The sequence below is a fragment of the Cajanus cajan genome, chromosome 9 (assembly GCF_000230855.2).
Source record: "Cajanus cajan strain Asha chromosome 9, NIPB_CcT2T_4, whole genome shotgun sequence".
NCBI lineage: Eukaryota > Viridiplantae > Streptophyta > Magnoliopsida > Fabales > Fabaceae > Cajanus > Cajanus cajan.
Genome location: NC_138525.1, coordinates 11751825 through 11823913, shown reverse-complemented (window position 1 = coordinate 11823913; position 72089 = coordinate 11751825). Strand labels below are relative to the sequence as shown.

Below are 72089 nucleotides of genomic sequence, written 5' to 3'. Positions count from 1 at the left end.
GAGAGTACATTTCTTGGGCACCTGAATTTGCAATTGTAAAATCTTTAGATTCTATTACATCAACATCAAAAGGAAAATTTTAATCAAGGTAAAATGTGTTTTAAGTTGCTCTATTTTTGATTAAATTTGGTCTTGGTCCATATTTCTTTAAAGTATATAAACCAATTTTGATCAAGGTAAAATGTGTTTTAAGTTGCTCTATTCTTTAGATTCTATTGCTTTTAAAGTATAGAAACCAATTAAGATCAAGTTTAGTCAAATTCTCAAGGCTTAAAAACAAATTATACCTTAGGTTAATTAATAGTATTATTACCTTTGAGATAAGAAATTGTTGCTGTTGGATTCCTATGACAAAATTCAGGACCGGTAACTAGAGCTGGACAAATGGTAGTGAGCTTCAAACCCCTTTCATTAGCTATTCTCCAAGAAGCTTTCTCTGCCCTCATCTTTCCCAATGCATACCAAAGCTGCCATATATTCAAAAGAAACGTCAGGGTCATATGATATATCTCCTACATAAACATGTTATCCAATATATTGTTTTCAAATTTTGCATTATTGCATATTATGACCAACGCTCTATATTTAAAGTTTGAAATAATTTGTATTATTTGTCCAGAATTACCCTCTAAATTATTGGGATCCCCTATCTTTGTGAGAGTCCAAGAAATTAATTTACTGCAATTATTATTCATAGACTAGAAAAAATAGATGAGTAATTAAGAACATTTTCTGTTAAATTTTTTTTAATGCAGTAAATAATTTAGAAGGGGTCCTATGAAAAGGACCAAAGCAAATGTCAAAAATAGTTCTTACAAATTCACCCAAAAAAAAGGTTCTTATAAAAAATAAACAATATTTTCCATTTTTTAATCCTTAACAAGTGTTCACTAGTTAACATTTGCCTATATATTGTTAAAAACACAGATAAGTGAATACTAGCAACTGTACCAGGGACAAAAACAAATGAAACATCTAAACTGAATTAAAAGTTCAAGGGAGTAAAGACAAACCCCAAGATCTTGCAAAGTTTGCTCCACCCGTTTGATAGTCCTAAGTCCAGCGGAAGCATTCGCAGCTTGCACCATTTGCTCAAGTGCATATGTTCAAAAAAATAGTTCAAAATTTTGATATGACATCAACGTAACAATGATTTGAATTCTGACCCTACTCATTTTGACATTACCCAATTCAAAAGCTTTAAAATAAATATCGAATGTTTTACCATGATCATTCTACAAAAACCACTATCTCCATCACAAACAGCATTACTTATCCATCTGGGAGGGAATAATTTTTTCTAAACCTCCTACATTAATGCATACATAAGCTCAAGCAAGACCAGGCTCCAAATAAATGTTGTCACAGCAAACCAAAAGGTATCCTCACAAAAGACACCCCTCAGCAAAAGTAAATGATAAATTAGGCCAACACTCAATTGCCAAAATCAAATAAAGTTGCGATTATTATGATTCTGATAATGTATCTCTTATCAAGTTTATAGAATCTCGCTGTTGGCATCAATCCATACCAAAATAAATGTACTCCACACTAAACTTGGGGTTCAAGGATTTAAAATGGAAACCTAGGAACAGAGATATGTAAAACAGAGATAATTGCATTATTTGATAGAGAGAACAAAGATAACTATAACCTCCCTAAACAGAGCAACTGTGCCATAGAGAAAATAATTCCAGCAACTTATTATTGTTAATCTCATTAGGGGTATTACTGGAATTTGGTTCGCCTAAGCTCCAGCCACTCAAGTTTTGCCATTTATGATTAATAGAATTAACATAAGATGAGTTCATATCACCAGGAGAAAGTATATAATTAGGTATATGATTTTCTGCAGGATTCACATTATTCCAGCAAATCTGCTGATCCATGGTAGAACTACTTGATGCAGATCCACAATCAAATTCTAAAGTTTCAGGCATTGAACCAATTGTACCTCTCTGCCCTTGCATTGAAGGAATCTACTGTTTTCCTAACTCAATATAATAAAATACATGAAATGAATTCCTCAGTACAGTAGTAAGTCAGGCACTAAAATTTCCAGCGCTGTTCAACAAAACAAGAAAATGTTCAGAAGGCAAACATAACAATTCTGCAAAAACATGTTCACGTAAGATGTAACCCATATATGCTTCAATGAAACCTCGTATATCAACAAAAGCATCATAGCATAAGGCAACAAAATTACAAATAAACATACCTTAACACAGGAAGCTGATCACTGTTAACAAAGCTAATGTGTAACTAAAGATCAAGGTTAAGTGTGCTTCTTAATCTTGTGCCCTAACCTTGGGAATTAGCATATAAGATAAAGAATCTCGCGGAACCAATCCCACTAATGCAGCATTGCCAATTGATTGAGTCCCGGTAATTCGCGCACCCCCTGCGTAAATAGATGAAACCTCAATAACAAAGTCAACACGTTTTCAAAAGTGTGAGTGATTTTCAATCTAGAATGGCTAAGGCCCAGGCCCACCTCTGGGCCCAAGAGTGAGGCCAACAGCATCGACGAGCTTGTCAATGCCAGCCTGCATTGCGGCCCAGGAATTCGTAGCGACAACGGTAGGTGTTGGGTTAGGGTTGGAGCGGAGGTGGACGGGGGTGGTGTCGATGGCGCCGCACATGTTGGGGAGGGAGGTGAGTTCCTCGAAGGCCTGGGTGGTTTCCAGGAGGCGGCGCCGTCCCACCGGGATCTTAATGAACTCCAGGTAGAACTTGGTGGCGAGGAGGCGCGTGACCATGTTGGTGATTTTGGAGACGAGGTAGGGTTTGAGGGAATAGCGGGAGGCTAGGGTTTTGGCAGAGAGGCCGTGGGCGAGGCGCGAGACGACCATGGCGACGGCGTAGTCGGAGGGGAGGGAGAGGTTGGAGAGGGCGATGTGGGGCTTGAGCTTGTCGGCGTCGCCCAGGGGTGCCTCTAGTGACCATATGTGTTATGTCCAGAGCCCGCGAGAGTGCCCACCAGAGTGTTGTGTCGAGAGGGTGATGATGTAAAATAATAATTTTGTAAAATATAATGATGTAAAATAATAATTTTGTAGTAGTGGAGGCAACGGAAGAGGGCGAGGGAGGGGGTGGAGAGGGCGATGATGAAGAGAGAAAGGGTGTGGGGTTGGGAGATGAGGAAGGGTATGTGAAGAGGTGGGGAAGGGGGTGTGAAGGTATTTTTCTTAGTAGTGCAAGAATAGTTTTATTAATATCGAAAAGAGAATAGTGCACGCTTTGATGAATTGTTGCCTATATATGCTTTTGGGAACGGTTTTATGATTGTTGTCAAATAAAATGCCAACAGTTTACAAATTTGTTGCCTATATGTGCTTTTGGGAACGATTTTATGATTATTGTCAAACAAAATGCCAACAGTTTACAAAATTGTTGCTTATTCTATATTTCGAGAACATTTTTTTAGGCGTTGCCTAAAAACTCGTTGCCTAATATAAAAATGTTGTAGTGAAAGTGATAACTTAAGTTACTAATATTTTGTTAAGTCATTTCAAGAAGCATGTGTCCAAGATGTAGAAGGAATAAAGATCTAAAAATATTTTATTAATTAACATCTTTTACAAATGTGTAAAATCGAGACAACTACAACACTTAGAAGTTAAGATAGTTAACACCTATGTCCACTATCTAACGCGTTGTGACAAGTGTCTGTGTCTTGTAGTTGTTTACAAGTACAATGCTTGTTTGAACATTTTGTGCCTCTTAAAATCATATTCAAACATTCAAAAAGTATACCTTATAAGTGCTTTGATAATCTATGCATGTTATAAATGTTATTATGCTTTATTTCCATTTTGTGATTGTGCGTAGAATGGTACAATATGTCTGAACCAAGTGCAACATCTAAAAAAGAAAAGTCAACCATAAAATGAATTATTAGTACATGAAATAGTGCGTTTAGAAGTTTTTACTCTCTGTTTCATTTCCTCATTATGCCAAAGCATTTATGAAGTCATAAAGCATCTAAACGCATGTTGAAGAGAGACCATATTATAAAGACCAAAGATCCCTTTTCAAACAACCACGTATAGGTTTTTCACCAATAAATACATCTCTAAAGCCTATAAATAGAAAAAGAGTTGAAGAAAGGAAATAGACTACTAGAAAATTGCAAAATAGCGACCGAAATTAGCGACCGAAATTTATCAGTCGCTATTTAGCGACTGATTTAGCGACCGATTATGAAAAATCAAAATAGCGACCGATTTAGCGACCAAAATAAGTCGTCGCTAGAAAATCGGTCGTTATTTCGGTCGCTAAATAAATTTTTTTGATTTTTTAGCGACGGAATTAAATTCGGTCACTATTTCGGTCGCTAAATTATAAATTGATTTTTTTTAGCGACGAAATTAAATTCGGTCTCTATTTCAGTCGCTAAATTATAAATTTTGATTCTTTTTAGCGACGGAATTTAATTCATTCGCTAAATAATAGTTAAAATTAGCGACCGAATTGAATTCGGTCGCTAAGTATGTTAAAATTAGCGACCAAATTGAATTCGGTCGCTATTTCGGTCGCTAAATTAGAAATTTTGATTTTTTAGCGACGGAATTGAATTCGGTCGCTAAATTAGAAATTTTGATTTTTTAGCGATGGAATTTAATTCGGTCACTAAATCAGAAATTTTGATTTTTAGCGACAGAATTAAATTTGGTCGCTAAATATTAGTTAAAATTAGTGGCGAAATTGAATTCGGTCTCTAAAGAAGAAATTTTGATTTTTTTAGCGACATAATTAAATTCAATCGCTAAATATTAGTTACAATTAGCGATGTAATTCTATTCGGTTGCTAAATATTAGTTAAAATTAGCTACGGAATTCTATTCGGTAGCTAAATATTAGTTAAAGTTAGCGACGAAATTCTATTCGGTCACTAAGTAAAACTTAAAAAAATTTATAAATTGCTTAAAAGTGATGATAATATTTTTGTTGAGTATCAATCCCATTTTCTTTTTTTTGTAAGAGCAAGACATTAATTTATATTAAAAAAAATATTTATATGCACTCCTACATAATTAATACCAATAGTTATTTATGTGAAAAAATATTTAGAGGTTTTTTTTATAATTGGATTTTTAGGCAGTTTTTTAATTAGAGTATATGAATTTTAAAATTTCTTATTTATTTTGATCCATATTTATAATATATATTTCTAACTTATGATAACTATTTTTAAATGAATTTTTATATTTAAATTTTAAATTAGTATTTTATTAATGGTTGATAATTAGAAAATAAAACAAGGATAACTTTATATTAAATGTGAATTTTATAAATTCAACCGTTAGATTGAAAGTTTTTTACTCTTAGATCATATATATAAATCTTATATGAATTCAAGATGATTTGATACTTCATTCTTGTAAAACAAAATTGACGTAATATATTCATTTCAAATAAAATATGAGCACTTTGATTACTTTTAAGTTATTGTTTAATTTTAACAAAAATTGATATAAACATATAAAGTGATATGAACTTTCAATCTATCGGTTGGATTACAAAATTCACATTTAATATAAATTTATTGAGCAGTGTAATACTTAGTATAAAAGTTATACTAGTGTTATTATAACCCTTCTCATTTTAAAATATATAAATTATTACTTAAACTTTTAATTTTATAATAAATAATTTAAATTGTATCATAAAATTAATTTTAAATAGAAATAAGTAGATTGTTAATTATAAAAGTAAGTATATATATAAATAAATATTATTTAAATATAATATAATTATTATTAGTAGTAATATAATTATTATATATTTATAACGGTCCGGATATACCAAAATGATAAGGATCCAAAAATAATATAAGTATGAGATTGAATAGTTGAGGTTGACTTAAATGAATTAATTTGTACTACCTATACTAACAACATGCATTTGCTTTTCGGTAGCTTATCTCATAAGAACTTCACAGTTAAGCGTGCTTGACTTGGAGTAATGTAGGTATGGGTGACCTTCTGGAAAGTTTTCAAAAATTGTGTAATTAAGGACAAAATATGCTAAAAACTTAAGTATTGTGAAATAAAATCCTTAAGAAGCCAAATATGAGTGGTTCATAGTGACCAAATTTGCGATGTCTATAAAATTTAATAAAATAAAAAATAAATATTTAGCGACCGATTTAATCGGTCACTAATTTGGTCGCTAAGTTCGGTCGCTAATTCGGTCGCTAAGGTAAATAGCGACTGATTTTTGCAATTTAGCGACCGATTTTGGTGGTCGCTAAATTGCATATTTTTTGTAGTGAGAAAAACTTTTTTTGAATATTGTAAAAATGCTTACACATTATGTGAAAACTTTGTAAAAACCTCTCTAAATCTATATGTGATTTAAGTCATCGTCTAGTGGATGATCAGAGGCAAGTTTTAGCTATCCTTGCCTAGAAAGTTTAATCTCCCTTTACTGTACCTAATGCTTTATTCTCTCTATGAGAGTTAGTTTTGAAGAACACTTCAGACCTTTGTTGTCGAAGCCTAAAAAGGTTAGTTAAAGAATACTTCAATGTGTTGTTACGAGTTGGTCAAAAATGGCATTGAGAATACTTGTTGTAGCTAGAAGTGGCAGTGAAAAATACTTATTGTAAAATGTTTCCAAGTTAATGGAACCCTTTGAGTTTGAAGGTGACTAGAAGTAGCTCAATTATGTGAACAAGTATAAAAACGTTAAGTGTTTTATTTTATCCCTTTTCCCTCACGCTTTTTCAATGAACCTTGTTAACAAACTTATATCTCTTCATATGCAAAAAAAAGAAAAAAAAAAGCAAAGACTTATAAAATACACTCTCACACATTCAACCTCCCTTATGTGTGTTCCTTTTAACATTCATCTCGTAGTCTAAATATTAATACTAATCTATTATGTTTGCTTCTTTAACTTGATCTTCTTAACTCGATGTTTATCTCTTTATGTGATTCATTTTACAATTTTTATTTTATTTTATTCCTTGGAAGTCTTCATTCTAAATCTTGGAGATAATGTATTTTGTCTGCAAGTTATCTAATCAATCAAACTCCCTCCACGATGTTAAATGGAAAAATTCCTCATGAGATATTGCACGAACAGAAACCCATGAATGAACATTTGAGGTTTTTTGGATGATTATGTTATGCTCATCATCAAGGAAGGAAAGGAGATAAATTTGCAAGTCAAAGTAGAGCATGTGTCTTTATTCAGTATCCATATGGTAAAAAGGGGTGGAAGTTGTTTCATTTGGAGACATGAGAGATCTTTTCCTCTTAAGATGCTAAACTTGTTGAGCCAATGAACCTTGTTGCTAGTGACAATACATCGAGAGAGCAAGGTGATCAAAATGTTGGAAATTTTGATGAATTTATAAAAGAGATGCCTTGTGAGGAGCCTCAATAAGATTTTGTAGAAAGTGTAATCGTAGTGGATATATGATAAAAGAAGTGAGCTAAATGAGGAACTTGTTGAACAAATGGCTTCTAATTTAATAGATGCATCCCTCAACACATTGGTGCTACTAGAGGAAACTCTTTTGGGTAAAAGACACAAAGTGAAACAAACATTTTTTCTAATACGAGAATTTATTATTGACATTACTAAAAGAAGGAGCATATTCAACCATTCATCCTCATCAACAATATTATGCTTTAGTGATCCTTATCCCATATTAGATTACGTGAATTATAAGAACTTTCTTTACCATATTGGGGAAAGTCATGGTCGATGAGATATGAGCTCTTGAAATAGTAGAACTTAGGCATCGATACACTTACCCTATGGAAAAAAAGTGCTTTCCCCAAAAATGGGTCTATAAAATTAAGCATAAATATGATAGAAGCATAAAAATTTTAAAGCATGCTTAGTTATTCTTGACAATAATTCGGTGGAAAGGTTTGATATCGAGACATTTGCTCTAGTTTTAAAAATGGTGACAATGTGTACAATGTTGGCAGTAGCAACTAAAAATGGGATTTAGAATTGCATCAGATGGATGTTCACAATCCATTCTTGCATGGGAAACTTAAAGAGGTGGTGTATATGAAGCCATTATCTGACTTGGCTGTTTGTAGGGATGAGAATAGGACAAGTCAGACTTTGAATATATAAATTCAACATGTATTGTAAAATTAAAAGGTCTGGCGTATTATTTATCATATACTTTTATAGGCTTGGCCTGACCTTTTAAAAGCTTATCTGACCTATTAATTTATTTAAAAGTCTATTTAAATTAATAATGTTAATTAAGCCAATAAACTTAATTTTTTTAAAAATCAACAAATTTATTTTTAAAATATAGTCTACTTAATATTACTAAAATTTAAATTTTAAAAGAAATATAGGAGAAAAATTAAATCATTTTCTGTTGAAAGGAAAATTCATACATAATCATGCATATTGATATATACTCATGCATAGGTCGTATGCTTATAAGTCTATAATGGAAAAAAATTGTATAAAAATATTTTAAATATTGATAATTTATTTTTGTTTTTTAAATTTATTTGTTTATGTTTATTTTTAATAATATATGTATATTAATTTTTAATTATATATATTATATAAATAAATAGGCTGACCTATCAGATCTAATAAACCTTTCTATAAGTTTAAGTCTAGCCTTTTTATATAAATAGGTTTTTTTAAAAGTCTAAACTTGCTCTTTTTATTAAACAAATCAGGTCAGACTAGACTTTAAAGAGGTCAAGTCATAGACTCTTATTTAAGGTCTGATTTATTCCCATCCCTAACTGTTCGTGACCTTGAGATGTTGTGTCCATTCAAGAGGTGATCTTTATGGGCTTAAGCAGGATCCTAGGGGTTGATTTGCAAAGTTGTATACTTCACTGAAGGAACATTGTTTCAAAGAATCACTTTTCAATTACTCTTTTTTCTTTTCTTTTTAGAAATAAGAGATGTTACTTGTAGTTTTGGTTTATTTAGACCACCTTAACATTTTTGAAAATGATCAGACAACTATTGACCTTTTCAAGGATTGTTTGCATACTTGCTTCCATATGAAAGGCCTAAAAAAACTTAAATATTTCTTAGGTGTTGAAGTGACTCACTCTTTTGGTGGAATTGTTTTTCTATCAACAAAAGTATACTCTAATACCATAAAGAGCTTTGTCGAGAAAAGAAAGATGCTAGAAGGAGGTTGAATAATGTCTATAAAAAACTTTACAACTTTTTTGAAATAGTGGAGTAGTCATATATGAACAAATAAGTGTAGACAAAGTAAAAACAAAGGTATTTTTATATCAGTTTGTCTTAACCACCATGATTACATTCAGTTCTTGATCAGTTTGACCAACTTTCACTATCTTTCAAAAATATATAAATATTCTTTCACAAGTTATTTTTGTCTCAACCTAAATATTCATTGATTTGCTTATTCAAGAAAATTACCCAAATATTCTTTAAACAACAAAACCTCTTCAAGTTTCAACACCATATATTCTTTAAATAATAAAGCTTCTTCAGACTTCAAGCTAAAATGCTAGTTTAAGTTGGGTAAAATAACAAATTATGAAATGTGTTTTACAAAAGGTCACTTCTTATTTGATCAAAGGAGTCACTTATCACCTTTATGGTTAAAAAAGAAGGAACTGTTGCGTGTGTCAATTAAGAATGACTTTTAGCTAACATATTTCGAGATAAATGTTCATCCTTTTTTATGAAAAATAAATTATCTTTCTTTTATACGTTGCAAGTACCAAAAAAACCTATATTTCTTTGATATGTTAAGGAATAATATGAAAACAGGTGAAAAAAATATTAAACATATTAAATGTGATATTTAAAACATTTTTCTTAGATAGACAAAGTGTTCAGTCTAAAGGATTATTATGCATTTTTAACTTTCAATATTGCCTTTCCATACAGTTACAATATCGTTTTTGAAATTAACCTTTTACATTTGTTAACATTAAATAAGTTTTGAGAAGTCTTAGTCTTAGATCATCCTTTAATCTAACAAACTCTAATGTCGGGAAAGAACAATCTTGTTTTGTCAATAACCTCTTCAAAAATACATGAATATATACAAGAGTGATATCTCTAAGAATCTGGTCTCTAGAAATTTGTCCTAAAAGGTTGCCTAATATATTAATTTGTTATGTACAAATATATTAAATATCTAACATAATTAAAGATAGACAAATAATAAGAGATATATGACAGATAATCTCTTTAAAATTATCAATTTTATTATTTTTGTGATGTTCAACTACATGAAACTGTTAATTATATGGTTATGAGAAAAAAAAAGTGACAGGAAAAACTAGAATACGAAGATTAGAAAAATAACTTTTTCATCTAACTTTTTTATTTACAGTTGATAATTGTTGTATAATTTGAGCGAATATTTCAAAATGATTAATATATCTATTAAATTAAAATTGTTTTTATTAAATAAATATTTTAATTAATTTAGTTTTATTGACTTGATATTTTAAATGGAGTCTCATCTTATCTTATTTTTTGACTTGATCCTATAAAAGTAGTTTTTATTTTATCCTCTTTCTTTATTATAAATATGATATTTCCAAAGGTTTTATTGTGTACTCTTCTACGTATCCTTTATCTCTTTATCTCTTTTTCTCTTATGATTTATTGGGTTGTTCTCAGTTAGTTCTATTACCTAAATTATTATTAAGAAAAACTTGTTATGTTTTAGAAAATTTATTGGACATTACACAATAATTCCTTAAATATAGTGTTATCTGATGTCTCAGATTATTTATTCTTGTAATTATATAAGTTTTAATTTAGAAGATAAATCTTAATTTGTGATTAATCATGGAGACGGAACAATAATTACTTGTAGATGTAGAAGGAGATTTAACAAATCAAGGATTAAGGGTATTTATTCACCGGAGTAATTTAAGATAAATGAAAGGACCCTTCTTGGGAAACTTTGAACAAGAATATGCAATTCTTCGTGTGTTGTACTAGTACTTCTTTCAATCAGGGCTTGTTTTGAGGCTAGTGATGATGCTCGTCATGATGTTGAGGTGCAGGAGGAGTAGTTGCGACCTCAACAATGCTGCTAGAAGTACCTTGATCTGCTTCAGGTGAAGATGATTTTGCATGCAAACCGTGACCAACTTTCTCATTCTTCTTGATTTCTTCATCGATATGCACATCATCTTCAACTGTTACCACTACTGTATTGCGTCCAAAAGGACCAGGCACGATGGTTTCATTTATCTTTTTGTGCTCATCAAAGTGAATGACCTCGGTTTCTTGCGTGTTCTTCTTCTTCCTCCTTTGAAAGCAGCAGAATAGGGCAAAAGCAAGCATTGAGAGCAACACGAGGCCACCAAGTGAGACAACCACGACTATTATGATTGTGGGGTTGTTCGGAGAGGGTGAAGGTGGAACTGGGGCAGGAGGAAGGGGTGGAGGACGAATAGGGCGTGGTGGCGGCAGTGGAGGACGAATCGGACGGCGTGGCGGCGGTGGTGGCCGCACCTTAGGGGGTGGAGGAGAAAAAGGAGGACTAGGTGACGGCGGCGGAGGCGGTGGTGATCGGAATGGTGGAGGAGGAGGAGGAGAAGAAAATGAATGAGGTGGCGGTGGTGGAGGGTTGAAAAAATGTGAAGGTGGTGGTGGAGGATTGAAAGGGTGGGAAGGTGATGGAGGAGGGAAATTTGGAAAGTAGTTGTTGGGTTGACTTGATACCATTTTGGCTTTTTTTTTTCTTTGTGTTCTGTCAATCAATTGATGTTTCGAGAGTTGTTTTCTGAGTTGGGGGTGCTGTGGCTTGAGTGTTATTTTGCTGTGGATTTATAGGAAAAATATTGAGTGTTAGTAACTTGACTCTCATGCTAAGTTTTCTCACGGGTTGTTTGCACTTTGCAGTGGAAAACACTTCTCAATGGACTTCCTTAGCTTGTTTTACTTGCATTGCTTGCTCTTCTTTCTATTTTGTTTTGTTTGAAAAGATGGTAATACCTGTGCTGAGCGTAAAGATTGGAAAAGATCAGCATCCTGGGCAATGTACGACCAGTTTTCGATGGATTCATTGAGCTTTACATTTTGTTTTCCCGTAAATGAGACATTATAATATGTTTTGTTAAACTTAAGTTTAGCAATTAAAGATTCTAATAATAAATCAAACATGTCAAGCATAAGGGTATGAATCACCGATACATGATTATTTAAACCTAACATGTAATTTTGAGTTCCAGCATATATGCTCACTTTTTCTTGAATTTGTTAGTGGTTTGTTATAACTCATAACTCATAAGTTCTCTTGTGCAACTTTTTTTTTTAGCATCTCTTATATTTAACTTTGAATATATTCTCTTTGAATTAAAAAAAAATAAAGAATAATTTTAATATTCCCGGTGATCATCCTTGGTTAGAGTTTCGACATTTATGATTTTCTATATATGTACACGAAAATGCTTACAAATATGATTATTGGTCAATTATACCACACTATCTCGTAAATTATAATTCTATACGTTAATCAATGTAAAATTCCTATATGCTAAATCTTTGTTTTATCAAAGCCTTTATTTAAGGATATAACGCAACTTTGAATGGAACCTTAAATTTAGGTGGGTATAGTAGAAGAAAATTAAAAACAAAATTATCATTGGAATCTTTTTGATGATCATAATTATCATTATAATCTAATTGCAAACATATTTATTTTGATTTACGTGTTCAAAATTCAAAAAAGCTTATGTTGGAAGCTGACCGTAACTAATTGGATCGTTTCACCGAGAATTTACTACATTTAATTTCTTCAATAACATATTTATCTAATTAATTTTATTAAAATGTCAATATAAATTAAGTTATTATATTATTACAATATTTTTTTAAAAAAATATTACTAATAAATAAATTAATAGTTTTTATCTTAATATTGTTCTTTTTAATTGTTTTTCAAAATTACAGCCTAATATAAGATATAAAAAATGCAAAGAGTATATTTTTTCAATTTTAATTTTTTTGGAATTAATATTTCAATCGAATAAAAGAATATGGTGGGATATTTTTCCCTTTTATCCAATTGATGACACCATAGTGCAAGGGCTTTAGGCATAAAATATTTTTACCTTTGCTAACTTTAGGCATGTAAAGCTTGTGTTCGAGAAGACTTTCACAAAATGGCAATTACTATGTATCTCTCAAACATGTACCTATCCCAAAACTATTGTTTTCGCCTTTTCGAATGTAGCATCAATGTCACATTTGGAGTAACCTTCAACAAGAGGGGTAGCCGATTGGTGTCTATGGTGTGGAGTGTGGGCAATAGTCTTGGGCGAGTTTTGTTTTCTTTCCATTCGTCACATTTTATGAATGTCTTCGGCTGCATGAGCAGTGTTCCTCGGGACAAAAGGTTTTTCATTCCAGAGAGCAGCTTTCCTGTATTCACACGGTCATGAATTGTGTATTTTTTTTATAAGACTAATATTTTTAGTATGTGTATTTCATGGATATGGTGGGGAAGTTTTACACCGCAAAACACTCTATTTATAAATAACGAATAAACTATACAAGTGAACTTATGTGAATAGATTATGTGTTTCATTAGCCATCCAAGAGGAGGATGAACCTATTTGGAAGCACTCTAATGGTGGTGTCTTTAATTTTCGTGAGGCTTATCATTTTCTTCAACCTAGGCCACAACAACAACCTTGGGCCTTGGTGATATGGTCGAAATCTATTCCTCCCTAGGACCTGTTTAATTTGGCGTTTGTTACATAATAAAGTTCCCACTAATGACAATTTGCAATTAAGAGGTATAACAATGATGTCTATTGTAGTTCCTCTAATGAGACTTTAGATCATTTGTTTTACCATTATTAGTTTGCTATTTCAATCTGGTCTTGGTTGCAACATATTATTAACCATCCATTAGATCGTTCTTATATCATACCTGTGATGATACCCTTCAATAGATTATAGCATGGACAAGTTGAAGATGTTTTATTTATTGCTTTTGTGCGAGTGATATGAGAAATTTGGCACCATACACTACAAAAAATTATGTAATTAGTAGGGGTTTTTTTCTAGCGGTTTCAAAAAACCGCCACAAAATATTATATTTCTGACAGTTATTTTAACCGCCACAAAATACTGATATTTTCAGCGGTTTAAAACTGCCACAAGATTTAAATACCTGTATGTCACACGTGGCAACCATTTTTTATATTATTTTTTTAAAAAATAAAAATCAAAAACTTCATTCCATATTCTTTTCTCACTCGCTTACTCTGAATCCCTCACTCACTCCCAGCCTTTCTTTCTTGCTTTCCTTTAATCGCAATTCACATTCAGTCACATTCTCGGTAAGGCGATTCCATTTGTGAGGTGTTCTTTTCTCTCCTGATTCAAGGTACAAACCCTAACTCTTTTCTTTCTTTTTCGTTTTTGCATTTTTCAATATTTTATAGAATAAGATGTTTATGGATCCCTCTGCACTTTGAATTCGAGGTGGGAGCCATGGAAGACACCAATCCATAGAGACATTGCCCTAACATCTGATGGAAATACTGCCACCGGAAAGTCATCTGCTCGAAAGTTGCTTCCTTCTAATGAGCAGCATGGAACTTCATCCAAGGATAGGATATCCAGTTCCGATTTATCAAAGCAGTTTGGCAAAGTATTATTGCTGAAAACCTTTCATAGTTTCAACATATAAATGTTAGATCTTGTGCCTGTAAGATGGCATTATTGATGTGGATAGATTAATTTCTTGTTTTATCTAGTCATTTGTGCTATAATGAGGAATGTTGATTGTATTGTTATGTATTTCTCTTCTCTGCTATTAAATTATGCTAGGAGTCCTGATTGTACTGCTCTTTGTTTCCTTTCTCTCCACTAGATTAATGAGATGACTAAAGAATTGGATCTACTTTTGAGATCAATTAAAGAGTCTGGTGGTTTTATAGATGCTTGCACAAGGTCACTACAAATTTCAATTGAAACAGCAGAGCAAGGCATAGATGCTATGTCTAAAAAATGCAAAAAATTGGCAGTGATGTTTCTTTATATGTTTTGACCCTTCCATTTCTTGTTAAAATATTGGAGTTTGAGTCAATCTATTCCTTGTTATAGGCTTGTATTCTGTTATTAACTTAAATTTGATTCCAATGATATATTAATCATGTTTAATATTTATTACTTGAGATTCAAAATACGATAAAATCAGTGAGTTGTCTTGGATGATGTATTTTATATGAGCGGTCTGAGCAAGTACAATCAAGGGTACAATCTGAGAAAAAAACTTCAGCCTATGACTCCTAACCAATAAGCTAGCTACAACAAAAAGCAGCATTGTAAAGCTGTACAACAGATAATAAACAACTATTTTAACATTAATCAAATTTTATGTATTTAACATGTCTTTAACCGGGCTCCTTGACATTGTGCGCTCATGTAGCTGATTTTATCCTATGGTGCTCCCCCCTATGACAGTGACTCATCACTAAGTTAGGGATGGGTTGACTAGTCTAGCCAAGGTATTTGTTAATAGTTTTTCTGCGTCAATAGGCATATTATGTTGTGTCAGATGTTCATTTGAAAATCATCTATATACATGTGCCCTTGCATTGAAGTTCTAAAATTGCTGTGTATCCTCGCATTGAAGGTAGACAGATTACTGGCTTTGTAAAAACAGATAAAGATTTTCAAGAGAAAGGTACTGATAGTTCATTCCTTGCAGAGTTTGATATGTTCTCTGTTAATTATTTGTTTAAGAGAGAATTCATGTACATCACTTAAATCTTCATGTTAATATCACCAAAACTATTTGGACATTTTTCTAATTTTTGTTTTCATCTATCACTCAAAGACTTCTCAAATCTTGGTATAATTTTAAGATTTCTAACCTTTATTAGAAGGTTTCCTATTGGCTTTGTCTAAAAAACAAAGTTATCATAATCTTGCCTCGTGTCATAATTATTATGATTTTTAAAGATCTTGATTGTAAATGTTCATTGAGGAGAAAATACATAGTGGGAAGGCCATTTTATAATCACCACGTGTGCAAGGCTCTTTGAGAGTGCATATAGGCATTGGTTAACTTAGTTGTGTGTGTTTTGCCTGTTGTAATCTCTGGACATGTATTGGTTTATGTTTTATTGTTTTTCTCGAACGCTATCGAATAACTTGGAGACTGTTTTTACACTAGTGTCTCTATAAGTTTGGCCATGCTTGAGATCTAAAAGTAACTGCTCCTTTGTTTCAAGGAAGTGGGGTTTAGGGTTTAGTTGTGGTTGCATTTGCTTGTGCTATCCGACCAACAAATGCAATCACATGGATGTATGTTGGCCTGCTTGAGCTTTTAAGTGCACATGGCTGCATTTTGCTATTTAACATATGTCAAATCTTATAACATCTATTTTTTTTTCTTTTCCAATGGTTATGACAGTAAAAAATTGTTTTAATAATGTTTTTCATTTTCAAAAAATAATATTTAAGTAAATAAAAAAAATTATGTTATGTGGTTTAACAGAAAAGATGAGAAAAGTAAAAAAAAAATGCATATTTGTGGCGGTTTGAAAGCGCCAGAAATGTTGAATCAGGAAAATAACCGCTACAAATCACACATTTTTTTTTGTAGTGATAGAAACCAAGTTCGTTTTAATAATATAGTTATTTTTCTTGAGAAGGTCATTGTGTTGGTATAATCATATATTTTGTTATATATCAAGTACTTTGGTAAATAGTTGTATTTATTATTCTTGGATTGATGTTCACTTGCTTAAGCAACTTTCCCACATTATTCATCCCCCCAAACCTCCAAGGATCATATAAGTCAATTGGCATAGCATGTGGATTTTTCAAATGAAATACAAATAGGGTAGTTGTTGGTTGTCCAAGTCATGCAATAGGTGGTGGAATATTTAGAAATGATAAAGGGAAATTTTTGGGTGGGTTATCTACCCATATTGGTATCAAGATTGCATTTTATATTGAAGTAATGGCGATCATGATATTACAATTGAAACAACTTATAATAGGGACCGAGTGATTTAATTTATGGTTTAGGACAAAAGTTTATTTATATCAGTTATAATTTTATTTAATCTTTATCTCTTAATTATATATAAAGCGAACAACTCATGGGCTAACTGTGCTAGCCTGATTGGAACTTATTTATGACATTAGTTTTATTCGATTTGGCTAAAAGGATCCACATTCAATTTGAATTTGAAATTTAGAATTCAAACTATATAACTTTCTTAAAATTCACAAGAATATATTATCCACAAAGGTATTACCTGCAAATAAAATTTCGCAGAAAAATTTGTAGGAACAACGTTTCCTGCAAATTTTTATGAAAAATTCGCAGGAAAAGTCGCATGTAATAAGAGAAATTCTAGTAGTGACCTATGGCTAGATGTTGTCTTGATTTTTTTTTTATAATGTTAAAAGTTGTTAATTTAATGTATCTTTATGTAATTATTTTTATATTTTAGGTAGAATTTACTAAAATAAGTGATTCTAGAATTCGACAAGTAAAATTTTTATTTATAAATTACTTGAATTAAATAATAATATAATATAGTCATTATTAATTTTTAATGATTAATATGGTTAGTGATAATTTTCAATAATAATTTGATAAATGCCTAAAATATAAAATATTATTTGTAAATTTATAATAAAAATGCGCTTTTAAAATAATTTCAAATATATTTTAAAAATAAAAAATTACAGTAAAATAAAGTGTATTTTTGACGTTTTAAAATTGTCAGAAAATGCAAGACAAATAAAAAATATATATTTTGGCAATATAAAATCATCAGAACTGCAATTTTGTGGCGGTTTTAAACCGCCAGAAAATGTCAAACAAGTCAAACGAAGATGCATTTTTTGGCGGTTTCAGACCGCCACAAAGAGATTGAATTTTCTAACCAACGTTTACAAAATATCCGCTACAAACGGTTTTTTGGCTACTGTAGCGTTTACAAAATATCCGCTACAAACGGTTTTTTAGCTACTGTAGATCCGGAGTTTATTAATGACGCCGATAATGCAATTTGTGGCGGTGTTTAACCGCCAGAAACTACAATATAACCGCCACAAATCACACATTTTTTTTTGTAGTGTATTAAATATTATATTTTATACCAAAATTAAATTTATTAAATTTTGGAAAATGATTTTTGTACAATTTTAAGCCGGATTAATATTTTAAATTCATCATATTAATTAGAGGTATAGTAATAAGTTTATTTGTAAAAGATTGGGATTTTTATCCATCCCTAATTGAGAGGGACAAATCCCCTCATTAATAGTGATGAATAACAAATCTCTCATTATTAGAGAGCGACAAATTCCATCACAATAGTGAAAATTATTAATTCCTATTTATTAGAGACGGATAAATTTTGTCGTATGATTGATTGTAATCCCCTCACCCAAGGTATGTTACTTTCAATTTTGTGAAATTGTTAGAGAACCTAAAAATAACATTTCTTTGGTAATGATAAAGATTAAAACATACAAAAATTGTTCATACTGTATCCAAGATTTTGATATAGAAGGATTTAAATGACTAAATTAATGTCCAAAATTTTAATATAGAAGGATTTAAATGATTAAAATAATGCATGGCTTAGTACATCATATACCTAAATGTTTTATGCAGATTAAGGTAATATGAAAGATTTTGTCGTTTTTAAAAGTGTAAATATAAATTGCTACTTACATCTTACATCGTCTTATCATTTAAGTGTGTCCAAACTTTGGAACTTCAAGACTCTTCAATTTAAGGTCAAAGAGAAGGAAGGGAAGAAGAAAGAAACAATATTGTTGATAAAAACTAACGATATAAAAAAAAATTATTCATGTGAACTAAAATGACTAATTAATTTCTATATGAAAATTGTCTAACTGTAGAGACCAAAATATAAAAATAGTACAAGCTATACTGCGATATAAAGGACAATACATGTCACTGTTATATTATCTCTCGTTTAACAATGTTTTTAACAATAGAGATCCAAAGGTAAATTGTATAATAAGTACTAAAAATTATAATTTTAAAGTATAGTAACTAAAAGGTAGAATTTGTGTAAGTATAGAAATCAAATAAATATTTATTAAACTAAGAAAGTAATATTAGTCACTGCTGTCGGCGGTGGATACTCCAGGGACGAACCAAAAAAAAGAAAATCAAGAAAGTAATATAAAATTTAATTTTTATAATTAATAAATTCAAACTTTTCCAATGTTTGTTGACCCGGTAAATGGACATTTCACAAATGAAGGGTTTATTACGCGAAAAGAAATGCTAAAAAAAATAAGAGAAATTCTATGGTACCCACATTGTTTGAGAGGGTTTCGGTATAGTTGTAATTATAATTTTATTTTATATTTTATATTTTTAATAATTTATTTAAATAATATTTATGATATTTTATTCTTTTAATTTTTAAATTATTTAGTCATTTTATTTTTATTTTATATATTCTAATTTTATTTGTAATAATATTATTATATATTTAAATAGTTTAATTTTAATAATTTTTTAAGTATATTTTTGTCTTTTCACTTAAAATATTTGAATTTTTATATTTTAATTTGAATTATTTTTTAAGTATATTTTTATTTTTTTGCCTTAAATTTTTGAATTTCTATATTGTAATTTTAATAATTTTTTATTTCTACTATTTATTAATTCTTTTCTTTTTTTAATGTTTTATAACATTATTGAAATTTTATAATTTTAATCTCTATAATTTTATTTTACTTTTTATTTTATAAATATAATTTGAATTATTTATTTTATAATTAAATTATTTTTTTTTAAGATTTTTTTATGAATTTATATAAAAGAATATATTAAAACTTCTCTATATTTGAGGGTACTGTAACAATTCCAAAATAAATGAAAAAAGAACAAAATAAGGATATTTATTTATTCATTGAAGTGAAGTGAAATTATTGGATCCTTGTTATGTGTCTTTAAACAAGAATATGCAATTCTCCGTGTGTTGTACTTCTTTCAATCAGGGCTTGTTTTGAGGCTGGTGATGATGATCTTCATGGTGTTGAAGTGCAAGAGGAGTAGTAGTTGCAACCTCAACAATGCTGCTAGAAGTACCTTGATCTGCTTCAGGTGAAGATGATTTTGCATGCAAACCATGACCAACTTTCTCATTCTTCTTGATTTCTTCATCGATATGCACATCATCTTCAACTGTTACCACTACTGTATTGCGTCCAAAAGGACCAGGCACGGTGGTTTCAGTTATCTTTTTGTGCTCGTCAAAGTGAATTACCTCGGTTTCTTGCGTCTTCTTCTTCTTCCTCCTTTGAAAGCAGCAGAATAGGGCAAAAGCAAGCATTGAGAGCAACACGAGGCCACCAAGTGAGACAACCACGACTATTATGATTGTGGGGTTGTTCGGAGAGGGTGAAGGTGGAACTGGGGCAGGAGGAAGGGGTGGAGGACGAATAGGGCGCGGTGGCGGCAGTGGAGGACGAATCGGACGGCGTGGCGGCGGTGGTGGCCGCACCTTAGGGGGTGGAGGAGAAAAAGGAGGACTAGGTGACGGCGGCGGAGGCGGTGGTGATCGGAATGGTGGAGGAGGAGGAGGAGAAGAAAATGAATGAGGTGGCGGTGGTGGAGGGTTGAAAAAATGTGAAGGTGGTGGTGGAGGATTGAAAGGGTGGGAAGGTGTTGGAGGAGGGAAATTTGGAAAGTAGTTGTTGGGTTGACTTGAGACCATTTTGGTTTTATTTGTTTTGTGGAATAATTGATGTTTCCAAATGATGTTTCTTTAGTTGAAAGTGGTGTGACTTGAGTGTTGTTTTGAGATGGATTTATAAGAAACACGTGGGTATGAAATTAGGCAATGGTTTTAGTTAACTTGACTCTCATTCAAAGTTTTCTTGTGGGTTGTTTGCAGTGGAAAACACTTCTCATTGGACTTCCATAGCTTGTTTTACTTGCGTTGCTTGCTCTTCTTAATTTCTATTTTGTTTTGTTTGAAAAGATGGTAATACCTGTGCTGAGCGTGAAGATTGGAAAAGATCAGCATCCTGGGCAATGCACGACCAGTTTTCGATGGATTCATTGAATAAAACGAAGAAGAAGAATATATATTCTTTGAATAAAAAGAAGAAGAAGAATTTTAATATTCCCGGTGATCATCCTCGGTTAGAGTTTCGACATATATGTTTTTCTATGTACAAGAGCATGCTTAAAAATATGATTATTGGTCAGTTATACCACACTATCACGTAAATTATAATTATATACGTTAATTAATGTAAAATTCCTATATGCTAAATCTTTAATTTATCAAACCCTTTATTGAATGATATAACGCAACTTTGAATGGAACCTTAAAATTAGGTGGGTATAGGAAACTAAACAAAATTATCATTATTAGAATCTTTTTGATGATCATAATTATCATTATAATCTAATTAATTGCAAACATATTTAATTTATTTTACGTGTTCAAAATTCAAAAAGCTTATTGTAGAAGCTGACCGTAACTAATTGGACCGTTTCACTGATAATATACTACATTTAATTTCTTTAGTAACATGTCTATGTAACTAAAAATGGTAATATAAATTAAGTTATTAGATTATTGTAACACATTCTTTCAAAAACAATATTATTATAGTCATAGTAATATTTTTTTTATCTTTTTAAAATCTAATATCGAGTAAAAAAATAATACATAAAGAATATTTTTTTAATTTTAATCTTTTTAAAATTAAATTTTCACTTCGATTAAAAGAATGGCTTGATAATATTTTTTCCCTTTTATCCAATTGATAACACCATAGTGCAAGGGCTTCACCTTTGCTAACTTTAGGCATGTAAAGCTTGTGTTCGAGAAGGCTTTCACAAAATGGCAATTACTATATATATCTTAAGCATGTACCTATCCCAAAACTTTTGTTTACGCCTTTTCGGAGAAGAATGGAGCATCAATGTCACATTTGAAGTAACCTTCAAGACAGGGAACCAATTGGTGTTGTATCTAAGGTGTGGAGTGTGGGCAATAATTTTGGGTGAGTTTTGCCTTTTTCCATTCGTCACATTTTAAGGATGTCTTCGGCTGCATGAGCAGTGTTCCTCGATACAAAAGGTTTGTCATACCCGGGAGAGTAGCTTTCCTATATCCACATAATAGTCATGAATTGCATATTTATTTATAACACTAATATTTTAGTATGTGTATTTCATCGACATTGTTAGAAAATTTTACATTGGGCAACACTCCATAAGTGTATAGTAAGTAAATTATATAAGTGAGTTTATGTGGATATACTATGCACCCCATATTGGCCTTAGTAAGAAGATGAACATATTTGAAAGCACTCTAATAGTAGGGTCTTTAATTTCCATGAGGCTTATCATTTTCTTCAAACTAGGCTATAGCAACAACCTTGGGCCTCAGTGATATGGTTGATAGCTATTCCTCCCTCTACGGCCTATTTGGTTTGGTGTTTGTTACATAGTAAAGTTTCCACTAATGACAATTTGCAGCTAAGAGGTATGATAGTGGTTTTTATGTGCAACGTATGTGATTGCTCTAATGAGACTTTAGATCATTTGTTTCTCCACTGTGCATTTGCTATTTCAATATAGTCTTGGTTGCAACATATTGTTAATCATCCATTAGATTGTTCTTTGGTTGTATCTATGATGATGTCCTTAAATAAAACATGGTATGAGCAGGTTAAAGATGTTTTATCTTATACTTTTGTGCAGTGACATGAGCAATATTTTGGCACTATAGAAATCAAGTTCGTTTTAATAATATAGTTATTTCTGTTGAGAAGGCTATTTTGTTGATACAATTAGATATTTTTGTTATCAATCGGGTACTTTGATAAATAGTTGTATTTCTCATTCTCGAGCCGATGTTCATTTGCTTAAGCAGTTTTCCTACATTATTCATCCCTCTAAGCCTCCAAGGATCATATAGGTTGATTGACATCCTCTAGTTTGTGGATTTGTCAAATGTAACACAGATGGGATAGTTGTTGGTTGTCCGGGTCATGTAGTAGGTGCTGGAATATTTAGAAATGATATAAGGGAAGTTTTCGGACAGATTTTCTACCTATATTGATATCAAGGCTGCATTTTATGCTGAAGTAGTGGTGACCATAATTGTAATTGAAACAACTTATGATAGGGGTGATTTAATTTATGGTTTGAAAGTTATTCTAAACTTGTGTTTCTTGTTCTATATAATGCCAAAATTGTTCCTTGGGAATTTAGAGGGAGATGGATTAGATGTCTTCACTTATTGACACCTATGTGATTCTTTTCTTTACACAAAGAAGGAAGTTAATGTGTTGATCGGATGGCGAGTCTTGACTTTACTATTAGGGTTGATTTTGTATGGTGAGATATTCTTCGTGTTTGTTCTAGGGATGCTTTTTAAGGAATCGTCATAATTTATCTTCCTTTCATTTTTGTTAATTTCTCTTGTGGAATTTGGTCTAGTCCCCCATTTTTGTCTTTTATATTTTCTAATTATATTTTATTGAGTATGTTGCAAATGATTGATAGTCTTTGAGGTGTCTATTGTTGGGATGTCTTAGACCTATAGTGATGTCTTTGCATGACTTATTTTTATTTAAAAAAGTTTGACACCACATCATAACTCAAAACCTTAAGGCATTAGGTTGGTGAAATTTTTTTATTTATATATTATTCCATATGTCCAACACTAACCAATGTAAAACCTTCTTCACACTTACTTTAACTTACTTTTAAAATTTAGGCTTAATTACATTTTTGATCGCTCAAGTATTGAAATTGTGCAGTTTTGATTCCCAAGATTTTAATTGGGTAATTTTAGTCCCTAAAGAATTGCAATTGTGCGATTTTGGTCCTTCAATTTTTAATTGAACAATTTTAGTCCTCGAATATCATAATAGTGCGATTTTAGTCTCTTCTATTAAAAATTTAATAATTTTAATATATATATATATATATATATATAATGTTCTAAAATTAAACAATTATTTATCTATTCAAATTAACGTATATTATAATTTTTGATATTATATCAAATGATATATATTTATTTTTGTTAAATAAATAAAATTTATATATTATTATTTTTATAGTATTATTGATAAATTAATATCAATAATATTATTAGTATATCTATAGATAAACTAGATAAACTAATAATTTGATAAATATAACTTGTTATATATTAATATACTTTTACAAAAATATAAGTATATTAATTAGAAATATATATCTGATCTTATATGTTTATATTTTAGTAAAAGTATATTAATATATATTAAGTTATATTTATCAAATTATTAGTTTATTTATAAATATAGTAAAAATATTATTGATATTAATTTATCAGTAATATTAAAATATTAATAATATATAAATTTATTTATTTAGTAATAATAAATATATATCATTTGATACATTAACAAAAAATTATAATATACGTTAATTTAAATAAGCAAACAATTATATAGTTTTAAAACATTATATATATATTAAAATTTTAAAATTATTAAATTTTTAATAAGAAAGACTAAAATTGCATAATTATGATATTTGAGGGACTAAAATTATTCAATTAAAAATTGAGGGACTAAAATTACACAACTATAATCTTTTAAGGACTAAAATTACTCAATTAAAACCTTAAGGATCAAAATTACACAATTACAATACTTTAGGGATAAAAAACACAATTAAGCCTAAAATTTATATGTATAGGTAATATATTTATTATATATAACTAAATTTTATAATATATTATATTTAAATATATAAATTATATTTAAAAATTGTATAAATAGATATTTTTAAGTGTATAAAATATATTTTAGAATCAAGATAAATAATTTATATTACACCATAACATTATTTTTAATCATTGATAATTTACTTTAAATTTTAATTTAATTTTATAAAAAAATTGAATTGAATAAGTTAAAAGAATCTTTAAAAATGCTCTCATCAAAGAATGATCCCTAAAAAGTTATTGCACAAGATACTCATTCTTGTTTAAAACATAGAAGTTGATTCTTACACACCTCATTTTTAAAAGAAATGGAAAGTAGACACATTATTTAGCTTAGAGCTAGCAAAATGGATTATCTGACCTAGTGTAGGCGAGCTCAATGTGAGCCACAAGTTACGATGGCCTACACCAAAGATGCTTGAATTCAATTCGAACTTTCAAAGTGATACTCAAGCATGACCCTATACGAGTCATGGGATTTTTTGTCTATAGCCCAACATTTATAAATTTTTTGTTAGTTTTTTTTCTTTCAAAATTCAAGCTAGATAATTATTGTCAACATGATTTTTTATTAACATATTTATTTTTAATGTAATAAATTAAAATATAAATAATTTGTTTATTCTTTTATTATATTTAAGAAAAACTAAAATTGATAATTTGACAATTGTTGCAATTACTTCAAATATTCAAAAACACTTATATATATATATATATATATATATATATATATATATATATATATATATATATATCATTTTATAATTGTAGTGAAAAAATATTTGTATATAATATTTAACCATTTGGACTAAAATTTATATATACAAGTTCTAACTTTATTTAATCTTTATTTCTTAATTATGTATGAAACTTTTATTGCTTATTTAGCAAAATTAAATAAGAAAATAACCAACTTAGGATCCAACTGGGCTAGCCTGGCTCAAACTCATTTATGACATAAGTTTTATTGGACTTGGCTAAAGTATCCACATTCAATTTATATTTGATATTTAAAATTCAAACTATATAATTTACTACACGGATTTGAACTAGTCCAACCCATTTTTCTAGATATAGTTTGGCTAAATAAAAAATGAGGGGAAAAGGTAATTTAAAAATTCATTTAAAATATAGATAATTTATTTAATTATTGTAAATATTAAGATATGGATAAATTATTTTATCAGTATAATCCATATTTCTCCTTCCAACTTTATACAAATAAAATAAAGAGAGAAAATATTGTTGTTGAATTGACCTGCTTCTTTTCTCTTATTGGTCGACTACCTTAAAAGAGAATCACAATTACTTCATTGGAGCATAAATGAGTGTCACTTTCGCTTTTCAAAAGAATTGTTTCTCTTTTTTATCAGTACAAATAATATAGTTATTATGTCATCCTTTTAAAGTAGGAGTCGAACATGTTTTATGCACGTATATGCAAATTTGTTTTGGTAATTTGATTGTGTTTACAATGCAAAACACTTATCACGTGAATTCTTAAGCTTATTTAGCTATTGGAGATGGATCCTCTTATCCGTGTTATATATATATATATATATATATATATATATATATATATATATATATATATATATATATAAACTAACTCTAAGATAATTAAGTCTTGGTAGACTCAAAAAATTTCTTATATCCAAGATTGGCACATTTTCTTCAGTTACCAATTGTACTAGGGCATGCTTCAAAGTGCTTGTAGGAAATGATAATGTCTTGGAAGCAAAAGGTCTAGTTCAACAAATGACCATTAAACCCTAAGACCATGAATTGAAACTCCTTGTTTACTTACTACCCATAGTAGGGGTTGACCTTATACTTGGTGCTACTTGGCTCGCCACTTTGGTCCCACATGTGGTTGACTATGCCTCCTTGATGAGTTTGAATTTTTTCCATATTGGCAAATTCATCGTCTTATTTGGTGATAGGTCTGATTGTCTACTCAAGCTTAGTTCTATCATATCCAGCGATTTCACCATACTAAGTCAATCTTTGAGATATTTGTTTTACATTTGATAGAGCTTACCATACCTTAAGAGCAATTTTTTGAACTGCCCAGACAACAAATCCAGAGCTAGTTTCTTTATTACATGCTTATAGAGATGTTTTTAGTACTCCCACTAGTCTACCACCTTCTAAACAATGGAACCATGATATTACATTACAGAAGAGTTTTGATCCTATCAAAGTTAAATCATACAAGTATCCTCACAACTAGAAATAATAGATAGAAAAGATGATTCCTGAAATGTTGCATAGCACGAGCCCATTTTCATCCTGTATTTTGTTTTTTAAAAATAAAGACGACACTTGGAGATTTTGCACCAATTATAAAGTCATAAATGGCATTACTATTAAAGATAGTTTTTCTATGCCAACTGTATATGAATTACTTGATGAACTATTCAGTGTTAAATCATTTTCTAAGCTTGAGCTTAGGTCAGGTTTCCAACAAATTTTAGTTAACCCTATTGATGTACACAAGATAACTTTTAAGACTCATCTTCGTCACTATGAATGGCTTGTCATGCCATTTTGCCTTACTAATGCACCTACCACGTTTCAGTACTTGATGAGTCAAGTATTTTAAGCTATTTTATGGAAGTATGTCTTGGTATTCTTCAATGATATACTAATCTATAACTTTACTTGGCATGATCGTCTGTAGCATTTAGCTTTTGTCTTGTTTATTTTACAACAAGTGTTGTTTGTGAAGCTTTTCAAATGCATTTTTGGCTTATCTGAGGCCAACTATCCTGGGCATATTGTCACAAGTTAGGTGGTTGTTATGGACAAACAAAGAATCCAAGATGTATTAGCTTGGCCTACCCTAACAAATGTCAAACAGCTAAAGGTTTTCTTAGTCTAACAGACTACTATTGATGATTCATCAAGTCCCATGCTACCTTAGTTGTCAGTCTCACAAACTTACTTTAAAAAAGGCATGTCAAAGTTATTGTTCTTGATGCCTCATCCAAGTTATACATGATGGCTTAGTCTGAGTCTCAAAAGTCAATTTTTGATAGACTTAAGGAGAGAGATTTCCACCAATGAACATTTGAGCAACATCATTCAACTCTATCAGCAAAATGTTGGACTTGACCCAAATTATGTTGCTAATGAGGGTTTTTTATATAGGAAAAGTCTATTGGTACTACCTTCTTCCAGTTCCCTCACAACTAAAGTTTTGTTGAAATATCATATTTCACCTATTAGAGGACACCCTGGTGTAGCAAGGACCCTTGCTAAGGTCACATCCTAATTCTATTGGCCTAATATGTGCTATGGTATCAAGGAGTTTGCAAATTTGCTCTATTTGTCAACAGGCCAAAATTGGCAACACTTTACTTCTTGGATTGCTCCAACATTTACCAATTCCTCAACAAGTTTGGGAGGACATTGCCATCGATTTTATCACGGGTTTACCCCTATCATTTGGTTACATTGTCATTATGGTGGTAGTGGATTGCTTGTCTAAATATGTTCACTTCATGGCTCTCAAATCAAATTATGCTAGCAAAAGTGTAGTTGATGTGTTCGTGTCTAATGTTGTGAAACTACATGGGATTCCTAAGTCAATTATCTCTAATAAAGGCAAGGTTTTCACCAATAAGTTTTGGAAACACTTATTCTAGCTACATGACACTACTCTTGCAATGAGCTCTACATATCACCCACAATTTAATGGTCAAGTTGAGGCTTTAAACAAGTGCCTTGAGATGTACTTGCAGTGTTTTACTTTTGACAATTCTAAGAATTGGTTTAGAACTTTCTCATGGGAAGAATACTAGAACAATACTACATTTAAAATGAGTTTAGGCCTGACTTCTTTCAAAACCCTTTTATGCAAGGGGCCCTTCAACATTAAAAAGGTACAATACTAGTTCCATTGATCCTATAGACCTACAAGAATTATTAGGCAGTTGTGATATGCTTTTATCACAACTAAAACAAAATTTTATGTAGTTCAACAAGTCATGAAAAGTCAGGCCAATAAGAGGAGAAAGGATGTCCATTTGGCAGTCAGTGACTTAGTCTTGATTTGTCTGCAACCATATAGACAATCCTCACTTGGGTTGAGAAAGATCTAGAAATTGGGCATGAGATACTTCGCCCTTCTTTTCCTATTATTAAGAAGATAGGTAATGTCGCCTACAAATTCCAACTCCCACCAACTACTAGAATGCACTCTATATTCCATGTTTCTTAGCATAAACCTTTTAAAGGTTCTGCTAATGACCCTTACATGCCACTGCCATTATTAACTTCAGAAGTGGGCCCTATATTATAGTCAACTACAATATTAGCCAGTAAAACTCTATTGAAAGGAAGCTTGCAAGTCCCTCAAGTCTTAGTTCAATGGACAAATGTTATAGCTGATGAGGCCACTTGGGAGGACACACTAGATATGCAAGTGACATATCCTAATTTCAACCTTCGAGACAAGGTTGCTTTTAAAGGGAAGGTATTGTAATGAGTAAAAAGGGTAAAAAGGCAAAAGTTACGTATAAGCACATGCATATGAGAGAGTATGGAGAGTTGGCTCAAGAGTTTCTTAAGGATTCAATGAGAAGAGGCCAAAGGAATTGAGTAACAAACAAGAGACTCAAGGATTACGTATAAGCACATGTGTATGAGAGAGTATGGAGAATTGGGAAAGAAGGGAAACTGTGGAATTAGAATCATTTTTCTCTATTTTACCTTATCTCATATCTTCTGTTATTCTACTTATATTGTCATGTTTGTTTATCTAGTGTAATATTCCTTCAGAGACCATGCTCTAGACGTTGAATTGTTGCATTTGATTATTCAATAAAACAATACAATATACTTCATTGATAATTATTTTATTCTCCATTTATAATTTTTTGTAACAGATCATAACATAAGACCTGACCTATAAAGGTGGGAGACTTCATGTGAAACTTTGTGAGACCATTTGCATCCTTGTGTAATCATGCATCATGTCATCTTTAAGTAATGTTTTTAAGATATTGCTTAATGAATCAAGCTAATGGAGACCATCAAGGATTGTTAACCATAAACTTTAAGAGATGTAACTCACTCTCTATCATTTGTTATTATTTGGATTTAGGATGAACATCATTTGTAGGTGAAGTTCAATTAAATTTAGATGATGATTCAATTAGTTCTCATTGAATATAGTCATATAATGAAATATGTTTATAATGCTTAGTTATAAATAATGCTAAAAGCAACAAAATAATGTTTAATCAATAAAAGTAATGCTCTGCAAATACAGATTAATATTTAATTTTTAACTTTAAAATATTGCGTATACCATATCCATAAATTAAAAAAAAATGTCATAAACAATGTAAAGTAGTTTAAGCAAAGGATCTTTTTGTAAAAAAAAAAAAAAAAAAATTGAGGCCGTGCGAAGAGCAAAAATGAGGTGCAAACATAAGCCTCGTGGAACATTTGTGTAGCCCATCAAATCTCCTTAGATTACTTGTTCCATAAACCCAACCCTTGTACTAGGTCTAGGTAATACATATGTTTAGATCGATCCCTTTTCTTGCGTGGCTTGGACCCCGTATCATGCTGAATGGGGTTCGATCGGTGCAATTAGCACGAAAAGAAAAAAAAAATATTACATGCATGGTAAGGGACTATCATTAAGTAGTCGAATATTATTAATTTTTTTAGTAAATTAAAAATTTTGACTACAAACCATATCAAATAGAGACTAATTGGACCATAACTATCATCCTTATTAATCAATTGAAGGACGTGTTGTGTTGGGCAACCTCCTGCCATGCACAAATGAACTGAATAGGTGCAGTGCTCTTGAAGGTTGTGCATAAGGTACCATGTGTGCAGCTCCCCTTACAGTCGCAAAGGTCAACAAATTTCCATACTCAGTTACCCAACCTCCAACCTATATATATATATATATGCCACCATTCAACATCAAATTGTTACTTAATTAGCTAGCAAAATTCTCTTCATTCAAATTGCAATATCATAAGCTACATTAATGACAACTTCAATGCAATTAAAAAAATGCTAAAAGTGTTGAAAATTTTCAGGTACCTGCCCTTTGTGGAACCAAGCACCATATGGGACTGTAATCTTGAATTTCAATTCATGAGCTAACTCACGAATGAGAGTTCGAGATCCCAATAATGGCACAACGGAATCTTGATCTCCGCTGTTAACATTAAATAATTAGAGACAAAAAAAAGAACAAAAAAAGTGAAGTCATAGGATCTTATTTTAACATAGTTCATACATTTGTTTTTATTTTCTAATATAACCTAGATGACTAAAAGAATATAAATTAATGGGGTTTTTATTCTCACTTATAAATTTATAATTAGGGGTGAATGAATGTTTAGTATTTGTTTGTGTTGGTGTTTCTTTAAAAATATTTTTAAATTTTCATATGGATGACCCGACTCATACTAACCCAAATATGGGTTGATTCGATTCGGATTTGATAGAAAATTTACACAAATTTAACTCAATTCAAACTACTTTTAACAAGATGGGTTTGATGAAACCAACTTAAACCGACCTGTAAATACTTTAATCTCCTGCACATACCTGAAAACCCATACTGGGATATGGTTTTGGATTATCCTCTTGAGAATTGGGAGAATGTTGATGTTACCATCAGTGTCGCTATAGTTTAGATCACTGCAACAACAACAAAAAAATGTGATCGTATAACATCAAACATAGATTTTGAAAAATGGGAAGTATATGACTCAATTTCGATAAATTTCTAAGTAAGCACTTAAGTTGACTAGCCAAAAATGTACGGCAAGAATATAATGAAATGGAATGCCCTTTGATAAGTGTGCTCAGAAAACCATTTCAATTCACCATTTATTAACTTGACTGCAAAGTTTCAAGATTCCATGCATCTCAGCTAGTGGTATTACTTGTTTGTTAGTTTAAACCAAATAAACACAGAATATATATGTATAGCCTAAATCCTTGACATGCGAAAGTTGATAATAAAAATTACCACAACCCAATACAAAGTATATGTGCTTACAGCAACTTAATAACAAAAAAATATCATGTACGGAACGAGAATAAATACTAATAAAAAAATCAATTTTTTATTCATAGAAATTACGATCACAATAGCATTCGAATATAAGATTTAATATATACAACTCTAACTCTATCCCTTTATTATTAGACCGACCTTAATAATTCAGAAAAAAAAAAAAAGTTCAGATAAAGTTTCTTAGATGTTATTTACATTATTATTCAATTAGAATTTTAATTTTATCTTGATAATAATTCACAAATTTTTTAATGCAAATATATGAAAGATTAAATTTCAATTCTAATCGATAAATACCATAAACAACACTTATAAACTTTATCTAGGGGTTTTTCTTAGCCTACTCACCCTCTAAATTCCCATCATAAGACCCACATTAAACCCAACACAACTTACGTGGGTCCAAATACTTATAATAATGATAAAAAAACACTATATAAACCAATAAATCTAATACAATATTTAGTATTCAATTAATCAAGTTATAGGAATTCGTGATTCTGCTGGTTCACAAAGGATTAAAAAATTCAAAGTTATTATTCTAAAGTATATGTTTTACTTACCGACTACACATGGACCAGCTATAAGGAAGATTTGTACGGTTTGCATGGAGAGCCTTCTGAACCTCAGGGAGATTGAAGTAAAAACGTCTTTCTAGAGTCATACACACATCTACACCAACACTTATTTTAGTTGCCTGCGTTCAAGCAAAGGCAATTAGCATATAAATTGATTAAAAAACGATGAAGTTAATGCATCAAACAACAAAATTGGAAGAGGTTTACCATCCTTTTCAATCTAAGTTCTTGTTCCATTAAGGATGGATAACAAACATCTAGTATTACATCATAGCTGTTTATGTAGTCACCAACAATGAGATTTGCTTCATATATGGCATTGTTGCAGGAATGAGAAACATTGTGAGGACTTGCATACACATAATCATCAAAATCACAATCATTCATAATGGCAAGGCCAATTTCATCAGAAATCATTCCATGTGACCAGAAGTATTCATATGTTGCAGGTGCATCCCGATCAAGTCTCAAAAGTGGGTTTCCAATCTAATAAAAATATAATATCAGTAAGATAGATAACTGAGACTAATCTAATTGAAACACAAATAAAAACTTAATGGGATCTTACAGCAACTCCTTTAATATTGAATTTGAAACCAGTGGAACGAGCATTGTGGTCCAATAAAGCATTAGTTAATTGTGGTATATAGTGTCCTGTGTGACATTATAGAGGTTATTAATTAATAAGAAACCGAATATAAAAATGAGATCAGGGCTCAGAGGAAATAAAATGTACGTCATGAAAAATATAAAAATAGTTGGTGTTATAATATTACAGCATGTCCCCTCTAGCTAGAGACGATGTCATAGTTTATTAACATTTGCATAAATAATAGTATTAAAACTGTAATCTAATTGAATCACGTCAGCTAAAAATTATAGAATGTTTTCAAACACAAGATTTTCATTACGAAATTGAACAAGTTGTAAAATTGGATTTGATAATTAGTGACCGAACCTGCATAGCTTTCTCCAGTGAGAAACAGCTCTCTTGTTCGGTATGATGGAAACTTCTCGTACCATTTCAGCATGAACAAATACATATCATTGGCTGCCACAAAAGAAATGCATGCGTTTACACTGTCACTTTTCCAAAAGATCTTTTATATCAAGGTCCTTTTTATTAATTATTATCATTTTGGAAATTTTATTTGTCTTCTACCTCTCTGTTCATAGATTTATTGGGGTATTGGGAGCTGTGTTGGTCTTTTCCCCACAAGGCCAAACCTTTTATGGTGAGATTCTATAACTTTTTTCGTATCAAGTGATACTCGTATATCATTTCTTTCTATTTTCAATTCTATTCCCAATATGTTCATATACCTGTTCTGGTATTTATACCACAACATTCTTTCTCTACAATTATCAGCCAAGGCTTTTTGCTGCTTGAGAGATACCTTAAAATCCACAAACAATACCTAAAGCACTTTTTCATTTCATACACCCAGCTTGATTCTTATAAAGTATATCTTCTTTTAAGACAAAACTCAGATATAATATTATAGATACTGTTTGGTGTTGTTTTCCGATCAAAATTTAAATTTTCCTTTTTAATGTTTTTACATTTAATGGAATGTACAATATGATCAAAGTAAAACTTCAATTCTAATAGGATAATAGCCCCAACAACACACTTATAGTACTGTATGAAAGTTTTTTTCTAATCTTTAATACTTTGTATTAGGTGAAATTTTATTTAGATAATTATATAAATTAATTACCACATTCCCAGCTTTAGGTGAACACAGAGGAAGACTGGGGGGCAGGGGATGAATCATGAAATGATTTTGTTTCTCTACTATTTCTAATCAAATAGAACCTAATAAAGTCAAATAAAAATCTGAAACATTAAAGTATAGAACCATGGTAGCTGAAGATGACAAAAATGAGAATAGGCCAATTTTCTTACCAGTGGCGGCATCTCCAGTGTTATAATCTGAAGATGTATTTGAGTATGACCAACCAACTCCAGCGGGAGACTCCACAAAAAGGAGGTTGGATGCTAAAAAAAAGTTGACACAATGTCAAGAATCAGTGTACACCAAAAATCTTCAATATCAAAAGGGGTAACAATTTAAGTCAAATACTAGTGTTCTATGTTTCAAACCTTTATTCCAAGACATCGAATTTCTTCTGAGACCACGTCCATCACCTTTGGGATAAAAGGGTCCCAATTCAGTAAAAGCACCTCCTCCAATTGAGGAACATCCAGGACCTTAAAAAATGGAACTTGTTCTAAGATTTCCGAATCACAGCTAAACATGGCAACTTCAATTTTCTGAGCTTACACTGTTATTACTAATTACTAATATAAATTAAAATATAAGGTCATGCTTGAGACAGCATTATAAGTTATAACAAAGAAACAATATTAAAGTACTAAGTACTATCTTGTCTCATGTGAACATGACCAACATTTGAATTACAATTTCTCATAATTTTCCTTATTAGACTAGAGAACGGATTTTTTTTTCAATAATTGGCATTAAAATTTAAAAGTAAATTTTACTGTATGGTATGTGATGGAGTGACACATCATGAAAGAGGAATCTCTATTGGATGGTTTGATGTAGCTGCTATTATAGGCTTTAAAAAGTGTAGATACTGCAGAAACCAGAGTCATTTCACGTTTTTTAGCAGCAGGATCTGTGAAAAGAGAGTAACAGTGGAACTGTGGAAGCAAACAGGACTTTCTGTTTAGTAAAAAGACAACAGAGAACTTGAGTGGACAAAGACAAATCAATGACACCTTCCTTGGCTTTACATAAAAAGAACGGAAAAAGGAATCAAAACAACCAACGGCTAGCCTAAAAAGAATAAAAACACAAAATTAATAAATTAACAAAAAGCATGAACAAATTATTCCTCATAGAGACTCGGACTGAGTACATGTTTGAATTAACATCAATTTTAATTTTGGTTGAATGTGGATCCGTGGAAGCAACAATTAGTTGCTATTAATTGCTTCAATTTTAATGTAATTCTTGTCTAAATTTGGTCGTGCATGTAGAACCAAACATACACTAAACAAACCAAACTAGAAATTTTGACAAGGCACCGAAGAGTGAAGAATATGACCAAAGAAAATTGGAAAGAAACAACAAAAATTGACTTCATTATGAACACCCACATCATGATTCACTTAAACTTTAAACCAACTCAGCCCCCACAAGAAGCTAGAAAGTGGGGGCAAAGGGCCATGAGTGTGATGAATGGAACAATGCAGGTTTTGAAAATTTGCAAGTGGATATGATAAGCTAATTGAACAAGAGTACTAGAGTAGTAAAGGGTAACTAACATAAGTTCATAACCATAACCATAACCAACCTCCATTGAGCCAAAGGGTGAGGGGCTTCTTGTGAGGGTCTTTTTCAGCTTCCACAAAATAGTAGAAGAGGCTCCTTCCATGCTTGACATCAACATCAACATACCCAGCAAACTGCTTAAACCCAACCTTAGGTTGACCAGGCAATTTCACCACCAAATCCTCATCTGGATACCCTTCTACTCCAACACTGCCAAACAAGGTGGTACACCCCACTACAATTATGACTCCAACTAACCAACACCTACCCATAACCCCAAAAACTCCAACAACACCCTCTTTCTCCATTCTCTCACAAATCCTTTGTCTTTTTTATTAGCTACAACAACATATATATACTAAAGGCTGATTCCAACCCTCCTCTCTCTCAAAAAGACAACCTTTTTATCTGAGGCAAAATGAAGAGAATTATATTAATTGTGTTTTGTTAAGAGATGGGAGAGGCACGTGAGTCGTGAGTTTGCTTTAACAAAAAGGTGCGTGTGTCCCTGCCTCAAGATCTGAATCGCATAGAGTATAACCCAAATGCATGAAGCGATGAAGATAATAAATATGGGTGGAGACACGCAGAAAGAAATATGGAATAAGCAAGTAATTTATTCTTTGAGAAATGATAGTTATAGAATCTAACACCTCTTTTTTACACTTTAGTTATCATTGTTTGACAATGACAATCATAAATTTTAATAAGAAAATTTTTAACTTACATTTTTTTTTAGGAGTGGATTAGCAAGATACATTTGATTGCATTTTAATTAATGCTATAATTATAACTTCTTAACATATTTCTTCTATATAAAAAAAAGGTGGGGCATGTTTACAAATCAACACAAACAAATACTAATTTACATTTATTTACTTTTTAAAATAAGTAAGTTAGTAATATACATCCGAGTGTATTTTATGAAAAAATTGTAGTAATAAATTATTAATTTACTTTTTAAAAAATAAAGTAGGTGTAAATGAACCAACATTTTATAAGAGACTCCTAAAATTTATGATTTTAAATAAATTTTAGATAAGAAAAACAAATGTTAGAAAGGATGTTAAAAAAGTGTGTTAAAATGTGTGTTAGTAGTATTTTTGGGTTACATTTGTCAGCTTGATTTACATGATCTAATTTAAAGGGTAAAAAGGGACAAAGTTGGATAGAGGTTGCAAAAGTAGGAACTCGTATATGCTAATAATAATATGGTCAGTTAAATATTCTGAAGTAGATAAGGTCATCAAACCAGTCAAGTCAACTAACAAATAATTAAATTATCTTTTAATTTATTTGACTTGTATGCAAATGTGTTTGACTAAACCCCAAGCGTGGTTTAGTAGTAGGGGTTAATCCACGCTTAAGCAAAATCAGGAGTTTGAATCTTGCCTTGTGTATGCAGTCGCGTTAAATCTTGGAGCCAGTTATCCCATCCTTTGAGGTGTTTCCCTCGTAACGAAGATATTAGTCACTCCTATCGACATTAGATATTTTAGGAAAGAAAGAAAAAAAGAAAGTGTTTGACTAAAAGCTATTTTTGAGGGGGGGGGGGGGGGGGGGGACCTGGCGCTATTTAGAAAAAACATTTCATTAACTTGTGAAGCATGTTTGGACAAAATACGCACTTATATCAATACAATCAGATTCAGCTCAAATAAATGAAAAATGTAAAAGCTATTATTTGTAGTTAGCTTGAGAAATGATATCTTTCCAAAAATTAAAAAATATATAGAGAGAGACTTAAAAAAATCTATTTTAAATTATAAAAATTAAAAGATAAAATAAGTGAAATTATAAGAATTAAAAAAATATTTTTATTATTTGAAACTCTAATTATATTTTTATTTGTATAATTTTATGTGCTCATAATTAGGAAAATTATATGGTAAATTAATGAAAACAATTATTATTTACATGACTTTGATTATCAGAAAAGTCAATAAATTTATTATATTTATTATAGCTTGCGATTAAATGATAAAGTAAAAATACATCTTAATATTATTAGTGAATATATTATTTATTTTAAAGTATTTATAAATTAATTACTTTGATCAATAAATGTTAGTAATTATGAGTTATGTCAAGGGAAAGATTAAAATCCACTCTCTCCTTGTAATTTTAACTTTAAGTCTCTTTTCCTACATCATCTAATCTACCTTATAACTTCTTATTTATAAACTAATTTAATTATTACTTTATCCAATATTTTTAAATTTACTAATTAAATTATCTTCTAATTCTACTGAAGACTTGCTTTTGGATTTAATAATAATTAAGATATTTCGTGACACTATCCAATCAGTGAACATTGATTAGGCCAAAATGGATCTCCATTCTATTTACTTTATGTGTGTTTTCTCACACTTTCTGCCTCACATTTTTATTTGAAAAATCATAAAGATACTTTATACATACGCAATAATCGCAATCAATCGCGGGGCTCAAACCCGCCAATCATATTAAAAACAGATTCAGATTCACGCATACTATGATGCATTTTTTTTCCTTATGTATACTTTTTAGTTTTTTAATTTATATTTAGGACACATTACAAACTATTAATTAGACTAAAGCAACCTCATGGAAATTCATCTGCAAGTTTAGTGGTACCTTCAAGGTTGTTTTTGTAATTTGGACAGAAATTTTCAACAAAAAAAAAAAAAGAATTTTAGAGGATGTATTGAATTAGGGATGTTGTATTTTAAAAGATTTTTTTATTATAAAAAATATTGTGGTATTTGATTAAAAAAATTAATATAAAAAAGTCATGAATTATTTAATTAAGATAATAAAAAAAATTAAGAATACATCAAAATTTAATAATATTCAATTAAGACAATAATGATTTTTTAGAAGTACATTAAAATTTAATAGTGTTTAACTAAGATTTTTTTTTTCATTTGAAAAAAGTTTATTGTTATTAAAAAAATATAAATATTTCAATGGATTGTTTTAAATAATAGATTTTGTTAGACTACTTAATAGAATTTATATATAATTCACTAATCTAATAATTTCATCAAAATTGTACGATTTTTTTTCTCTTATATTTCTCCTCTTTCTTTATTTTTTTTCCTCTCTCCTAAAGCCTTTTTTTCTTCTCTCATCTTCTCTTTTGTCTCACTTTCTCTCTTTTCTTTCTTTCTCTATTATTTTCTCTTTCTTTTTCTATTCATCTTTCACTTGTTTATTTCTTGTTCTTCTTTTTTTTTTCTATTCTTTCTCCCATATTTTTTTATCTATAAAAAATTGATATATAATTTATCAATATTTTATTTTTTTAATTATTAAATATTTAAAATAATTTTTGAATCATTAAATATTATCTATTGTTATTTTAAAAAAATTATTAAAATTCAACTATTTATTTTTAATAAAATTTACATGTAATTTAATAGGGGAAAAAATCGTCAAACCAAATAGACTCAACACCTTCCTAGCCTAATTTTTATTGGTCTAGCCTGACCTGATTAATACGTTAAATCAAGACAAATTGACCTTGTAATGTCTAATTATATACATATTAATTATTCCCAATATTATACGCATATATATATATATATATATATATATATATATATATATATTTATAGATTGAAAACATAAGTATTTTATTAATAATATTATATGTGATAACAAAGAAAGATTTAAGGTGAAATAACCTTTAATTATTTGTTATTATAATTCTCATTTATCATGACTAGTCACTACAAATATAATTCAAATTTTTATATCAAGAAAAATTAATATATATTTATTAGTATTAAATATTTTTATGCATATTATGCAATTGTTGATATTTATTGGATAATTATTCTCACTCCTTGTGTTTCTTGTGTAAAATATGTAATTAATTTTAAAAATAAATAAATATAGATGGATTTTCTAGTGATTCTGGCTCCTTTTCCTTCAGTGATATCCGCGGTATTCTCTGGCACTACGTGGAGTGTAGATGCTTTAGCAAACTCGGTCACCTTTAACGGAGTGGCAGTGTCATCTTTCACATTCTCTCCAAATCAAGAAGTTTCTACTGTGATCGATGGTCCTATAGTCGTTATTTTGTATTTACCTCCCACAAACCACGTTAACCCTATTGTAAATTTGTACCAGCCTAATCTGTAAATATTGTAATATATATATGTAAAAAGTAAGTAGTTACGCACGTAGTAGTAAATATTTCCAATTTAATATGTAATGGAATTGTAAGCTAATCATATATAAAAGAGTTTGAAAAAAAAATTGTCTCCACTACTTAGTGTCACTACCATTATGTGTGGAGCCCTTTATTTTTTAAATTCACTTGATTGGACACAAATGATGAAATTATATGAACGGGTTATAAAATATCACATTATCATTGTTTTACCATTCTTTTTATTATAATTTTAGTCTTTCTATTTTTGTTAATCTACAATTATGATCTTTCTATTTGAAAGTAGAGACATATAGTCTCCATTTTTAAAATAAGAAATATTGGTACTCCCATCAAATTAACATCTATTAATCATTAAGTTTTAATATTTATTCATATTTAATTAATGTGACATTTAGTAATATAATATTTAGAGATAAAAACATATATAAAAAATACAAATAAGATTTATAATAAAATAAAAAATAATTACTCATTAAAATATATGCAAACAAAGTTTTTAGTATGTAACTTTTAAATTTTTATCTTTATATATTATATCATTAAATATCACATCACTTAAGTGATAATAAATCATTGAACAGCCTCAAAATTTAACTATCAACAAACATCAAATTAATAGTATAATTAAAATTTCGTATTTTTATAAATAGAGAATTAAATTTCTCTATTCTAAAATAAAAAGACAAGAATTGCATATTAACAAAAATGAAAAAATTAAAACTACAATTTAACTTTTTTTTTCTAGTACTTATACATATATTTTCTTTCCTCCTATTTTCTAAACAATCAAACAAGACAAGATAAATTTGTTACCTTTTTTTTCTTTATTTTCTCTTCCACCAAATTACTTAAAAGTAATATAATTTTCTACTCATTTTTGTTTCTTTCACTTCTTCCCTTCTATTTTCTTTCTTAAATCAAACAAGCCAGTAAGGTTAATTACTCAGCGGTAAAACTCATTAGAACTTACTCTAAAATTTAAGAACAAGACAAACAACTTCGGAGTTGATCTTAGTAATCGGTACATAACCGTAGTTACCACTTACCAAGTACCAACCATCAACTACAACATACTTCCCGCCCAAAATATAAGATAACAAAGACAATATCCAATTCATGCCTTTTTTTTCTTATGTAATAATAGTACATGCCTAATTAGTTGCAGCATAAAAATTAGAAAATACAGCAAAAACGGCGCGTGAAAACTGAAAAGATATTTAAATAAATATTAACGAAATCATTCATTAGTTACAAAAGTTAAAGTATATAAAAGGTACTAAGGTTCACACATGGTTTTAAGTTATAATCCTTTGAAAAAGAATAATTATGACAACTACTAAACAATACTTTGGGACTAAATAAAATCTAGCCATCATTTTTCTTATAGACGAGAGTAATAAGAGACACATTGTGCAAACCTGTAGAATCTACAGTAAAATATGGAAGTATGAAGAGAAGTAAACTCATAAAGAAGAGAGAGATTCGGTTTTGATAACAGGTGGTGAATTGTTAACAGTAGAATTATCTGTCCAATTCTTCTCACCCCAATGCCACAACATGCTCTCCCAGAAACAGAAATCCTCAAAGCACGTTTCCAATCGTGGGTCTTTTATCTTAATTTTCCAGTGACCATCACTGTAGTTTCCTTTTTCTGCTTGTCTACGATCCCACTCTAATGCAGCCTTCTGCTTGGACCTAAGCAAACAGAACTTCTGCAAGTTTTCTGGCATTGCATCATGCACCTTCCACCATCTTGCGTGAGCCACATTGCTTGCAAACTCCTGCAGAGTGTCCACGTTCCAGTTGCAGTCATAGTCTCGGAAGCAAAGCCATGGTTTATTACCCAGGTAATGGATGACATAAAGGATTGGTGGATCAGCTCCGAAGAGACGAGTTTTCATCTCTTTTTTCTCTTCCTCATCACCTTCCCAGAAGTGCTTCAAGAAGTTCATATGTTTTGGAATCCGGTGCCACCAGGTGAAGATTTCATTCAGATACCCCTGGTCCCCACCATTGTAGGAGACAATATCGTTGATGTGATCCATGAGCAGTTGAAACGTACAATTTGATGGTTCAATCACCATTACACCCGAGTTGAACAGCGTAGCATTGTTTCCTATGGCAGATATTTCGTTCATCTCAAAAAGGAAATCGATATTTCTAAGTATAAGAAGGTCGGCATCTATGAAAATGATTTTATCATAATCTGTTAGCTGCCAGAGACGAAATTTGCTGTAGTTCCACTCGTTATATGCTTCTGGTTCTGCATTTGGATTCCTGATTCTTTGGATTGTATGGATCTTCCATCCAGCAGCCTCCAAGCCCCCTCTATGATAGTCACTAATTGTTTCATCAACAAGAATCACAAGATCCCGTGTTGAACCAGTCATGCGAATACTTTGAGCTGCAGTAATGGCTCCACAAACGTACAATTGAGCAGAGTGCAGGATGGTTGCATAAGCTTCCTTGTGTGGCCTTTCTGAATAAAAATTCTCTGTTAAAAGAATACAGTTAGTCCCTGATCAACATATCCAGTTAACTTTATACATCATGAAACTTAAAAGGTAATGGAATAATGTACTTTCAGAAGCCACATGAGATTTCTGGAACATATCAAGATTAAGAAATAATAACCTAAAGCATGATTTATATGGTTAAAGTTAAACACCTGAAGATAGGATTCCGTTAATTTAAAAGTTCACACGGTTAAACACCAGATGACATTAAGCAACATATCTGTGGACACCTTGACTTTTTAATCTTTGGTATTTATTTTATGAATAACAAGTGTATTACTTGAAGTAAGTTAGTGTGTTTGGATAAAAGTTGAGTTCAACTCAACCCACTTTTACTTCAAAGCAATAGCTTTGTTGTTTTTGCATTTCAAGCCTTGAAAAGTAAAAACACACATTCCAATACTTTTAAACGGGTAACCAAAATCACCCTTAGTCTTTCAAACAAAACATTAACGGCAAACCTGGTTTCATGTATTGGTACATCATGCTCCTTGGCTGACTTTTTATTTTCTTTTTTTGTTTAATAGAAGAAAATTAGTGCAATTACATATAGAACTTCAACTGAGAATTGCTTTAAGAACAAGACAAAAACAATATTTTGGGGGAAGGAGAAAGAACAAGGAGCAAGAACGAAAAAAGAACATAGCATAGAAACATGCGTTTATTTGAACCTGACCTTTAGCCTTCAAAGGAACTGCTAGTTCACACGAACCAATTGGCAGCTGCAGTTTCTCTCTCAGTGTATTCAGGTTAGGTTCATAAAGCCAGGCGCTCCCGTCACGTTGTATAAGTTCCTTGCAAGTAAAGAGATTTGGGATTGGGAAGCAATCAGTGACCAAAAGCACATGCACCGGTTGATATCCTTTGGAAGAGGCAGCGAGTCTTGCAGCTTCAATCTGCAGGTGTAAACGAGCTACATCTCTTGACCAGCGCCCTGACTTGTCACAAGGAAGCTTGACAGCAATAAGATCAAGCCGTGGCTTTCCTGGAACCTGAATCCTAGGTAGTGTTGGACAAACAGGAAACTCATATTCTTCTTCTTCGTCTATCCATTCTGGATAAAGGACTTCCCAAGTAATGTTATTTGAAGCATAGTTCAGGTGAAGCACTACATGCTCTGCTTCTGGCACCAGCTGCTTCCAGTGGTCAATCTCACTGTCATTGAAGTTTAATAAGCCAACACCCTGATATGTGTCCTTATCCTTCAAATTTTCAAGAACATTAGATATTTGGTCCCACTCAATATTTAGAAATGATTCATAACGCGAATCAATTCCATCAAACACTCCTTTCCAGTTACTTATAAAAGTTGGCCTGCAAAAAAAATTAACAAGACAAAGAAAAATGTAATTATATAGAGATCCCTGTTTACAATTTGAACAAATAAATTGCCAAGAAGAGAAGACAAGACATGATCTTCAAAAGGAAACATGCTTTGAAGTATACATACACAGATACAAATTAATAATTGTAAATTAATTCTCCATTATAAGAAGGCATTGATGCATATTGCAGTTGGAGAAGGAATCCATGAGCAAACTTCATTTTCCAGAAAAGCAAAAACCAGAAATGAAACTAATATGAATGTATGATAACTACCAAAACTCAAAAATCATAACGGAACATGTGAAAGCATGGCAAAAGACAAATAGGCGTACCGCGAAATAGAGTTTGATAGATGATCAGTATTATAAACAGCTGGAGGATGGAAAATTGTAACTAAGGTACCCAATATAACAATAACCAAAACTAACTTCCAATTTGGCTTGCAAGTTACACCCCTATCTTGGAATGGAATATGCAACGCCTTTTCAACATCTTTAAAATCTTTACTTCTTTGAGACCTTCTCTTGCTAGTATCTTCACTGCACCAAAAAGAGAAGAAGAAAAAAAATCAGTATTTCATAAATATGAGTCAGGATCCAAGTTCAAAAAGAAACAAGGAATTAAGCTTTATGAAGGATGTTGAATTGTAGTCATCATCAACAAATACAAATAAACTATATACAAGCATGTATGAAAGAACTGAAAAAATAAAATAAAATAAACTGTCAAACAAATCATTAGTCAAAATGATATTAAATAAGGTCTTCTTAAGCAAAGTCTTGAAAATTTGGTTAGGGAGGTGCAAGCCTCCCACTAAAAATAATCAATCAGGTTTCCGACTAAAATTAATCATCAATAAAATTAGTGGATATTTGACATAAAAAACAAGATTATAAAATAAATTTAAAAAAAAAAGACTTCCTCATCATTACTCACTAATACAACGAATATAAAATAAAAAAAATAAATAAAAATAACAATTCTCAAAGAATTAGACAACAATGCCCGTGCATTATAAAACTCGTATTACATTGATAATATAGTAAGATCCTATCAACGCGTCACACAAATTCTTAATTATGACATCGGAAAATCGCTTCTCTGACATGGCACAAATAATTTTCCGGAGCACAAATTTTAACAGCAGAAGTTTCGGTACTATTTGTAGAAATAAAGGCGAGCCTCGCTCGCAATTGATATCGATATCCAGAAACAAGGACATTCTCCGAAACTGAAGAGCCTAAAATAGACGTAAAATCTATCACATATCATCAAAAAATAGCAAATTAGTAAAAAATCAGAAAATTAGAAAATTCCACTGGAAGTAGGATCAAGTAACTAGGAAGCAGAAGCAAAACCTGAATGAAGCAGAGGAACGGTGGCGCGGCTCCACGGTGGTCGGAGAGGGTCCTCTCATTTCCGATTCAGGTTTTAAGGTCGCATCAGATTCAGAAGAAGAGCGAAATGCGGGTCAAAGAAAGAGTGAAGTGGTTTGTGTTTGGTGTGAAGAGAAATGAAGGGAAATTGAAATTGAGGTGGTGGAGCAGTTAAACTTAAACCTCTTGAAGAGTTTGTAAGAAGTAGTTTAGACTTAAGAGCGAGAGTGACCTAGTCTTTCTTTGCGTAATTACTTTTTTTAAAATATTTTTGGGATTTGGAGCCTTGGAGACCGGCCATAATGTGATTTTTAATGCATTAATTGTCACTGTCATTAATCCTGTATTTCCTTATCATTTTTTTTTATATCTTAGCAATTTTTTGGATTTTAGTTTAATTACTATTTTACAGTTTTAGTGTAATGTTAATTTTTTTCTTAATGGATATGTTGATACTCTTTCTAAATCTATATATATAAATAAGTATTTTTAATTTTTATATTAAAATATAAATAAAATTTATAACGACTCGTCATGGTCTCTATACTTAGTGGAATCGCACTACAACTAGTTAACTAAGAGAATATAAAACTAGATAACACATATCATACAGGCATAAATATAAGGATCAAAATAACTAAGTTTCTGTATACAAAATAAAACACCATATATGTACAGTCATCCAAAAATATTCCCTAGTGTCGGTCAAGTACAGACAAAACCGTTACCCAAAATGGTAACTCTAACACGAGGCTCAAACTCCCCGTCTCACAACGATCACCTCTACTCCAAGCTATCCCTGACCTGCTCTCATACCAAGTATGATCATTGCAATCCCACCACATGGAAACAGAAGGATAAGCTAGAGTTCAAAAATCAATCATACAAGTACAGAATAAAATCTATACTACACATGTATCCCAAACAAGTCCCAAAGGAACCTTCCATCTCAATCAATCATCCATTCATCAAACATGAAGTCAAAAACCATACACTTTATCATCATGACAATCATGCAATACATGCAACTCATGACAGATATCAATGCATATCAATCATCTAATGCGTCGTCACGCATACACCTAGGAGATCTCCCTAACAACAGAGCTGTATAAGTGACATCCCATCCTATCGAAACCACTCCAACTGTTTTCATGCCCAATGCGCCCGCTCGGTCACAGCTAAATAGGATATAATCCTCATTCGGGTTTACTCGGATGATGTCACTTACACAACTGGAAGTCCAGATCCACCGTCAGGTATAACATAGCTGGGTACGGGCTTACCATGACCTTGGCATGTATAACCAAGTCAATTGTGGAGTTCGCCCACCGACTATCCGCAAGGATCCACGCACCTTCCCGAGTACTTGGTTAAGGGAATAACCCTCGACCTCATACCCCACTCCAACACTAGCTAAGGACTTAGAGGAGACTCACCCAACCCAGTGGCCTACCTGAGCACCACTCTCATATATTAGTGGCCTATCCAAGCACCACTCTCAAGAGACTCTATGTGAGCTCTTCCATTTCGAAAATATTTTTCCTCTCCTCAAGTCCTAGGCTAGACTCATGCCATAAGGCATCACATGTAATTATGCATCACACATCATACATGGTCTGCCCATCCATCATGATCAACAATCATACGCATGTCATAAGACATCACATGCAATAATGCATCATACATCATACATGGTCTACCCACCATTAAGATCAATAATCATACACATATGAACATATACTCATGCCATATCAGATTCAAACATTCATACGTATCATCACAACGCATACATATGAATCACATTGCACCATACATCATATATCATACATACATGATCTAAAACTTCAACTTTAAACATGCATAAGCATCAATTTAAATCAATTATTTATAAACATATTTACGCTCGGCGCAGTCAGCTCGCGCCTAGCCTAACACCAACCTGAGAGCTCTAAGCTCTTCCACACCCAGCGCGCTCAACCTGCGCCCGGCCTAAATCCCAATCAGAGAGTTCAAAAACTCTCATCCAAACCAACAAATCCAGCCACATGCAAACACAAAAACACAATGCATAGGCTCCATACAACTTAAATAAACTTAGATCTCACATGCATCCAATTTATGCATCAAAATCATCAAAATCTTCCTTTTTCTCAAAACCCCAAAAATGAGATTTTCTTTAATCCATCTATGGATTCTTAACATTCATACATCAATTGAGTTTCTAAACTCACATGCAACCTAACAACAAACATTCTAGCTTCCCTCACTTGAAGATTGGCTCAAAATAGCCAACAACTGAGAAGAAGTAAAATTCCCTTCCAAAGCTCAACCCGGAACTTCAATCCTCCTAAAACAAGCTTCCTAATCTAAATTTCAAGAAAAGACAGAAGGCATTAGTGATCTAGAGGAGAAAATGAATCATACAGAGAAAATTAGGAGAGAAAGGAGCTCATAGACCCAGAGTCCTTCTCTCTAAAAACCTCATTTTATTCTCAACCACCTAACCCCTATTTATAGAAGTTCAAGAGTGGCCAAAACGGCCTATTCCAAATCCGGAGCGGCCCATTCTGCACCCCTTCATCATGTGTAAAAGTCACATGCAGAACGGCCCGTTCTGAAACCAGAACAGCCCGTTCTGGAACTCATCTAGAACGGCTCGTTCTCCATCCATAACGGCCCGTACTCCCTTCAGAACGTCCCGTACTCCATCCAGAACGGCCCGTTCTCAACCACAATTTACAGGTCAATTTAATAGCTTGTAACGGTCCGTTCCAGATTGGGAACGACCCGTTCTCAGCTACTAAATCACCTATATTGGGCTTTTGGGCCTTCTAAAACAACTTGCTACGTTACAAAATTCAATCAATTTAATAATATTTAATGTTCTTAACTCAAAAATATCTCTAAGATAATAAATAAAAATAATATTTATTATCTTAGGGAAAGATGTGAGGAAAGTTAGAAACCCGTAAACTGTGTAATGTTGTGTTCAAGACTGTCATATCTTACTTCAAGCAATCATAGTCTCGTTCTAAGAGAATTTATCTCGCTTCAAGCGAATTCAAGCTAGCTCAAGTGAGGCCTAATAGAGAGTTTGGGGTAGTGCTCACTTCGAGTGAGTTTTATCTTGCTCCGAATGAGCTAATTTCATGCAATGCTCACTTTGAGTGAGCTAATTTCATGCAATGCTCACTTTGAGTGAGCTAATCTCGCTTAAGCAAAATATTTGCTCACTTAAGCAAAATATTGGTTCCCTTAAGCAAGTAGATGGTCGAATTGACTTTTGTAGTCTTCATAAAAGTTATATCCTTGAATGTTAGCTTTCAAATGTCATTGAAATCATCTAAAAAGGAGGTCTAGATCTCAAGTTATGATCAAATTAGTGAGTGAAGAGCAATTTATCATATTTAGGTTATAACGTTGCAGTTTTATATTTATTAAAAATAGTAGATGACATAATTAGCTCTCCATTTCAACATGGAAGTTGAAGATAATTGTCTAATTTCAAATAAAATGGAACATGAGTATTATTTAGTGTCATATTGTTCATTTTTAACACATGCATGGGAGAAGAATGTAATTTAAATTAGAAAGGTCGAGATACTTCCTGTCTCTATATTTTATTTTATTTATTACATATTATTTTATTTTTATATATAACTTTATAAATATTTTGTAAATATAATAATAAAAATATTTTTTAAGATGTAAATAGTTAATTTTAACAAAATTCATAATAATTTTTTTGAACAATAATTAAATATGTAAATAAGAGATAAATTGTTAAAGTGTAACTTGTTTAAATTTTTTAAAAGAAGAAAATGGTTATACTTTTAATTTAATTATTCATCAAAATATAATTTTAATTAAAATATGTTTTAAAATATATTTATTTCATTGTCATTCATTCACTTGATAAAAATTGTAAAATATTTAATTAAATTTAAATTAATTTTTAATAAAATAATAAATAAAATAGAAATTATAAAATAAATTATATATATAATTTTATATATATGTCAATATATATATATATATATATTAAATTTTATAATAATTATATTTTATTTAAAAATTATATATTTCATATACATATTTTAATATTACATTAATTAAATATAATAAATAATACTTTATCATAAAATACTATATTATTTAAATATTATTAAAATATTATATTAATAACATCAATTAAATAATATCTTAATTTAATATATATATATATATATATATATATAATTAATACTATATAATGATCATATTATTTAATTTAATTTTTATAAAAATACTACATTAACTACATATATTATTTAATTTAATTTTTATAAAAATACTACATTAACTACATTGATCAAATAATATCTTAGCACTTGTATTTGATTTTATTATACTTATTTATTTATATATATATATATAGTATTTTGAAAATATTGTTTTAAGATATATATATATATATATATATATATATATATATAATTTTAATAAAATTTATAATAATTTTTAAAATAATAAGTAAATATGTAAATTAAGAGATATATTATCAAAGTGTAATATGTTTGAATTTTTCAAGGAAGGAAAATGTTTATAAGAAAGAAAATTGATGTAATATTTATATTTATGAGAGAATGTTAATATAAAAGATGTTTTGGTGATATTTTTTTTTAACAAAAGTTAGCGAAACTTTAATGAAAAATTTAAAAAATGGATAAAATATCATATATTAAAACCTATTAAAAGAGATAACTGTAATTTTTAATATAAGAAAAAATATATATTTATATTTCTCAAAAGAGAGGAGTGTAATTTACTCTAATCATTAAGACCTATTATGATCAGATCTATTGACAACATGTAAATTAGGATAAATCAAATAAAAAAAATTATTTTAATTTTCTCTTTTAAATTCACTCGATAGTCGAGACCTTCATATTCTCACAATTTTTTTTTCTTTCTTTTTTAACTACTGTTATATTCCTCTTTTTATATTATATTTTAGAAGATAAATGAACATTTAAATTATACTTTTTCCTTTTCCAGAATACATTCAATGAGACATTGGAATGAGGGGGAGTGGAGCTGGGATTTCGGGTGGAGAAGAAACTGGTTAGGGAGGGACTCTGAGCAGTGGGAGGATCTACAAAGGAGACTACAAGGGTTACAATTTGACAGTCATAAAAAGGACTACTGGAAATGGTTGTCGGGGAATACTCAAGCATATACAGTGAAGTCCACCTATGGTGAATTACTATCTTGGAAAGTTGGGTCAGAAGAGGTACCTTTCCTAAAAGAGTTGTGGTCACTTAAAATCCCCCCTAAGGCAAAAATACTAACATGGAGAATGTACTTTGAGGGCCTACCAACTATAGATAACTTGAAAAGGAGAAACATACAAATAGCTCAGAATGAGGAAAGATGCAGGTTCTGTCTTGAGGAAATAGAAACAACAACACACTTATTCTTTCACTGTAGTAAGGTTGATCAGGTTTGGAAATTATGTTACAAGTGGGCCAATTTTAATACAGTTTTACCAGCAAATGCAATTCAACACTTCCAACAACTTCCAGGACACAGCTACAAAAACAAGCAAGCATCAAGATGGAAAATAATGTGGACGGCAGCTGTTTACAATATTTGGATGACAAGAAACAATAATATCTTCAGAGGGCAGGAAGTTGATATACAACAATTGGAGCAGAAAATCAGATTTACAACTTAGTCATGGTTGAAAATGGATAAGGATTTTCCATTTAACTATGTGCAATGGGAGTCAGCACCAAGGGTATGCATTACAGAAGATGAAGGATAAAGATTGGAAGACTTACAAGGGGACACCAGGGATGACACAAGAGGTAATAATAATCTGAGTGGTTGAGTGGAAAAAAAGGTTCTATACAGGGCATTAAATGATTGGTAGAAAACAAATGAGAGTGAATTCGGGATTCACTGTTTTGCTATGCAATGTTGGGTCAAATTACTTTTAGGGGAGATACTAAGATTTTGTTTGGTTAGTTCGTAATTTGGTTAGTTAATCTAAATTACCCCTAACCAATACCTTGTAAATATGGGATTATAGCACCCCTAGTGCCACAATATAATTTTATTTGGCCGTTTCAAAAAAACGTGAAACATAATTCATGTTCCAAGTAGCCTAGGACCATAAACTATACTCTTAACTTTTTTGTTTAACATTTTGACTAGAAAAAAGAAATTGTCTCAGGGTTTATAATTTATATCTAATTACAGTGGGATTCATTAGTTTATAAATATTTTTGGCTGTCAAAAGATTTGAAGGTGGTTGTTGAAATATGATGTTGAGTTATTTAGTTATCAAAAACAGTCAATCAAATGATTTGTTAATATAAATAAACAAAGCATAGTTTAATTCATACTTAATTTTTCAACAAATACCGAATATGATGAATATCCAAACTAAGCATTGGCACAATAATTTTTATATTAAATTAATAAGTTTAGCATTAATAGTTTAAGAATAGTTGTGTATATATTTATCATTTGGATTATTATAATGTATTTATTATATCTACTTACAAAAGTATAACTGTTTATTGTTATCCTTTTACATGTACATATATAATTTAATTACCTCAGCTAATTAATGTCATATTTTAAATGAATGACTGATAATTTTCTTCAAACAAGTTTATCATTTAATCTTGCATTTTCTATCTGAATATAATATGATATTTTACTATAATTTTACTTTATATTTTAGCATAAAGGTATTTGTTAAAAGGTGAATTAATAAACAAGTATTTGTTCAAAGAAACTAATTAAATCATAAATAAGTTAACGAAAGAAATTCTAATTTCAAAATTTATGATAAAGTTCAAACTTTTAAATTCAGTTTATTTATAAAAAAAGCGAATTAAATTTAGACAACTTTCGATCCCAAGCACTTAAATTACTGATTCAACTCATTTACGTTCGTAATTTTTCACATACGTAGGATATGTCATCCTTGCTTCTTACATTGATTCTCCATAAGGAAAGTATGTAACGTATGAGCTAACTAAAATGCAAATTGGAAACTAATTAAAAAAACTAATTAGTAAATTGTTTTATTTATTTTTCGCATATATTTTTTTTTTACATATACTATATGCATGATTAATTTAAAAACAATTAATTATAAATACGTTTAAATATGTTTTTAGTCCTTTAAATTTAAGATAAATTTATTTTTAGTTTCTCAAATTTAAAATTATTATTTTTAATTTTTATAATTCTTAAAAATCTTGTTTTAGTTCCTCAAACTATTAATAATATATTTAAAACTGACAAATTAAAATAATTATACAATAATAACATGATTTAACATTATATTTTTATTGACAATAATAACCGTAGATAAATTTTATGTAATGTTATTTGATATAATCTTGATAAAATTTTATTATAAAAATTAAAATAAGATTTTTTTAAATTATAGAAATTAAAAAAAATAATTTTAAATTTAAAAGACTAAAAATAAGTGACAAAAATATATTTAATCTTATAAATAAGATATATTTTACGTAAACAAAGAGGCAAAACGGTACGTTTCAAGTGAACCTAATTGTGAATTGTGATCTTATCTTGGCACCGACATCAGCTGAACTCTTAATTATCTTGAAGATTCAACGTGAGAGTGCAAAAAACATGCTGCTGATATCGGCTGCACGTGATTACTTCAATAGGAATTAGGAAGGTGCGGGACCACTACGACACGAAGCTTTTCATTTTTATTTTTTCTATATATATACTCTTACATAAACAATCTTATTTAAAGATTAATTATTAGAGATTAATTAGTTCCTGTTTTTCATAATAAATATTTTATACTAATATTATGGTAAAAAAAATAGTATAATTAAATATTAAATATAAATATCTCAAATTTAAATACTGACTCATCATATTTATAATAAAAAAAAAGTGTTAGAATTATTGCTAATTAAGAATCGTTTAAAAAACTAGAGTTTTCTTATAAACTAACCCGTACGTTGGTAAGATCTCATAATTTATTCACTCACGTCAACATCTAGCTCTTTTCCTCCAAAATGTTTTGGGCACTAATCAAATGTCATTAAATCCATTTTTCCTATGTGTTGACGTCTTTCTTTTTGCTTAGTTAACCATAAAGATAAATATAAAAAATTTGCTGTAAATTGACAAAATGTTGAGATAATTGAATGGAGACAAACTTAATTACCATGGAAGAATTGTCGTGGGTTTGCAATTATTTGCTTCTTCTTTTGCCCAAGACCTATTTCTGCTAAGCTCAACTGCATATGGCTTTTAGTTATGCTTATGGGTTTGTCTAACCATCAAATTGTGTAGTACAATTGCGTGATGATTTTTCTTCATTATTGTCGTGGTTCATGAGTAAACTACCTGTCTTTAATTACTTATAGATTTGGATGCGGATTCAAACAAGGTTTAATTTTATTTTTAGTCAATTAATCTATCAATGAGTTATTTTAGTCTTTGTGATTTCAATTAATGCTATGCTAACCTTCTGAAATAAGATTTGAAAATTGAAAGAAGTCTTTGATCTAATGTGTACAATTAAATATACACGTATATACACTTTGTTAGTTTGGTTGGTATTGGATTTGATTTTTAAGTAAGGTCTTAAATTTAAGTTTGTGTATATAAAAAAATGTAGTTGAGAGAAGAGATCCTACAAATACAAAAACTTGTACCATGTTCATGGTCAAACATTCTTATTTTAAAAATAAAAGATGTTATTGAAATAACTCTTCACCCATATAACAATGAATGAAAAGTAATTACATGTGTCATATGATTTGGCATCTATTAAGTAACTATGTGAAAATCAATATTCAAGTCAGTCATGATTTATTAATACACATCATCATTTAATAAAAGAGAGTTAACCTCAATATTTTAAATTATATTTTTGTTTTATCCATTTTTTTTAATATTTTACAAATGATGAGAGAATATTAAGAGTCAAGGTTATATTAAGAAGTAGACAATGAAGTTAAGAATGATGTAATTTGTAACATTCTTCTACCTTAAATCGTTGTAAATAATTTTTTTTAAATGAATATGGTTAAATTAAAGATATTGTGACACCCTCTACCCCGCATATCATAACACATAATAATAAAATTTGAATAATAAAACATTTTATAATTAAAAAAATCCAACGTGTTTAGATAGAGAGTACCACATGCATAATTTAACAAAATCAGCAAAATTTTAAAAAAATAAAATAAAAGTCTCCAAAAATAATTTAATAAGTGAACATTCTAATTTAATCCTATCTACGCCCCGATGTCACATGTCCTATCAGAGCAAAGCCAAACTCTGAAGCCTAAGCTTCATCTATCAACATTTCCAGCCTCATGCTGATAATCACCTGTACAACAGTCAAAGGAGAACAACAAAAAGAAAAGGGAGTGAGAAACATCTCACTCTAGCTCACAATGTAGAAATACACACCGAATAGCCAAACACAAACAAGACAGATATAACAGATTTATTAATAACAATATTACATCTCACTCATCCAAGACATAAAAATATCAATTAATTATATAACATTGAAAATGCACGTGTATGGACACGGACTACATGTTATCATGCATGTGGCGCCAGTAAAACATCACATGGCATATTGCCGCTAGCAATACACGAAGAGTAGTCTAGGAGTACATGCTGGGTCACACCCTCTGCACACTCTCACTAGAAGGATATACTACTAGAGTCTCGTCGGGATAGCTAAGCCGCGCAAGATACATCCCATGCACACAATGGGTGAGACTGGGACTTCCAAACCGAGCTATCCCCAAGGACTAATCCCCAAAGCTTTTACACTAGGGGGCCTTCTCTGGCGATGTATTCCATATCGTACCCTTAAAACACTTATGCAAATGATGCATGTCAATCAAGACTCTATGCATTCTCATATCACATTATCATTTCCCATGGTCATATCACATCATCACATTATCTCATCATATTTCATATCTCATGTCTCAATCACATTTCACATTATCACATTATCTCATCATATTCATCAAGCCTTCACAGAGCACTTTAATTTATATCAAAACTCGTTTATTTATAAAATTAAATACATATTTTTACATCTCATCAAACAAGAAATATAACAGAGCAATCAGAAATCAAAACAGAAAATATTTATATTTTACCTATTTCTCATAGGGTTTCCCGCAGGAACCCATAGAGCACTCTAAATCATATCAAAACATATTTATTCTCAAAATTAATCACATAGTTACACATTACATTTAACAAGGAATACAATAGAGCAATCAGAAATCAAAACAGAAAATATTTATATTTTTCCTATTTCTCATAGGGTTTCCTATAGGAACCCATAGAGCACTCTAAATCATACAATTAATTACATATAAGAAAAATAATAAGTAAAACAGATACGATTGGGAGAAACCCCTCATACATGAGCATACAAAAAAAATACAGCAAACACAGGATTGAGGGCCAATCCCACTACCCAGCATATATTCTCACACCCAGAGCAAGATTTCTCACTCCCCCCTTACCTCGATAAGCAGGAGTCGAATCTTGATGGTCGCCCCCTCTAGGTTCCCCTTCGTCTTCAGAGAGAAAGGAGAAAAACGATTAGAAAATGAAGAAATGAATTTTAAAGAGTGCAAAACGCTCTATTTATAGGCACCAGGCCGCGGCCAGAACGGCCTGTTTCGAACCCGGAACGGCCCGTTCTAAGCCCATAAAACACGTACAAAAGCCTCTCCAAGAACGGCCCGTTCCAAAACCAGAACGGCCCGTTCTAGGGTTTTCGGAACGGCCCGTTTCAAGGTGGAACGACCCGTTCTGAGTCAATATTTTTTCTTTAAAACCACATCTGGAACGGCCCGTTCTGAGTCAATATTTTTTCTTTAAAACCACATCTGGAATGGCCCGTTCCCAAAGTAGAACGGTCTGTTCTGGGTTAAAATTTTACCCATGCAACTCGAGTTGGAACGTCCCGTTCCCAAATTGGAACGGCCCGTTCTGGGGCTATAAAAATCTAGAATTATTAATTAATAAATAATATATATATATATATATATATATATATATATATATATCAATTGAAAATAAAATATCAATACAATTTAAATATGATTTTCTTCAAATAATAATTATAACAAAATATCATAATTAATAATATTATACAAAATAATTTTCATAAATGATTATTATTAAAAACCTTTAAAAATTCAATCAAACCCATTTAATTAATCAAAATAATTATAAGGAAATAATCTTCATAAATACAAAAATAAATAATAATTATTCGTAGTATTAGTAGAAAAATTCGGGTTGTTACAATTCTCCCCCCCTTTTAAAAAATTTCGTCCTCGAAATTACCTGAAGCAAATAAAAAATGGATATGTCTCCTACATTGTTAGTTTGGTTGGTATTGGATTTGATTTTTAAGTAAGGTCTTAAATTTAAGTTTGTGTATATAAAAAAATGTAGTTGAGAGAAGAGATCCTACAAATACAAAAACTTGTACCATGTTCATGGTCAAACATTCTTATTTTAAAAATAAAAGATGTTATTGAAATAACTCTTCACCCATATAACAATGAATGAAAAGTAATTACATGTGTCATATGATTTGGCATCTATTAAGTAACTATGTGAAAATCAATATTCAAGTCAGTCATGATTTATTAATACACATCATCATTTAATAAAAGAGAGTTAACCTCAATATTTTAAATTATATTTGTGTTTTATCCATTTTTTTTTAATATTTTACAAATGATGAGAGAATATTAAGAGTCAAGGTTATATTAAGAAGTAGACAATGGAGTTAAGAATGATGTAATTTGTGACACTCTTCTACCTTAAATCGTTGTAAATAAATTCTTTTAAATGAATATGGTTAAATTAAAGATATTATAAAATATTTAAACGTAGTTTCATAAGTAAAAAGGTTCACAATTCTTTAAATAAAAACTCTTCAACAATAAATAAATAAAAGTCAACATAAATAAAAAAAAAACTAAAAAAAACAAGACACAAGCCACCTGTTTATACAAAACTTCCAACATTAAAATGTGAAACATCATAAGATAAAACATCTCTAACTACAACTAGGAAACATAAACTCTTAAGCTACGATGTCACATTATCAAAGTAAGGGCCTAAAACCACTATTGAAGTACTAAGCTCTTCTCCTTTATCATACTCATCCTTTTGTACTTGTTCTACTCCTACAAAGACGATCAACCTAAACAAACACAATAACACAATGTAAAGAGTGAGAATATATCTCATCTATGTATAACACACATAAGACTTATGAATAGTACTAACACACAAATATCCATAAATAAACATCACCTATATATGTACACACGCACACAAACAGACACACACATGCACGCGCACACACACAGAGAGCGAATTAGAGATAAAGAGCAAAGATTTGTTATAAAGAAAATCCTCTTAGCCATTTGGAAAGGGTTAAGCGAATTTGGTCCAAAGGAGCAAGAAAATTTAGATCGAGAAAGGGCTTAGTGGATCAAGTATGGCTTAACAGATGAAGTTTTCTTCATCATAAAGAATTCAAAAATTCGCTCAGCCATTCGGAAAGGGTTGAGCAGATTGGTCACTTACAACATACTATTTTTAATTTCTTAGACACATATAAAGATTAAGAAAGAGAAAATTAGAGAGAACATGGAACAAAAAGAGAAGCAAAACTAAAGAAGAGAAAGCTTTAAGAGACATTTAGGGACATTGATCTTAGGTTCATCTCTTCCTTCTATAATTTCTTTGTACATGGAGATCGTTCTCGCCACTATGAGTGTAACGACCTAGCATGGTCACTACACTTAATGAAACCAACACTAGCAGTAAAAAAATAATTAACAACTAGCTAGGATTAATGCTTAGACAGTTTGTGAAGAAAAAATATACTAAAAGAGGGGTTGAATAGTGTATATAAAAAACTCACATGTGTTCAAGTTCGTGAAATAGTATCTACAACAAATGAAGGGTCAGTAAGAGTAATCAATAAAACAATATTTTTATACTGGTTCACCTCAACCATCGAGGCTGCGTCCAATTCTCAATCCAATCAGATTGAGTTTCACTAACTTTCAGCAAAGTTACAAGTATTCTTTTACCAAGTCACTTCTGGCTAAAACAAGTGTTCTTTGATTGGCCTCTTCAAGTCAGTACCCAAGTATTCTTTTACAGATAAACCTCTCTAGGCTCAAACCCAAGTGTTCTTTTATAGACAAGCCTTTTCAAGCTTAAACTCAAGTATTCTTTTACAGTCAAACCTCTCTAAACTCTACCTTATAAAAATGGTTATGAAGGTATTATAAGGTTATAGTTGTTGTCTCTTTTAGATGTGATTACAATAATTCTTCTGAGTACATGAAAGCTCTTGAAGAAGATTTTCTAAGAGATGAGTGTGACACCCTTACTACCCCAACACATACATCATAATAATGTAATTAAATTAAGAAAAATAAACTTTAAAATTTGGTAAAAGGGTTCACATAAACTTCAAAAATCGTTCTTTAATAACCTTGAATATTAAAGATTTAGAAAATGAAACACAAAAGTTTACAAATTATTTTCAAAATGATATTTACAATTCCAAATCCATATAAAATTTTTTTCCTAAAAGTCCTCTGCCCCGATGTCACAATATCAGAGCATAACCCTTTCCCTTTAGAACTCAACACTATGAGTGCCTTCATCTTCACCTAAAAGAAAACCACATAAAAACAGGACGGTGAGAGATAGATAACATCATATATGAACATAGAGCTACCCAATTCCCACCCCACACCGTGCACCAAAATATCATCATTAAATATAAACAACAAATACATCTCATATAATTACCAAACATCATTTTTTTTTTCAATCATACAAGCTTTCATACACATGCTCACTATATGCTCATACACATTTCCTCTCCTAAGAGTCTCAACTTGGCACTCCGCACAATGGGCGTACCTCGTCAATTCCCTTAGTTGTTGCCAATGCGGGCATACCGTTCTCACACCCTCCCAGGGTCGGTATGTTGCACGGTTAAACACCCAGCGGCCCGTGCAAAGGCAATCCACCCACCGTTAAACCCTCTGTGGCCAGTGAGCTGCGCAGTTAAACACCCAACGGCCCACGCATGGAATGCCTCCCGTCATGGTCCCCCCTGTCTCAACCCCTCTCTGGGCCCAGGGTCCAATGCAATATGGCCAGGTCTGGCTTCTCAAGCACCACATGCAACTCATAAGTCTCATGCAACTCATGCATCCCACGTAACTCATAATTAATGCATCTCCATTATATAACATCATCACATGTCAATAACAATCCATGCAATATCATCCTCACATGCTAGGTACCTATCATTAAGTTATCAACATCATAGATCACAAATTTCACATAATTCTTCACACACATCACAATATCTATGATATTCAGTTAATAATTTAACCATAACTCGAGATATACATATCCTTTCTAAGTGATCCCAACTCCATTAGAATCCTAACATCAATATCTACAACTTTCATGAAGAACACAAATCCTAATAAAGTCGTTTAGGTTACCATTCAGGGCTCACAAAAATTGATATTGTGGTTCGCACACAGATTGGAAGGCTCAAATTGCAACTCACATAACTTGATCAAATATTAATATTTTTACACGATTCTTATGTCTAAATGGTAGCCCCAGATGTCTAGTTTCTAACAAAACAAACGGAACTCGATTTGGATAACTACACAGAAAGATATCGCAAAATTACAAACGTATGTCGGGGTCCCGACGCCTGACGCCCAAAACTGGCGCTGAGCGCCCAAATCTCTGCCCAGTCTCCCCTCTGTGAAATTAAACCTGCGTTTTACGAGTTCCAACAAGGTTTTTACCAATTTTCACTACTTCTACACCCCGTTGGTTCAGTTTAACTCCATTTATATTCTTCATACGTTCCAAATCAATCCATACACATCTCAAGCCTCAAAAATTGGTTTCCATTGGTTTTACAAAAAAAAATCTAAATTCTTCTTAACACATAAAATTCAAGTCATCAAATTTAAGGATAAAGAATTAACAAGAAAGCCCCAATGGAATTCAAAGACAATTCGAGAAATAAGTTCTTCCAAATGAATTAAGAATTTAGAACATCGATTGCACAGATAATCGTTCAGAATTTTAAATAGAGTTCCTAGAGGGACTTAGGGATTGCCCTCACTACCCGAACACCCCTATATTCACATATGAAGAAACACATCCCCCGTACCTTAAGGATGATGAGCGAAGGCCAACAGAAGAACGACGGAGCAATCTGAACACTTTACGCCTTCCTTCAAGAATTTTCTCCTCTTTTTTTTCCCTAACCCTTCAGAACGCAAATGAGGCAGATAGGGTTAACACCACCTGACTCCTTTCTTAAAATTAATCCATTGGACTGGGTCAACCCAACCCATTTTCCTTCTCTTCTAACCCACTTCTAATTTTCCTCAAAATAATTAAATAAAATAAATACATGTATATTATAAAATATTTTTTCTCTATAATAATAATATATTTCTGACCCTAAATATAATAATATAATTTCAATAACAAAATATCATATAAAATCAACCTTCTCTTAAAACATATAAATATTTATTTAAAAATGCTAATAAAAATACTTATTTAATACGTACAAAATAATTGTCCAAAATAATAATTATTTAAAACGTACAAAATAATATTCCTCTATAATTATTAAAATAATTATGACCAAATACCATCTAATAATAATAATAATAATAACCTTTTTGAAAATTGAGGTGTTACAATACTTCCCCCCTTTTAAGAAATTCGTCCTCGAATTTATGAAATGAAGAGGTTCGACTATGACTCCTTCATTAAACTCAAGATTCTTCCTAAACTTCCTAGGCAAACCCACAACAAAGTCTAGACACATTATCTCACTTCCAAACAGGGACATCTAAAGGTTACAAAAGTCCTAAAAGGCTTATGATGTTCTGTCTTAGACTTATATTATACTAAACATGAGTACACAAACTTCCTCTCCTCCTCTCTTCACCTTAGGCCACCACGCTTCCGCTGCGCCACTCTGATACATGTTAATAGCTCCTAAGTGGATGCTAAAAGTACTCTTTTGTCCTTCCTCTAAGATCATCTCTTAATTCGGGATTACTAGGCACCCAAATTTTGTTCTTGCACCTCAAAACAACATCGATTCCTACTCAGAAAAGGTTACCTATATTCCTATCAATCTTCTTCACTTGGTTCACTAAGAAAGAATCTGACTCTTGGGCTTTTTCTAATCTCATCCATTAATTCACTAGTCACTTTCGACATACTCAATTCAATGCTTCTAAGGGTAAGCTCACACATCAAGCTTAAGTCTGTAAACTCTTTAATCAAATCCAACCTTAAATCATCAAAGACGATAGATGAAAGATCATCCTACTCAAGGTATCTGCCATAATATTAGCTTTTCTTCTATGACCCTCTCTAAAGATCAACCGCCTAAGCATAAGTGCACTAGGTACACATACTAGATCTCAAAGTCTTACCACTTCATCTATACCCGAGATAAACACTTATCCATTATCTTGTCCTATAGCCTCATATCTTATCACCAAAATGAATCAACAAATTATGTTCCTCCAATTTTCCTTTAACAATCGACTAGTTATTCGAGTCATACCTAGTTTCACACTACTAAGGATAACCTCATAAGTCAAGCTTAAATCCCTAATTTGAACTAAAAGATCCATCTCTCTAATCATAAGGAAAAGCAAATATAAAGGTTTCCTACTCAAAGCATCGATCACCACATTGGCTTTACCTAGATAACAACTAAGATTAAAATCCTAGTCCTTAAGAAATTCCAACTATCTCCTTTGGTCAAAAGATATTTAAGGCTCTAATGATCACTAAATACCTCAAGCTTAGAATCATATAGGTAGTGTCTCCAAATCTTAGTATAAATATTACAACCGCTAACTTAAAGTCATGGGTAAGGTAATTCCTCTCGTGATTTCTCAATTTCCTAGAAGCATAAGCTACTACCATTCCTTCTTGCATCAACACTCCGCCCAAACCTATCTTAGAAGCACTACTATATACCATAAAAGGCTTACTAAAATTCAGTAATATTAACACTAGTCAATCTTTCCTGAAGAGTTTGGAAACTACTCTCACACTCACTATCCCACATAAAGGCAACTCCTCTTTCTCGTCAATCTAGTCTAAGGTAATGTTATTTTAAGAATTTTCTCAATAACTCTCCTATATAATAAGCTTATCTAAAAAGATGCTTAACCTCACTAATTGAGTTAGGTATCACCCACTGAAATACAACTTCTACCTTAGATAGATCTACATTATACCCCCACTAAAATTACAGGACCTAGAAAACTCTTCTTATACAACCAAAATTCATACTTAGATAACTTAGCCTAAAGCTATCTTGGATAAATCCTCACTCTCAATTCCAATTTGATGATAGCACACGTTAAGGTCAAACTTACTAAACACCCGCTAATTGATCCATAAGGTCATCTATCCTCATATCAACATACATGCATATCAAATCATATTAGAATATCTACTTCAAACAATCGATATATATCATTCCTAAGCATGTACGAATCAATCACCATTTACTCCATATAGTATGTACATGAACCAACTTTACCACATAACATCATACAATCTTAAACAACCTCTCAATCCACCTAACATCTTAGAATCATGACAAAAATCAATTTTTATCCTTGCATTGTCTAACGATTCAAAAATATCATGACACCATACATATCCCTTCAACAATGATCAAAGAAAATGATACCTAGAGAGTTATACTCATCCAAATGATCTCAAACCTATCTCAAAAGAAGGCTAAGAGAATAAGTTAAAACTCTTATGAAGACATAAAATTCTAAAAGATCATCTTCTTAGCTAAAAATTTCAAAAACCGCAGCAGATATATTCAGCGCTTACAGCTAGACCTTTGATCACCAAAGTAGCTATAACTGGAGTTCTAGACCTCCGTTTTACCTGATTCCAATTCCATTGGAAAGATAACGTCTAAGGCTACAACTTTTATGAAGATCATAAAATCTAAATCTGTCAATATGGTAGTCATAATGGCACAACAAAACTGCAGCGAAAATATCCTCTACACCAAACAGCAATAGTATATCAATATATCTAAGGCCACAAAAATACATCAACCCTTCCAAACTCACACCTCAACTTCATATTCAAGCTTCCCACTACAATCCTAAACCAAACAACTCACATATTTAGCACAACAGACTTAGAAAATAAAACTCACATGCTACCTAAACCATAAACGGTAAACATGCCAACACCAACACTCAAGGGAATTACCAACATTTCAATCTCTCATCAAGGATACCAAAACTCCAATTCTCATATACAACCTCCTTGGATTCAATCGCTACAACTATAGATTCTAGAAACTCCATTAACCGTAAACTCTCGACAAATCAATGTCTCACCCAAATCTAAGGTCCCAATAATTTCTAAATGATTAGCAAGGCTTCGTCCACTACTACTGGCACATATGCTTAGGGATGGCAAATAAACCCGTACCCGTGGGTAATATCGAACCCGTCCCGACTTTGACGGGGAATACCCGCTTTGACCGGGTACGGGTACGGGTACGGGTAAAACCCGATAAATTAAATCGGGTACGGGTACGGGTATGGGTATATACTTACCCGCCCCGTCCCCGTCCCCGTCCCCGTCCCCGTCCCCATCCCCGTCCCCGGTTAAATACCCGTCCCCGGTTTAATTATTTAAAAAAAATTAAAATTTTAAAAATAATGTCTCTAGTCTAAAGTGACTCACTCCAGCAACACGATTATAGCAAGTTTAGCAACACGAATCACACGATTACACTCCAGCCTCCACGAGTTAGGGTTTCACACTGCGCACTCCAGCCTCCGACGGACGAGCCACTCCAGCCTCCGACGGACCAGCCACTCCAGCCTCCGACGGACCAGCCACTCCAGCCTACATTTTCTCCCTCCGACCAGCTCCCTCACCACACTGGTACGTCTCTCTCTCGCTCAATCTCTCTAGGATCTCCTTTCGCACAAGCACTCCGTAGTTGGTATCTTGAGCCTTCCGACTCAAGTATATAATCTGATTATCTGGGTTTCTCTCTGTTTAAATAGGGGAACTAGAAAGAAGTGTACTTTTGTTTCCCTCTCTTTCTTCAGTTTGTCTTGCCCTTTCATGTGAACTGTTAAGTGATATAACCTGTTTCACAATTTCTCACTTGGACAGTGAGAAGGATATGGTTCCAGTTTGGTTTGGTTAAAATGAAATATCAAATTCGAACTAAACTGACCTTTGTAGTTTGGTTTGGATTGGTTATCTCGGTGTTTTGAATTTTTAAATATATTTTATATGACTTTTAATTTTTTAAATAACTAAGGAAATAAATTGACACAATACTGAATCTAATAAACACATGAAAGTTTTGATTAGTTTTTGAAAATGACATTTACTAAAGGAGCAATTTGGGTTAAGAAAATAATTTGATTTTACATGAGTATAATAGGAAAGGCAATGTAAGTATATTAAATGCATGCTTCAGTTCGGTTTGGTTCTGTTTTAACAATAGAACCGAAAATTTAATCTATTTGAAATAAAAGAAAACATGTTTTTGGTTTTCTGGATTATCAGTTTGATCAATTGTTGGTTTTCAGTTTGGTTCAGTTTAACCTCTCTAGTTTTGGATTATCTCTTGTTTTGTTCTGCTCATCCCCACTTTTACTCACCAATACATCTTATTCTCTAAAATCTAAATCTGAGTAAACCACCATTTTATTTCTGAAACTGTATCTACTGTTACATTAGTTTCTAAAACTAAAAGAAAATTCAAATATGTCCCTGAATTTTCAGTTGTTTCATCTAAGAACTTAAATTTAACCGCTTGTCCCTAACCATATGTTAATATTAAGTCACAGTTTTTTAGATTTTAGACTAATGTGATTGATGGATTGCACTTTTAGATAATTATTTGAAATGTTCTTAGTTTTAGGAGCTAAGTAATACACTTTGAAGGACTAAAATAGTGGTTTACTTTCTGAATCTTTATATGCAATTAAGTACATTATCAGATTTTGGAGTATCCAGGCCCGTGATCTCTCATCATCCTTATAATTATTCTTGCATTATGACTAAACTGCGTATGAATATTTTTGACAGTGAAACAATTGTTTTCATAACTTAAATATAAATATAATATTTTTATTTAAATATAGCTATGATTATGTCTTTAATAAATTTTATAAGAAATCAAAGACCAATGATGATAGAATGGAGATTGCCCATCAATATAATTATCATCTTGATTAAGAAAAAATAAAGAAATTAGAAAATAAAAATTTATATGTAAATAAAATTAAATATAAACTATATACAAATATATATGTTGATTATTTTAATTATATTTAATTATATGTTGGGTTTTAACTATCAACTGAAATGTTCTTTTTCGTATTTTATGTTTGCTTTTGGTATTTTAACCATTTTTTGTGTGAACTTGCATGCTTGTAGAGAAAATGAACAATGAAGATCAACCTTCACAAGAACCAACCCCACAATCTTTACATCAACCAATTCCATGTCAAGGTTCTACTGGTACTGGTCAAGCATTGATGAATGAACTACTACAAGCACCTTCAGAAGCATCTGATCAAGTAGAGTCAACAACACAAACAGAGAATAGGAGGCTAAAAAGTGTTGTGTGGCAACATTTTGAAAAGATTAGAATTGATGGAAAGGATAAAGCTAAATGTAACTATTGTAACAAATTGCTTGGAGGAGAAGCGAGGAATGGAACAAAGCACTTGCACCACCATTTAGATATATGTGTTTTAAAGAAGGTTTCTACAAGTGGGAAGGGGGGACAAACAATGCTTTTTTCTAAGGTTTTAGGACGTGGGAAAAAGGAATTGGCATGTGGTAGTTATAATGAAGAAAATGCAAGGAGGGAGCTTGCATTGATGATTATATTGCACGAATATCCACTTTCAATAGTGGACCATATTGGGTTTATACGATTTGTAGCAGCAATTCAACCATTATTTCAACTTCCTTCAAGAAATACAATGAAGAAAGAGATACTTGATATCTATGCAGATGAAAAACAAGTTGTCATGAAGCTGATAGATACAAATGAAGGAAGAGTGGCAATTACATCAGATATGTGGACTGCAAGCAACCAAAAAAAAGGGTATATGGCTATCACAGCTCACTATATTGATGGCAATTGGACCTTACAGAGTATCATTTTGAGGTACAAAGTTTCTTTATTTTATAGCTTTTTTTACTAATTGGTTTTGCATTTTTTATTATCTTTTTATATGACAATGTGATTATATATATAGGTTCATTTATGTTCCTGCACCTCACACAGCTGATAGACTTTGCAATGTATTGATTGATTGTTTGTTGGATTGGAATATTGATACAAAATTATCCACTATTACTCTGGACAATTGTAGCACAAATGATAGCATGGTTGAGAAAATTAAGGATAAGTTGCAGTTAGATAAACTAATTCATAATGGATCTTTGCTTCATATGCGTTGCTCTGCACATATCCTCAATTTGATTGTGAAAGAAGGGTTGGGAGTTGTAAAAGAAGGCGTGGAAAAAATTCGGGAAAGTGTAGCATATTGCACAGCAACACCTAAGAGGGTAGAAAAATTTGAAGAAACAACTAAACAATTGAGAATTCCTTTCAACAAAAAATTAACTTTAGATTGTCTAACAAGATGGAATTCCACTTTTAAGATGCTTGATATTGCTTTGTGTTATAAGGATGTGTTTTTTCGATTAAAGCAGCGTGAATCTCAATACACTTGTTTGCCAACTGAATCACAATGGGAGTTTGCAAAAGATGTTTGTGGGAGATTGAGAATGTTTAATGATATCACAGAAATAATTTCTGGATCCAAATATCCAACAGCCAACATTTTTTTCCCAAAGATTTGTGAGATCAAACTTGCAATAGATGAATGGGTAAAGTCTCCTAATCAAATCATTCACAATATGGCAGAACAAATGTTAAAGAAATTTGAAAGTTATTGGAGTGTCATTCATGATATCATGGGAGTAGCTTCTGTTTTAGATCCAAGGTACAAAATGGATTTGCTTGAATATTATTTTGATAAATTGTATGACATTGATTGTGATTTGGAAATTAGTAGAATTCGTCAATTGTGTTATGATTTGGTTTCTGAATATCAAGCAAAGAAGAATGATGGGTCTTCTTCTGGGTTTTCATCATTTGAGGAGGGAAATGTTGGTGATAGTGGCATGAGTGATTTTGTGAAGTTCATGGCAAAAAAGAAAAAAGCTAGAACTTCATTTATGAAAACAGAGTTGGATTGTTACTTGGAGGAAGATAATTTACCTATTACATCGGATTTTGATATCTTATCATGGTGGAAAACAAATGGGTTGAAGTATCCAACACTTCAAGCAATTGCAAGGGATGTTTTAGCCATTCCAATCACTACTGTAGCTTCTGAATCTGCTTTTAGTGCTGGCGGTCAAATATTAAGTCCTAATCGTAGTCGACTTAATCATACTACCGTAGAAGCTTTGATGTGTACTAAAAGTTGGCTATGGAACTCAGACTATCTAGGTAAATTAATAAAAAATAAATTAGCATTAATGGTCAATTAGTAATTTTGTATCAATTCTAATTAATATTCTATATTTGATGTTTGTAGGTGCTAAAGCCACTAAAGAAAAAATTACTTTAATGAGTGAAATTGAATCTGATGATGAAGGTATATTATATTTTAATATTACAAATTTTCAATTTGATTTATCATATCTAAAGTTTATCTTTTTTGTATGCAGGTGGATTGCATGCAAGTGGAATTACTGAACATGTGCAAAATTAATATATGTTGTAAGTGGATTTCAATTTCATTAGTCCAATCTAATTTTTCAATTCTAATTTTTAAAATTTTCATTCATAACTCAATTCTAATTTTTTATAAATTGTCTTATGATAGGTGGATTGAAGCTTAATGACACTCAACATTTTCCACTTGCAAGATGAATTTTAATTTTTATTTGAGAAATTTCAATTTATTTTGTTATTTGAACTCAACATTGTGGTTGTTTATTTGTGACAATACTCAACATTTGTGGTTGTTTAATTTATAAGATTTTAATTATGTGTAGTTATTTATTATGATGTGAAATATTTGTAGTTGTTTAATTATTAAGAAGTCTCTTGATTAAAATATGAGATAGACAAACAACCCAATTATCATTGTAATATAACATAAAAATAAGTTAAAAAAATTTTTGTAAAAAAAAATTATTTTTTTTACGGGTACGGGTACGGGTACGGGTATACCCGATACCCGACGGGGACGGGGATGGGACAAAAATCCCATACCCGACGGGTATGGGGACGGGGACGGGTATGGGTTTTAGTCGCGGGGACGGGGACGGGTATCATCAAACCCGTACCCGCCCCGCCCCGTTGCCATGCCTACATATGCTCGCAATACGAGCGATACCACTCAACCACTACTTCTTACATAAGAAAGAAGTATCAAAACAAATAAGCAATCATGAATAGCCTCAACTAAGCTATATCATGTCTTTCAGCCAAATTATGAGAAAACAATATAAGTGTAAGCACAACACTAACAACACAAGGGAAACATCATCATCATCATTATCCTCATCATAAAGCAAAACATATTCCATCATTCATCTACCAAACAAGCATAGTAGACTCATAACTCACGGCCAATTGGATCGACCTGCTCTGATACCACTAAATGTGACACCCTTACTACCCCAACACATACATCATAATAATGTAATTAAATTAAGAAAAATAAACTTTAAAATTTGGTAAAAGGGTTCACATAAACTTCAAAAATCGTTCTTTAATAACCTTGAATATTAAAGATTTAGAAAATGAAACACAAAAGTTTACAAATTATTTTCAAAATGATATTTACAATTCCAAATCCATATAAAAAATTTTTCCTAAAAGTCCTCTGCCCCGATGTCACAATATCAGAGCATAACCCTTTCCCTTTAGAACTCAACACTATGAGTGCCTTCATCTTCACCTAAAAGAAAACCACATAAAAACAGGACGGTGAGAGATAGATAACATCATATATGAACATAGAGCTACCCAATTCCCACCCCACACCGTGCACCAAAATATCATCATTAAATATAAACAACAAATACATCTCATATAATTACCAAACATCATTTTTTTTTTCAATCATACAAGCTTTCATACACATGCTCACTATATGCTCATACACATCTCCTCTCCTAAGAGTCTCAACTTGGCACTCTGCACAATGGGCGTACCTCGTCAATTCCCTTAGTTGTTGCCAATGCGGGCATACCGTTCTCACACCCTCCCAGGGCCGGTATGTTGCACGGTTAAACACCCAGCGGCCCGTGCAAAGGCAATCCACCCACCGTTAAACCCTCTGTGGCCAGTGAGCTGCGCAGTTAAACACCCAACGGCCCACGCATGGAATGCCTCCTGTCATGGTCCCCCCTGTCTCAACCCCTCTCTGGGCCCAGGGTCCAATGCAATATGGCCAGGTCTGGCTTCTCAAGCACCACATGCAACTCATAAGTCTCATGCAACTCATGCATCCCACGTAACTCATAATTAATGCATCTCCATTATATAACATCATCACATGTCAATAACAATCCATGCAATATCATCCTCACATGCTAGGTACCTATCATTAAGTTATCAACATCATAGATCACAAATTTCACATAATTCTTCACACACATCACAATATCTATGACATTCAGTTAATAATTTAACCATAACTCGAGATATACATATCCTTTCTAAGTGATCCCAACTCCATTAGAATCCTAACATCAATATCTACAACTTTCATGAAGAACACAAATCCTAATAAAGTCGTTTAGGTTACCATTCAGGGCTCACAAAAATTGATGTTGTGGTTCGCACACAGATTGGAAGGCTCAAATTGCAACTCACATAAATTGATCAAATATTAATATTTTTACACGATTCTTGTGTCTAAATGGTAGCCCCAGATGTCTAGTTTCTAACAAAACAAACGGCACTCGATTTGGATAACTACACAGAAAGATATCGCAAAATTACAAACGTATGTCGGGGTCCCGACGCCCGACGCCCAAAACTGGCGCTGAGCGCCCAAATCTCTGCCCAGACTCCCCTCTGTGAAATTAAACCTGCGTTTTACGAGTTTCAACAAGGTTTTTACCAATTTTCACTACTTCTACACCCCGTTGGTTCAATTTAACTCCATTTATATTCTTCATACGTTCCAAATCAATCCATACACATCTCAAGCCTCAAAAATTGGTTTCCATTGGTTTTACAAAAAAAAATCTAAACTCTTCTTAACACATAAAATTCAAGTCATCAAATTTAAGGATAAAGAATTAACAAGAAAGCCCCAATGGAATTCAAAGACAATTCGAGAAATAAGTTCTTCCAAATGAATTAAGAATTTAGAACATCGATTGCACAGATAATCGTTCAGAATTTTAAATAGAGTTCCTAGAGGGACTTAGGAATTGCCCTCACTACCCGAACACCCCTATATTCACATATGAAGAAACCCATCCCCCCGTACCTTAAGGATGATGAACGAAGGCCAACAGAAGAACGACGGAGCAATCTGAACACTTTACGCCTTCCTTCAAGAATTTTCTCCTCTTTTTTTCCCTAACCCTTCAGAACGCAAATGAGGCATATAGGGTTAACACCACCTGACTCCTTTCTTAAAATTAATCCATTGGACTGGGTCAACCCAACCCATTTTCCTTCTCTTCTAACCCACTTCTAATTTTCCTCAAAATAATTAAATAAAATAAATACATGTATATTATAAAATATTTTTTTCTCTATAATAATAATATATTTCTGACCCTAAATATAATAATATAATTTCAATAACAAAATATCATATAAAATCAACCTTCTCTTAAAACATATAAATATTTATTTAAAAATGCTAATAAAAATACTTATTTAATACGTACAAAATAATTGTCCAAAATAATAATTATTTAAAACGTACAAAATAATATTCCTCTATAATTATTAAAATAATTATGACCAAATACCATCTAATAATAATAATAATAATAATAATAATAATAATAACCTTTTTGAAAATTGGGGTGTTACAATGAGTACAAATCATTTTCTCTATATACTTTTATTCTCTATATGTGCTTCTTACTTTTATTGTTCTGAGTTTTAGAGTTTCTTATATAGTAGCTTTGAAAGAAATGATCATTGCAACTTTTTGAGTTTGATTCATAGAACTACTTCGTCTTACTCCTTTGTCTGGTCTTTAAAGAGGAAGTATCCGTTGGTGCAATAAATGTTTCAATTAATGTCTTTCACATAAATGTACTCCTTATCTTTGATAGATCAAGCTACTTATCAAAGTAAAGTAGTAAAGCGGGAAAAACAAGAAGCAAAGTCAGCGTGCAGGCGAGAATGTTGTCTTTTTTCAATGCCTTTTCCATGAAATCTAGGATCTTTGTACTTTGTTCTACTACTCTTCATGCTTTTATACATTTTTAATAGAATACGAGTTTCAAGACAACAAATTTCAATCTGTTAAGTTATAAAATATTCATTTAAACATTTAAACATTAGGTGCATTAATGACATATAACTAGACAAAACTACATGGAGTAGAAAATTGAAAAGGCACTTAATCATACACTTTTGTTTTGACCGAGTAATAATGGATTCAATCAAGATATAAGAAAAACCTAAAAAAGGAAAAGGCTAGTTCATAGAATACCTAAAGCACACAATGAAAATTGATTCATATAAATTGATGCATGAATCAAAAACTACTAGACAAAGTGAATTATTGTATAGATTTATATATGTGATATAAGGATAATTCTAATTCATACAAACA

The 72089-nt window shown here is 31.3% G+C and overlaps 5 protein-coding genes and 1 long non-coding RNA gene across 6 annotated transcripts in view; 2 read left to right on the top strand and 4 right to left on the bottom strand.

The window, feature by feature from the left end:
- The window catches only part of LOC109818514 (cinnamoyl-CoA reductase-like SNL6), a 3803-nt gene extending 361 nt beyond the window's left edge, over nucleotides 1–3442 (bottom strand). Inside the window, exons 1-3 of the mRNA XM_083063992.1 lie at nucleotides 1014–3442; nucleotides 314–467; nucleotides 1–21 (exon numbers count right to left, since the gene is read on the bottom strand). The exon at nucleotides 1–21 is cut by the window's left edge and continues 361 nt beyond it. Coding sequence (XP_082920118.1) covers nucleotides 1–21; nucleotides 314–467; nucleotides 1014–1088 — 250 coding nt within the window. The 5' untranslated portion in view covers nucleotides 1089–3442. The remainder of the gene's footprint in view (nucleotides 22–313; nucleotides 468–1013) is intronic.
- A 7353-nt stretch (nucleotides 3443–10795) lies between these two features.
- On the bottom strand, nucleotides 10796–11772 carry LOC109801360 (uncharacterized). Its single transcript, XM_020362410.3, has one exon. The coding sequence runs from the start codon at nucleotides 11680–11682 to the stop codon at nucleotides 10981–10983; it is 702 nt and encodes a 233-aa protein (XP_020217999.1). The 5' UTR covers nucleotides 11683–11772; the 3' UTR covers nucleotides 10796–10980.
- Nucleotides 11773–14009: 2237 nt separating this feature from the next.
- Nucleotides 14010–14872, top strand: LOC145951761 (uncharacterized). The gene is made up of 2 exons (XR_014429679.1): nucleotides 14010–14353; nucleotides 14452–14872. It is a non-coding gene; the product is annotated as an uncharacterized LOC145951761 (long non-coding RNA).
- Nucleotides 14873–30149: 15277 nt separating this feature from the next.
- On the bottom strand, nucleotides 30150–36273 carry LOC109801022 (serine carboxypeptidase-like 42). Its single transcript, XM_020361986.3, has 10 exons — nucleotides 35697–36273; nucleotides 34477–34584; nucleotides 34279–34371; nucleotides 33328–33420; nucleotides 32938–33023; nucleotides 32577–32855; nucleotides 32355–32488; nucleotides 31317–31409; nucleotides 30804–30921; nucleotides 30150–30648 (listed from the first exon to the last, which is right to left on the bottom strand). The coding sequence occupies exons 1-10, from the start codon at nucleotides 35980–35982 to the stop codon at nucleotides 30484–30486; spliced, it is 1455 nt and encodes a 484-aa protein (XP_020217575.1). The 5' UTR covers nucleotides 35983–36273; the 3' UTR covers nucleotides 30150–30483.
- Nucleotides 36274–41035: 4762 nt separating this feature from the next.
- LOC109801333 (putative UDP-glucuronate:xylan alpha-glucuronosyltransferase 3) lies at nucleotides 41036–45302 on the bottom strand. The gene is made up of 4 exons (XM_020362380.3): nucleotides 45037–45302; nucleotides 44011–44217; nucleotides 43029–43666; nucleotides 41036–42330 (listed from the first exon to the last, which is right to left on the bottom strand). The coding sequence occupies exons 1-4, from the start codon at nucleotides 45093–45095 to the stop codon at nucleotides 41300–41302; spliced, it is 1935 nt and encodes a 644-aa protein (XP_020217969.1). The 5' UTR covers nucleotides 45096–45302; the 3' UTR covers nucleotides 41036–41299.
- Nucleotides 45303–50104: 4802 nt separating this feature from the next.
- Nucleotides 50105–50773, top strand: LOC145951938 (uncharacterized). The gene has a single exon (XM_083064131.1). It carries the CDS (start codon nucleotides 50105–50107, stop codon nucleotides 50771–50773), a length of 669 nt encoding a protein of 222 aa, XP_082920257.1.
- Nucleotides 50774–72089: the final 21316 nt, after the last annotated feature.

Coding starts and splice junctions, on each gene's coding strand:
- LOC109801360 (XM_020362410.3), bottom strand. CDS start 11,682: ATGGTATCAAGTCAACCCAACAACTACTTTCCAAATTTCCCTCCTCCA.
- LOC145951938 (XM_083064131.1), top strand. CDS start 50,105: ATGAGACATTGGAATGAGGGGGAGTGGAGCTGGGATTTCGGGTGGAGA.
- LOC109801022 (XM_020361986.3), bottom strand. CDS start 35,982: ATGGAGAAAGAGGGTGTTGTTGGAGTTTTTGGGGTTATGGGTAGGTGT. Junction 33,024..33,327: donor CACTGGAGAAAGCTATGCAG/GTTCGGTCACTA, acceptor AATGTCACACAG/GACACTATATACCACAATTA. Junction 31,410..32,354: donor AGCTGGTCCATGTGTAGTCG/GTAAGTAAAACA, acceptor TTGTTGTTGCAG/TGATCTAAACTATAGCGACA.
- LOC109801333 (XM_020362380.3), bottom strand. CDS start 45,095: ATGAGAGGACCCTCTCCGACCACCGTGGAGCCGCGCCACCGTTCCTCT. Junction 43,667..44,010: donor CTATCAAACTCTATTTCGCG/GTACGCCTATTT, acceptor TTTTTTTTGCAG/GCCAACTTTTATAAGTAACT. Junction 42,331..43,028: donor AGTTCCTTTGAAGGCTAAAG/GTCAGGTTCAAA, acceptor TTCTTTTAACAG/AGAATTTTTATTCAGAAAGG.